This window comes from Lactuca serriola, chromosome 6 (assembly GCF_051521515.1).
Source record: "Lactuca serriola cultivar US96UC23 chromosome 6, Lser_US96UC23_V15, whole genome shotgun sequence".
In the NCBI taxonomy this organism is placed as follows: Eukaryota; Viridiplantae; Streptophyta; class Magnoliopsida; order Asterales; family Asteraceae; genus Lactuca; species Lactuca serriola.
In genome coordinates, this window is record NC_136413.1 from 146,564,495 (window position 1) to 146,636,583 (window position 72,089).

General features: G+C 39.5%; 1 protein-coding gene across 1 annotated transcript; it reads left to right on the top strand.

Moving 5' to 3' along the window:
• Positions 1–27,064: 27,064 nt before the first annotated feature.
• LOC145060239 (T-complex protein 1 subunit theta-like) lies at positions 27,065–27,959 on the top strand (the record flags this gene model as incomplete). The annotated part of the gene is made up of 4 exons (XM_079007943.1): positions 27,065–27,127; positions 27,250–27,372; positions 27,566–27,660; positions 27,731–27,959. Coding segments are annotated over 4 exons (510 nt in total), but the record flags the coding sequence as incomplete, so codon positions are not given.
• Positions 27,960–72,089: the final 44,130 nt, after the last annotated feature.

Below are 72,089 nucleotides of genomic sequence, written 5' to 3' on the forward strand. Positions count from 1 at the left end.
ACTTATAGTACCAGTTATTTGTCCGGAGGTCGTTCAAATTTTACTTATATATAAAATTGTATATGTATATAAAAATAAAAGTTATTTCATCAGTTTAATCACCCTTTGTAACATGTTGAGCAAAGGATTACATGCAAAAATAGTTATTTACCAATTCATAAAGTATATATAAATTATAATAGGTATAATTTATGATAGATAGAGCAATAATTCATATGAATACACTGTTTTACATGCAACAAGGGTTTTAATTCAAAACAAATCAAGGGTTTACACTTATCAAATACATGTTCGGGATACTGAGTCAAGAACATACTGTCAATCATTTATTTCAGAATGATTGGGTTTTCATAACTAATATGCATGTAACGTTTATACACTTTTTATGAGATATTCAATTCAGGTTGTTTAATTCATTTTAGACAACCAAAGTAAAGCCCTGACATTATAACCAGAATATCCAGTCCGGAGATCGAAACAAGTTGTCTATATTGGGAGTGACAACCCCGCACTCAGGCTGCTAGCTAATGAGTGGCAATTGCTATCAACAGTTTAAGCGCTCGTCAGGCGTTTGTTTCAGGCGTTCATGTCTTAGTATGGTTATAATAACTCATTAAAAAGATATTAACAACACGTTAGTCTATAAACAACTAAACGTAAGTACATCTTCAAAGTACCAGTTTACAAAATGCAAAGTACAATGGTATACTATAGTTTTCAATAATAGCTGGTGAAGCCAGGCACACTCTCAAATACAAGTTTTACAAATACATTGGTTTACAAATAGGACGGTTTTATGGGAATAAAACTACTTTTCACATACCATAGACAATATGGGAGTTCTAGAAGTGTTTTCATATTCAAAATACAAAGACACCCGTTCAAACATAAAGACTTATGTACTCACTCAACTTATTGTTGATACTCTCTTTCAAATTACTTGTATTATCAGGGAAATAATAACAGGTACTCCCCGAGCTTTTTGAGAAGATGGAGCCATTAGGAGTCTTATCTTTTTCTTTTGTATAACTATTTTGGTTTCAATATACAATGATTGAACACATGTAAATATTATACTTTTAAATACAATGGTTCTTTGTGCTTTGAATACTATGATACATGTGTTGTGATACTACAAATGAAGTCCTCCACCCCCGGACGTTTCCGCCGTCTGGTTTAGGGGTGTGACAAATTGGTATCAGAGCATTGTTTATAGTGAACTTAGTATATCAATCCATAAACGATATACAAACTATAAATACATAGGGGCTAAGAGCTCTTACTACAAGTAGACTTTTAAGAACTCTAAGTAGTTTTACAAGAAGTATAATAACCCTTATACCTACAAGTACGTAGTCATAAGAACTTAAAAGTCTTTGGATGTTGAAAATTACAGTTAAACCCGGGCTGTTATGTAATCATATCTAGAATTAATATAGCCTAATCAACTATATTGATTTCAGACATGACCAACATGTGTTTGGGAGTGATAGTAGTGTTGTGACATGTCTGAAACTTACCAACTACCGAAGAAACTCTAAGAACAGAACATAAAATACTATAAGAATATTATAAACATCGATATGCTTTAGTTTTTTTTTCAAGCATTTCTCATAACCTTATTCTCGTACTGACACAATGGCAGGACATCATCTACCAGGGGACCCTTATTTTCCAAATCATGGCAATCAAGGATGGATAATGGAGGATCCGTAGGAGGATCCAGAAGAAGACTCAGATAAAGAACCATTTGAGGACAGCGAATCAAGCGGTACAGATACAGATCCACAAGTCTACAACCCAGGGATACATCCCCCGAGACAAGACGAAGCAACACCCATACCCGAGTTGGGCCAATACATAAACCATTGGAGTCGACAAGACGGCCAACGCCCTCCCTACGGAATGGCACGAGGTTTTTATAACGTCTTGGAAGGAGGAACAACCGACAGAGCTCTTCCAGTTATAGTGAACCGAATTGCTCGACAATTCGATCAATCAAGGATGTCAATCAATCGTATCCTAGAAGTGAATGCGGCTGCGCAGGCTAACGCTGCCGATATCCTTCGTCTTGAAGAGATGCAAGATGATACCCAACACCATACTGAAGCTCTTCAAATGCAACTTAATGCTTCCAAATCAGAGATCAGAGGACTGAGAGAGCATCAAGCTGCCCAAGAAAGGCGCTGAAAATCGCAAGACAAAGCGGAACCCAGTAACCGTCGTAGCAACTGCCGCAAGTAGTGTTACACTACTTTCTAGCTTAATATACTGAATGTATAGACTACTTTCAGGATATGTATCAATCAAGTATCAATAAAATAATAAGCACTTTACTTCAACAAGAGTTATTACAATTTACATAAACATTCCATTCCAAAGTTTTGGGATTTTGGATATGTTCCAGTGTTATTTTTCATACTTTTCAAATACGACCGCGGAAATTTTTATTTTCTGTAGGCCGGTTTGATGTCGATACTTTTGCAATATTGTGGTTTATTAAAGACCTACTTTAGGGTTAAGTATCCAAATTACATATACTTAATATACCAATACAATCGACATGTACTTTCATACTCTTTGAAAAATAACCACTTCATTTTAATCTATCCAGTTGCAAGTTGTACTTACAATGGACATCCATTTTCAATTCTTTACAAGATTCTTGTTGAATTAAGTGTTTAAGTTCAAAGATATCAAATTCATATTCATTCTTGATATCTCACTATCTTTTTATCTATTGACTTTTATAGAAAAAGATGCCTCCTCGTAGGAATCCAAGACGTAACAATGAAACGGAAGCACCGACGCCACCTCCACCACCACCCCCTCAATTCGATGCTGCCATGTTCCAAGCGGCAGTCACGGCAGTTGTAGCGGCTGCCTTATCTCATATCAATACTCCTGGTGATAGTGGGTCGGGAGCTGGTCCACGTCCTTCTAACCTTGCCGAGGGTCATGAGCACTCGAGAGAGTGCACTTATAAAGACTTCTCGAATGCCAAACCCATGACCTTTAATGGAACTGGAGGAGTGATGGTTTTAAGGCAGTGGATTGAGAAGATAGAAGCAGTCTTTGAAATTTGCTCCTGTCCAGAGGGTAGCAAAGTTAAATTTGCTGCCTTTACTTTCTTAAATAGGGCCCTAACATGGTGGAATGGCCATGTTAAGTCACTAACTTTGGTAGTGGCTAATATTATAAGCTGGGAGAACCTAAAAACCATGTTGATGTGGGAATACTGCCCGTGAGGGGAAATTCAAAAACTGGAACAAGAAATCTGGGGTATTACTATGGCCGGTGCCGACATAACGACTTACACGAATCGATTCTGTGACTTGGCGATTCTGTGTCCGGAGATGGTTGCTCTAGAGAGCAAAAAGATTGAAAGGTATATTTGGGGACTGTCGCCCCAGATACAAGCAAGTGTCATTGCATCTAAACCTGTCACTTTTGACAGTGCCAAGGAACTGGCACAGTCACTTATTGACCACGAAAACTGTCAAAACTATGTGGTTACTTCCCCAGAACAACCTAGGGAGAACAACAACAACAGCAAGAAGAAGGGTTGGAACAAAACGAAGGGAAAATCTCCTCTAGAACCTTCAAAGAAGCAACAAATAGTGGCAGTCCATGCTACTACTGTGCCTGCTACCATACCTACTACTGCACCTGCTGTTGCCCCTAACTACCCAGCACCAACTAAGCCCTATGTCGGTAGCCTCCCTAAATGCAACAAGTGCAATTTTTACCACACTGGAAATTGCCCTGAAAACAGTTTCATAACTACAACAGGAAAGGGCATACTGCCCGATTCTGTAGAACACCACCTCAACCCCTTAACCAAGTACCGGCTGCTGGAGTAAGTCGATCATGCTACCAATGCGGTGATGTGGGGCATTTCATGAAAGATTGTCCAAAAGCTGGAAATGTCGGTGGGGTTGGGAGAATTCTAGCACTAGGTCACGAAGAAGCAGTGGCAGACCCTACTGTGGTCACGGGTACGTTCCTTCTCAACAATATTTATGCATGCATTCTTTTTGATTGTGGTGCCGAGAGGAGCTTCGTGAGCCATAACTTTAAACATTTACTAAATCAAAACTCCCAACCACTAAATAAAACCTTCACAGTAGAAATGGCTAACGGGAAATCCGAATCCACCAATGATATATACATAGGATGTACCCTTACCTTAAATGAGTTGTCTTTCCCAATAGACCTTATGCCGATCTCTATCAAAAGTTTTGACATAATAATAGGTATGGATTGGTTATGCCCCAACCATGCCGACATCCTATGCTATGAAAGAGCTATTCGTTTGAACTTTCCAACTAACGAAACTCTTATTATCTATTTCGACAAACCCGGAACGAACCATCAGATCATTTCATGCATCAAGGCACAAAAATACCTTCGCATGGAGTATTGTGCATTCCTAGCTCATGTGGTAGAAAAAAAGGAAGAAGTGAAAGACATCGCAAGCATTCCTGAGGTCTGCAACTTTCCCGATGTATTTCCCGATGATCTTCCAGGGGTGCCTCCCGAACGACAAGTCAAATTCCGAATAGACTTAATCCCTGGAGCTACCCTTGTAGCCAAATCCCCCTATCGTCTTGCACCTTCTGAAATGCAGGAATTATCCAGCCAACTTAAAGAACTCCTAACCAAAGGTTTCATAAGACCAAGCTTCTCACCTTGGGGAGCACCGGTTTTGTTCGTAAAGAAGAAGGATGGATTATTCCGCATGTGTATAGACTACCGGGAGCTGAATAAACTTACCATCAAAAATCGATACCCTCTGCCTCGCATTAATGACCTGTTTGACCAACTTCAAGGGGCGAACTACTTCTCGAAGATAGACTTAAGATCCGGGTATCACCAGTTACGAATTTTGGAGGAAGACGTTCCCAAAACCGTGTTCAGAACTCGTTATGGTCATTACATGTTTATAGTGATGCCATTCGGATTGACGAATGCACCTGCAGTGTTCATGGACCTAATGAATAGAGTGTGTCATCTATTCTTGGACAAATTCGTTATAGTCTTCATTGACGATATCCTTATCTACTCAACGAGCAAAGAGGAACATGGCCAACATCTTCGTCAAATATTACAAACTCTTAGATCGGAGAAGCTCTATGTGAAGTTTTCAAAGTGTGAATTTTGGATCAGGAAGGTAGATTTCCTAGGTCATGTGGTCAGTTCAGAAGGAATACACGTCGACCCTTCCAAAATAAAGGCAATTGAAAACTGGTCAGCACCTAAAACACCTACAGAAATCCGTCAATTCTTAGGTCTTGCTGCCTATTATCGCAGATTCATTCAAAAGGGTGTAACTTTTAGTGCACCGATCCTGTCTCTCCCTTAAGGGACAGAGGATTTCATAGTGTACTGTGATGCTTCTAATCAAGGGCTTGGATGTCTTCTTATGCAAAGAGGAAAGGTTATATCCTATGCCTCAAGACAACTAAAGATACATGAAGTCAATTATACAACACATGACCATGAACTAGGAGCAGTGGTGTTTGCTCTGAAGATCTGGAGACATTACTTATATGGCACGAAATGCACAATATTCACGGACCATAAAAGTCTCCAACACATCTTCGATCAGAAAGAGCTGAATATGAGACAACAACAATGGGTGGAGCTACTGAACGATTACGAGTGTGAAATTCTTTATCACCCTGGTAAAGCAAACGTAGTAGCTGATGCCCTTAGTTGAAAAGAATACTCGGGACGTCGGGTAAAGTCGTTGACCATTACAATCCATTCGCATCTGTCCACATGGATCAAGGAAGCTCAACTTGAAGCCTTGAAACCCGAAAACGTAGCAGGTGAAACTGGTGGGTTTTAGCCATAAGAACTTTCCTATGTGCGCATGCAAAACCCTAATGCTTGGATCTAGGCTTTCTAATAAACATGCTTTGAATCCAAGACTTGTAATGACTAATTAGGTTAAATAACAACATTGAAGCACATCTAGAATCATACCTTTGAGTTCCTTGTTGATCTGGAGGTCTTGGAGCTTCTAGAGTCACAAATGTCACTCCTCTAATGGCTTACAAACACCAATTGCAAGGAAGATGATTTAGGAGAGAGGAGAGGGGAGGAAATCGGCCAGGGTTCTCTTACTTTAGGAGAGGTTTCGAATTCCCTATGCCATGGGGTCTATTTATACTTGTAGACTCCTTAAAGGTTACAACCTAAACCCTAATTGGATAATCTTCTCTTAAGGCTATCCAAATCCTTTCCATAGATAAGTCTTGGACGATTTTGAAGCTATCCTAGCTTCTAGAATCCGTCCCTAGCATATCCATAAGGATTTACAGTCTAAAGCTTAACTATCAAACAATTGATAGTTTATACCCCTTTATTTAATTAACCTCTTTAAGTCACCAAATTAATTCTAATTAATTCTATGACTTATATTAATCAAATAACAAATATATTATTCATTATATTATTCTCATAATATATTAATAATATTTACTCTCTCTTAATAAATCATCCTATCAAGTTGCTATGGTGAAGGCAACCCAAAAGGACCATGCACAACCGGGTCAAATACTTGCCTAATATAGTTGCAGCCTTAGACACTATTCCAACAGTCTCCCACTTGGATAAGTCTAGTAACTATATTCACAAGTACAATTCGGTTTGCAATCATAGCTCTCAAAGACGCTGTCAACTCTGATCTAATCAATCTTGTCCTTTAGATAAGGGAACGTATAGTCCTCTGTTAGATATCATGCTGACAATCCTATGGAATGGTTAGTCAAGCATTTAGGTTTCTCGATCTCTGATTTATTTGACATAGAACTTAATCGAACACATCAATTGAGTTCTGACCGGGCCCAACACATAAGTCAAATCAAATCATCGAGCGGCCGAGATATCTCTTTTACCTTCTTAGATAAAAGTTACAGATAAACTTCGACTTATATGCATTTACTTATTTATTAACCAACTATCCACAACAATACGTTTTATAACACCGAGTTACTGATGCGTTTTCGTATTATCAATGTACAATCAATTAACAAATAATAAATCATATATCTAGGTTTTAAGACTATATGATATTATCGTCTTGCGATCACCTTTTATATCATATTCCATAAGGTGATTCCAGCAAGTGCGGGTTTGTTCCAATGCTCAAAACTAGTTCATAAGCACTCATGAACGTTGCAGCAATCCTTTGCTATGTCTAACACCATTTAGACATTCTACACACCAATTCATGACAATCTTCATTCATTTCTACTCCCAACATATGAACGATTGTGGACCATTTGAACAATTTCTATTATTCTTAATAATCTTAATTATTCTGGAAGTCAAAACATGCAAAATGAAACAATAGCTAAACAATTAACATAAGATAGTAACATTACTCATAAATAAAACTCCTTTATTTAATCATCAAATGTCAATTACATTTATCTATTACACGTTTCTAATACTATCTAATCTATGCTAATATCATCCTTCAGCCCAATACTCCTAGCATGCTGCAAGTGCTTAAACCTACTCAGTCCCTTCGTAAGCGGATATGCTGGGTTATCTTCTGATGATATCCTCTTTACTACGAGTTGTCCTTCTTCTACACGATGTCTAATGAAGTGATACTTTCTGTCGATATGTCTTGATCTACCATGATCCCTCGGTTCCTTGGTCAAGGCAACCACGCCTTCGTTATCACAGAAAATCTCCATTGGCTCCTTTATGGCAGGTACAACTCCAAGATCACCGATGAAGTTCTTTAGCCATATTGCCTCCTTCGACGCTTCGCTCGCTGCAATGTACTCTGATTCGCACGTTGAATCAGCTACGGTTTCCTGCTTGGAACTCTTCCATGTCACTGCTCCTCCATTTAGGGTAAAGACCCCGCCCGACTGCGAATGGTAGTTGTCCCTATCGGTCTGAAAGCTGGCGTCACTATACCCTCGCACCTTCAAGTCATCACTCCCTCCGAGGACTAAGAACCATTCCTTCGTCCTCCGAAGGTACTTAAGGATGTTTTTCACCGCAATCCAATGTGCTTTGACAGGATTCCCTTGATATCTGCTAACCATGCTCAAAGCGAAGGCTACATCAGGGCGAGTACAAGTCATAGCGTACATGATTGAGCCAACTGCGGAAGCGTATGGTACTCGGCGCATTTCTGCTATCTCAGCTTCGGTACTCGGACTTTGAGTCTTACTCAATTTGGCATTACTTTGTATCGGTAGTTCTCCCTTCTTTGAGTTTTCCGTACTAAAACGTTTTAGTACCTTCTCTAAGTAAGTATTCTGACTAAGTCCAATTAGTCTCTTACTTCTTTCGCTTACTATCCTTATTCCCAAAATGTAAGAAGCCTCTCTGAGGTCCTTCATAGCGAAGCACTTCCCGAGCCAGGACTTAACCTCCTACAGAGTCGGGATGTCGTTTCCTATGAGTAATATGTCATCGACATATAGAACGAGGAAGCTTACTATACTCCCACTGGCTTTGACATATACACAAGACTCGTCTTCGCTTCGTACAAATCCAAACTCTTTGACTTTCTCATCGAAGCAAAGAATCCATCTGCGAGACGCTTGCTTAAGTCCATAAATGGACTTCTCAAGCTTACACACTATATTCGGATGCTTCGGATCCACAAACCCCTCTGGCTGAGCCATGTAAACATCCTCAGCCAACTTTCCGTTAAGGAAAGCGGTCTTGACATCCATTTGCCAAATCTCGTAATCATGAAATGCGGCAATTGCTAGCATCACTCTAATAGGTTTAATCTTCGCAACTGGTGAGAAGGTCTCATCATAGTCAACTCCGGGAGTTTGAGTAAAGCCCTTCGCAACCAATCGCGCTTTATATGTGTGTACGTTCCCATCCACTTCGGTCTTCTTCTTGAAGATCCATTTGCACCCAACGGTCTTACGTCCGGGAACATAATCAACCAAATTCCAAACTTGGTTATCATACATGGATTGGATCTCGCTATCCATTGCCTCTTTCCACTTTGCAGACTCCGGGCCTGCCATGGCTTCCTTATAGCTATTAGGTTCATCAAGGTTTACTAGTGTACCATCACTAATATACGTGTCCCCTTCGGTAGTAATATGAAAGCCATAAAACTGGGGATGAACTCTAACTCTATCGGAACGTCTAAGAGGTAAGGATTCGTCAATCGATTCAACCGGAGTTTCCTCCTCGGGTTGAATGCCAGCAGCAGAGGTTCCTTCATCTATCGAATCTTGAATCTCTTCAAGTTCGATTTGCCTCCTACTGTCTCCTTGGCTCATGAGTTCTCGCTCTCAGAAAACTCCTCTCCTCGCAACGAAGACAACATTGTCCTTCGGTCTATAGAAGAGATATCCAAAGGATGTCTGCGGGTAGCCGATGAAAATACATCGCTCACTTCGAGGTTCAAGCTTGTCGTGAGTATCTCGTCTTACGAAAGCCTCGCAACCCCAAACCTTGATATGTGCCAACGAGGGAGCTTTCCCTGTCCACATCTCGTGAGGTGTTTTGGCAACCTTCTTAGTAGGGACTCGGTTAAGGATATGGGCGGCAGTCTCTAAGGCATACCCCCAAAAAGAGATAGGTAGTGAAGCACGACTCATCATAGAGCGAACCATATCCAATAAGGTTCGATTACGCCTTTCTGCCACACCATTCAACTGCGGTGTACTAGGAGGCGTCAATTGTGAAACTATTCCACACTCCTTGAGATAATCGTGGAAGTCAAGACTTAGGTACTCTCCTCCTCGATCGGATCAAAGCATCTTGATTTTCCTGCCCAATTGATTCTCCACTTCATTCTTGAACTCTTTGAACTTTTCAAAGGTGTCTGACTTTTGCTTGATTAAGTAGATATACCCATATCTACTATAGTCATCGGTAAAAGTCACATAGAAGCGGTTCCCATCCTTCGTGGTTGATCTAAACGGTCCACATACATCGGTATGTATTAGGTCCAATAGACCCTCGCCCCTTTCACATGTACTCGTGAAGGGTGACTTAGTCATCTTTCCAAGCAAACAAGACTCGCATGTGTCATCTTCCCTAAGGTCGAATGACTCCAACACTCCATCCTTTTGGAGTTGGGCTATGCGTTTCTTGTTGACATGTCCAAGACGACAATGCCACAAGGATGCTTTATCCATACTAGTGGAAGAATCAATATTCAAAACATTATTTCCTAAGTTATCAACAATCATAATGGTTTCATATATTCCATTACATGGTATAGCTTCAAAGTAAAAGACACCATTTAGATAAGCCAAAATAGAACCATTCTCATTATTAAAAGAAAATCTAAATCCTTGTCTATATAAACCATGAAACGAAATGATGTTTCTAGCCATTTCTGGCAAATAGCAACAATTGTTCAAATCTAAAACCAAACTATTCCTAAGCACTAAAGAATACACTCTAATCTTGGTCACAGGCGACGATCTTCTGTTCCCCATGATTAGATTGATCCTTCCTTGCTCCACATCCCTACTTCTTCTTAGACCCTGCACATTAGAACAAATGTGATAACCACAACCGATATCAAGAACCCAAGAAATAGCATGATTAGAATCGTTAGATTTGATTGTGTATATACCTGCGAAAGATGGCTTGATCTTTCCCTCTTTGATTGCTTGCAGGTAATCCGGGCAGCTTCTCTTCCAATGTCCTATCTTGTGGCAGTGGTGGCACTCTGCCTCCTTTGGGTTAGAGCAGGGCTTAGCGGGATCAACTTTGGTCCCACTAGAAGAGGCACCATCTCGGGCTTTCACCTTGCGATAGTTCTTCGATGAAGCTTTCCTCTTCTTTCCCTTTCCTTGACCAATAGCCAAGACAGGAGCAGCGGGCGGATTGGGAGTAGGTGCAACAAACTTGTCCTTGAAGTTGCTCTCAGCGACCCTCAAGAGACCTTGGAGTTTGCTTAGGGTGACCTCTTCTTTGTTCATGTGGTAGGTCATCCTAAATTGGTTGTACATCGGAGGCAAAGAGTGAAGCACCATGTCGATCGCCAAGTCCTCACCGAAGTCAACATTTAACTTGCGAAGGCGGTCGACATACCTTTGCATCTTTTGCAGGTGCACGGTAAGAGATTCTCCATGACCCATCTTCGCGGAAATCATGTTGGTGAAAATCTCATAACGCTCTTGTCTCGCGTTTTGGTGGTATCTCTCCAATAAGTCTTGGTGCATCTCGTACGGGTACATGTCCTCGTAGGACTTTTGGAATTCGGAGTTCATGGTAGCGATCATGATGCAATGTACCTTCGTTGCATCTCGCTCATGAGTTTCAAAGGCGGTGATTTCGGCGGGAGTAGCAACTTCGGGGTTGATTTTCTCGAGCTTCTCATTGAGGACATACTCCTTATCCTCATAGCGAGCAATGGTGCGAATGTATCTTATCCATTCGCTAAAGTTCGTTCCATCGAAGGTGACCTTTTGGCAAAGGCTCATCAACGTGAAAGAACTAGCAGCAGCGTTGTTTGCGTTCGACATCTACAATTAGAAAGGACAAGGATAGATTAGAATAAGAATCCCTAATTATCACCCAATAAGAAAAATTAGGGCTAGGATCCAACAATAACATTTACATACTAGAAAAGGGATGCCGTAATCTAACATGCAAATAAATTGAAGGTAAGTGAATGACAATTCACTAATTCTCCATCACAAAACTTAAACTATTAGTCCTAAGTGTTTTTGAGAATTCCTAGGTTCGGATGAGATTCATTGAAACTATTCAATGGCATGTTTAAATCTCGATATGCCCCTCTTGTTTGTGACTGGGATACCGAGGATCACAAAGCGGGTGTGAATTACCATGCAAATTCACATGGTGCCTTCATTGTAACGATCACCTATTCGATGTGTCGGTAAACCACACACGCTCCATCGAACTATGATAAACAATGAATCACCCTTTGCCACCTTCGCTTAGAACCAATTAGTGTGCCAGTAAACCACACACGCTCCACTAACTTCTTAGCAAGGTGCAAAGTGTAATTTCATGGGATTGCATCAATTCACTTTTCCTAAAGTAACTAAGATTGGGAAATTTATTAAAATATGTGTAGTTACATTATATTTCTTATTATACTTTTAATGAGAGGATGAGGTTGCCCTATCCTACCCGTTCGGCTAACGACCCTCCACCAATCAAGCAAGCGGTGGGTGTGAATGTACACCCATTAAGCGCCATTTTATAGGCCGCAACCTTATACCCACCTTATAGATCGGCTTCGTGAATGAGGCCTACTAACGGTAAGACTAGCATTTAATTATACATATATATTATTCTAGTAATATCATATTAGTATAGGGTTGTATTTTAAAACTTTTTAAAATCTAGGGTTTGAAATTTAAGTTGTCTAAATTAAAACTTTTAATCACAAATATAAATTTCAAAACTTGTGGGTAAGTTTTAAACATTTAAAACATGGAGGATCAAATAACAAATAATTCCAATTAACAATTAATATCCTAATTATCTATATTTGATTTTATTCAAGATTTCTTAGAAAGATAATTACCAAAATAATTAAAATAATTAATTAATTATCATATAAGGAAATTAAATATTTTATTAGTTGATAAATACCTTTAACTAGATCAAGATAATAGTCATATATATCAAAAAATCGGATTTAGATTGATCTATTATGATTAAGGTAAGTTTCCATAAGATAATTATGAAAAAATTCCGAATCTGGCCATTCCTGACACCTGGACTCGCCGAGTGCACAAGGGGACTCGCCGAGTCAGGCCTACTCACCGAGTCCACCTTGGAACTCGCCGAGTCAGTGACTCAGAAACCTAAAAAACAAATTTTGCAGGTTTGTTTCAGTTAATCAAGCAACAATTTAAAGAAAACCAAGCTAGGCTCTGATACCACTTATGGGTTTTAGCCATAAGAACTTTCCTATGTGCGCATGCAAAACCCTAATGCTTGGATCTAGGCTTTCTAATAAACATGCTTTGAATCCAACACTTCTAATGACTAATTAGGTTAAATAACAACATTGAAGCAAATCTAGAATCATACCTTTGAGTTCCTTGTTGATCTTGAGGTCTTGGAGCTTCTAGAGTCACAAATGTCACTCCTCTAATGGCTTACAAACACCAATAGCAAGGAAGATGATTTAGGAGAGAGGAGAGGGGAGGAAATCGGCCAGGGTTCTCTTACTTTAGGAGAGGTTTCGAATTCCCTATGCCATGGGGTCTATTTATACTTGTAGACTCCTTAAGGGTTACAACCTAAACCCTAATTGGATAATCTTCTCTTAAGGTTATCCAAATCCTTTCCATAGATAAGTCTTGGACGATTTTGAAGCTATCCTAGCTTCTAGAATCCGTCTCTAGCATATCCATAAGGATTTACAGTCTAAAGCTTAACTATCAAACAATTGACAGTTTATACCCCTTTATTTAATTAACCTCTTTAAGTCACCAAATTAATTCTAATTGATTCTATGACTTATATTAATCAAATAAAAAATATATTATTCATTATATTATTCTTATAATATATTAATAATATTTACTCTCTCTTAATAAATCATCCTATCAAGTTGCTATGGTGAAGGCAACCCAAAAGGACCATGCACAACTGGGTCAAATACTTGCCTAATATAGTTGCAGCCTTAGACACTATTCCAACAGAAACTCTGAGAGGAATGGATAAGAACTTCGAAGTCAGGGATGATGGAGTCTATTATTTCATGAACCGGATCTCGACACCAAAGTTCGGTGGTTATAGAGATGTGGTTATGAATGAAGCACACAAAACCCGATACTCCATCCACCCAGGCTCAGACAAGATGTAATCGGACCTTAAGAAGCTATATTGGTGGCCTAACATGAAGGCCGAAATAGCTACCTTTGTGGGCAAGTGCCTTACTTGCGCCAAAATTAAGGTACGAGTGGATTACAATGGATTTCATAACCATGTTACCCAAGACATCAAGTGGTTATGATACTATTTGGGTAATCGTCGATAGATTAACCAAATCTGCACACTTCTTACCAATCAAGGGGACTGACATGATGGAAAAGCTAACCAGAACATACCTCAAGGAGATTGTTAGACTACATGGTGTACCAATATCTATTATTTTAGACCGAGATAGTAGATTCACCTCTTGTTTTTGGCAGTCTTTACAAAACTCTCTGGGGACTAGGCTAGACATGAGTACAGCCTACCATCTGCAAACCGATGGACAAAGTGAGAGGACGATTCAAACGTTAGAAGATATGTTACGAGCTTGTGTGATAGACTTTGGAAAGGCATGGGATATTCATTTACCCCTTGTTGAGTTCTCTTATAAGAACAATTATCACACTAGCATAAAAGCTGCTCCATTCGAAGCCCTCTATGGCCACAAGTGTAGATCCCCTCTGTGTTGGGCTGAAGTGGGTGACACACAGCTAGCTAGATGTCAAACTCCTGACAGTGCTCTCACTGGTCCATAAATTATTCGAGAAACTACCGAAAAGATCGTACAAATTCGGGAACGACTTAAAGCTTCCAGAGATAGACGGAAAAGCTACGCAGACAAAAGGAGAAAACCCTTGGAATTCCAGGTTGGCGACCGAGTTTTGCTAAAGGTCTCACCCTGGAAATGCATGATACGCTTTGGAAAGCATGACAAATTGAACCCAAGGTATATAGGACCATTAGAGATTCTTGCCCGAATCGGTCGTGTAGCTTACAAACTTCGATTACCCCAAGAACTAAGTAACATTCATCCTACCTTCCATGTTTCGAACTTGAAAAAGTGTCTTTCCGACGAGACTCTTGTGATACCACTCGAGGAAATTGAGTTAAACGAGAGCCTCAATTTTGCGGAAGAACCCATAGAGATACTAGACAGGGAAGTTAAGAAATACAAACAAAGCCACATCCCGATAGTGAAGGTTTGATGGAATGCAAAGCGGGGACCTGAATTCACATGGGAGCGGGAGGATCAAATGCAACAAAAACACCCACATCTTTTTCCCTAGTCTATCTGTAAAGTAAATTTCAGGGCGAAATTCTCTCTAACGGGGGGATAATGTAACAAACCGTTATTTCAAACTTATGTAATAGTGTAGGTCAATTTGTACTTCTTTCTAAATAAATAAAGAGAAATTTTGGCATACTATGTATATTTACATAATTGACCCTCAAAAATAAATTATTAAATAATCTAAACTGGGTTGAACCAAGCGATAGAGATTGTAACAAGGTTTCCAGAAATATAAAGAATACTAAAATCCGAGTTATAACGAAGAAGTTATGACTAATCGAAAATCCGCGACAAAACCGGCAAAACACTGTTCAGTGTAAAAACTGATTTTTTAATAAAAGGCTTTCTAGCCTTAACAATCATAATGAAAGTTATATTTTATGTTAAACCGAGAACTTTCATAATAAGAACGCCAAAATCTGACTTCGTATGACGAAGTTATGATTTTTCTAAGTTTCAGTATAGTAGTGTACAACTAAAAAGTCGAAATAAAGATCGAGTGGTTTTTAGCCAACACAACCTAAACGAGAATTGAAGGTCTCGTCATTAGTAGTACAACGGTAAAAAGACAGACAAAAACGGACGTCGTATGAAGAAGTTATGAATTTATAACGGATTCACGTCCCGATCTGTTTAAAATAATAATACTAAAAATAAATTCAAAATTAGCCGACGAAGTCCAAACGAAAGTCGTAGATTATAATTATACCTACGCGTGCATATAAAGAACGTCAAAAACGGAGTTCGTATGCAAAAGTTATGAATTTTACAAGTTTTGGCAAAAAAATAAAGAAAAATAGCAAAAACCGGGAATATTCGCATGAACAGTAACTGCCACATCACCCTCGCATGCGATCCTCGACGTGGCATCTTCTGATTGGACCGCAGCCTCGCGTGTCACCTCCTGATTCGACCAAGTCCGAGGTCCACTTAGAACCGGACAGCCTCGCATGAGACACACCGGAGACACCCCTCGCACGTCCCTCGCACGCTCCTCGGACACCCCCTTCTCACGTGCCCTCTTCCCATTGGACTGAGGTCTGGTCCAATCTGAGCCTACCACCTCCGAACTGAAGCTGCTTCCCTTTGCAAACTGTCAGCCTCGCATAGCCTCGCATAAGCCTTGGATCCGAGGCTTCGGCCTATATAAGGCATGCGAGGGCTTCCGAAAATTTTCACTTTTCACCCCAAAAATCATTCTCTTTCACATTCTCCACTCCCCTAAGCTCATAAACAACCCCTAAAGCCCCGATATCAAGACTCGATCCCGAAGTAAGCCATGAAGCCCCAAAATTCTCGAGAAATAACCTCTCTCCTATCAAAACTCTGCCCGATTTGAGCCGGTTTCTCGGCAAATAAACTCCTTTTCGTGAAACGAAACTCTGTCCGAATTACCACCTATCAAGTGAGTTCATACCTCCGTATTTTCATAATTTCTACTATTTTAAGGGGGGAAATACTAGTATAACACAACAACTTTGTGTTATAAATAAATGATTTCAAATCATGATAAAATGATTTTAAAGCATCAAAAATACTTTAAATATTGAACTCTTTTATAAACTTATATTTTTCCCAAATATACATATTTGTATATATAATTTAATATAAATAAGATTTAAAAAGCTTAGGACTAATAATTCATTCTAGGTCCTTTTCCTTGTTTGGATGTGGACTTATAGTACCAGTTATTTGTCCGAAGGTCGTTGAAATTTTACTTATATATAAAATTGTATATGTATATAAAAATAAAAGTTATTTCATCAGTTTAATCACCCTTTGTAACATGTTGAGCAAAGGATTACATGCAAAAATAGTTATTTACCAATTCATAAAGTACATATAAATTATAATAGGTATAATTTAAAATACATAGAGTGATAATTCATATGAATACACTGGTTTACATGCAACAAGGGTTTCAATTCAAAACAAATCAAGGGTTTACACTTATCAAATACAAGTTCGGGATACAAAGTCAAGAACATACTGTCAATTATTTATTTCAGAATGATTGGATTTTCATAACTAATATGCATGTAACGTTTATATGCTTTTTATAAGACATTCAATTCAGGTTGTTTAATTCATTTTAGTCAACCAAAGTAAAGCCCTGACATTATAACCAGAATCTCTAGTCCGGGGATAGAAACAAGTTGTGTGTAAATCTATATCGGGATTGGCAACCCCGCACCCAGTCTGCTGGCTACAGTCAGGCATACACGCCAGTGAGTGGCAATTGTTATCAACAGTTTAAGCGCTCGCCAGGCATTTGTTTCAGGCGTTCATGTCTTAGTATGGTTATAATAACTCATTAAAAAGATATTAACAACATGGTAGTGTATAAACAACTAAACGTAAGTACATCTTCATAGTACCAGTTTACAAAATGCAAAGTACAATGGTATACTATAGTTTTCAATGACAGCTGGTGAAGCCAGGCACACTATCAAATACAAGTTTTACAAATACATTGGTTTTCAAATAGGACAGTTTTATGGGAATAAAACTACTTTTCACATAGCACAGAAAATATGGGATTTTCTAGAAGTTTTTTCATATTCAAAATACAAAGACACCCGTTCAAACATAAAGACTTATGTACTCACTCAACTTATTGTTGATACTCTCTTTTCAAATTACATGTATTATTAGGGAAATAATAACAGGTACTCCCCGAGGTTTTTGAGAAGATGGAGCCATTAGGAGTCTTATCTTCTTCTTTTGTATAACTATTTTGGTTTCAATATACAATGATTGAACACATGTAAATACAATACTTTTAAATATAATGGTTGTTTGTGCTTTGATTACTATGATACATGTGTTGTGATACTACAAATGAAGTCCTCCACCCCGGACGTTTCCACCGTCTGGTTTGGGGGTGTGACAGATTTCACGAATGGAAGTGTGTTAGATCACTAGATTAAGGTAGATATCAACATATTAGGGCTAGGAAGACTTACAAGTTGAAGATCAAGAAGGAAAATTCGGATGCTACTTGAGAGGATTTGGGTTTTGCTCTTGAAAAGTGAAAAAGTGTTAAAAATGGCTAAGTGCCATATATATAGTCATTAGGGTTTACGGTCCAAAAGCCATTTGGGCCGTAAACTCCAAACTCTTAGAGTTTTTGGAACCTTATTGATGCACAATAAAAGCTAGGGCATCCTCTCTCCTGATATCTGCTAAAGTGCTAATCCTAAAATGCTCAAACTTATTCCAAAAAGCTTGAAAATTAGCAGAAACCGTTCTGACTTCTAATGAAGTGAAGGGTTGTACAGAATAGAAATTTCGGGTTGTCACATCATCCCCTCGTTAGAAGGAATTTCGTCCCGAAATTAGGATTTAGGTAAAGGAGTAGGCATGAATAATCGAGACAAGAAGTGGCGTTACTTCCTAAACGATCGATTCTCGCACTCGCAAGTGAATTCAGGTCCTCGGTTGGCATTCTAGCACACTTTCACTAATGGGAACCGGCTCTGATTCGTTCGCATGACCTCTCGGTCCATGGTCACTACGGTTCTTCCACGAAGGTGAGGTTCGCGTTGGACCTGATCTCGTCGAGTGGGATTACAAGAGTCTCGTCGGATAGATACATTTTCAAGTTCGAGACGTGGAGGGTAAAACATAAGTTACTGAGTTTACAGGGTAGGTTAAGTTGTGGATGTTTCTTTTCCCTCTCTTACTACGTGAGTAGATAAGTAAGTCATTTACAAGGACAATGACTAACTGATCCAAGTAAGGATGGCGTTCCTTATCCATTAAGTTTATGAGTACTATGGGCGTATTGGTCTTATCCGAGGGGTATCACTATGGACTCATAGCGTCTGTATCGAGTTTGGAAGATTTTCCTCGGGACATCCATCACTAACACTTGTAACCGGTGATGTTCAAATCTCGGTTCTATTTCTGAAAGGTAAATAGTTCCTTGTTGTTGGTCAGCAGACTCACCTATGCGAGGCAGTGGGTAATGATTTCTAATGGAAATCTTGTCGACGTCTCTGAAGTCGATGGACTTACGAAAAAATCTTTCTACCTTCTTGAAAAAGAAGATCGGAGCTCTCTAGGGTGAGGAGCTTGGTCTTCAATTCTGTTGCTGAGTAGTCGTTAAGTTGTCCGGACGGTTCTTGTATCTCCGTAGGTGTTTGGCTTTAGGGCGATTTGGTTACAGGAGTCGTATTGGTTTCTAAGTTTTTTCGCATGACAATGCGATTACTCATAGTCTTGGGCATTCTCCGTCCTGAAGTTCATATTAGAACTCATACATGGTTCATCGATCACAGTCTCATGTATACGAGTCGTATATAATTAAGATTGAAAAGGTAGTCAAATAAATGATTCCTCTTTAAGCTCACATCCCAACAAGGAAAAGAAGTTAAACTGGAATCATCAATTCTAAACCTGTAGAACCTTGATTATATACCACCCTTGTGTATACATTCTTCCACGATAGATCAATCGTACGGATCTTTGGATTGACCTTGACGTACTGTACGAGTGGTACTCTGGGGAGGTTTGCTGAGGTTTCTTCGGAAAGGATAAGAAGCATGAGGTACTCTACGCATGAGTACTTCAGAGTTCTTAAATGACGGCTTCGCTAGAAAGACATTTACGGAGAAAGAGATGTGCGCACGAAACTGGTATTGTGAGGATCAAATGGGCTCTAGTGGTATGATAATATCAGACTCACTTGGAAATAAAGACATTAGACTTGATCATAAAGGCGTTACAAACAAAACCCAACAATGCAACTTTTAACAGAGTTACAATACTATAGATTTACTACAAGACTATTGTTGCATACTAGGTATACTACAAAAGACAAGTATACGCAGCATGAGAGTCCTTTAACTGACGGGATCTCGCAAAAGATAAGACTCAAGTTGCACTAGTTTTAAACATGATTAAACGCATACTTTATACTGACGAAAAGGAAGTGAATCTATACTATAGTAAGGTCCTTAGCTGTCTTTTGTTGTTCTGGGGTCAAACTCCTCATGTTCCCCTCGTCACCCTTCTCTGTTGGGCAGTCCCTTTTTAAATGTCCTATTACGCCACACAGATGGCATATCCGAAAAATTTCAACATTGGTGGTTGGAGTAATGTGTTGAATCCGAGTCCTGCAGAAGCGGGTAGTGTGTCCCTTTTTGTTGCAGTTCCTGCAGTGTAACAAATGACAACTACCTAGATGATGGAAGCTGCATTTATTGCGCTTTGGGAGGTTACCAACATATTGTCTGGCTAGGTTAGGGATATCTGGGATGCTAGTAGGGATGGTAGTAGGAGTTGCAGACGTCGTGGCCGCGAAGGCTACCACCAGTGACTGTTTCTTGTTCGTCCCTTGGGGTGATTTGCCTTTAACTCTATCCCAAAATTTTCGTTTATTTCTCTTTGGTTTGAGGTTTGAAGTGTCGTGGTAGTTTGTTACTCGTGGGTATACTTGGTTATTACTTGGATTGGAATTATTGAAAACCATACCACTAACATTTGCGTTGTTAGCGTTAAGGTGAGTCAGAACAACTGTCATGGCAGCGGAGACTGCAGCTTGAAAGGTAGCTGCATCAATCTGAAGAGCTGGTGTTCGGCCGATGGGTTGATTACTTTTCCTCGGCAACATGATTCTGTAACACGAAAGAAAAGGATTTCGTGAGTGATTATGGTTGACCCTAGATGTATTTTGATCATTCATGTAAAGAGTAGAAGTATGTTATCGAAGGTTTGACCTACATCCCTATGATGTAGTCCTAGTTCAGAGTAGAAGTAAGTTCATAGAATGGTCACAAGATGCTTGACGTCTAAGACAGGGTACCATTGGTTGGTAAATAACATGATCCAACCCTTGAAAAAAAGAATTGGGAATGATCCCTGAGCTACAATACCCTTGTTCAATACCTCGACTAGAGTGGGTTTCAGATAGACTCCCATGATAGCATGATGAAAGTATTTGAACAAAGAACAAATAAGAAGTTATCCGACTGTCAATATCTTTGATATTCATGACGTAATAAGTTTGGGAAAATTCACCTTGTGGAGGGTCTTACATCATATCAAGAGTAGAAAGGTTTGGCCGCATAAAGGCCTAACTAAATGTACCTACAGTACAAGATAGTTTCAGAGAAAAATGCCACATAGGACATAGATAGGAAAAACGATTCCTTTTAACATGGAAAGAAAGTAAGGCATCTACTACTGGTGACGGCCATCCCTCTGGTAAACCCTTAGTTTTGCCAGTTGGCGTTCCATATCAAGCAGGTGTCTTTCGTACACCCTCTGGCGTACTCGGAGCTCTATGACTTTGGCTCGTGTTTCAGCTAGTGCTTGTAGCAGGGTTTCATGGTCTCTCTCAGATCTCTCCTGAGTGTGTTCAAGGCGATTGGTGCGGATGGTATGCATTCCTGCATTGGCATCAACCTCTACGATATGATGGAGAGCTGTTATGCCCTGAATCTCGTTTCGGGCAACTTTATGGACCAGGATTGGTAGAACTCTGTCTGCTGAGCTCCGTTCGCTTACGTTGTAGAAGCTTCGGTCACCATTGAATGGCATAGGCTGATTCTGCTCTTCGCTCCACGTCTCCAAGCATTCTACCCAAGGGGGCGTCGGGCCATGAAAAGCCGGACGGGGGTTAAGATTTGGAATGGGAGCTACCAGGGGAAGGTTCTCAACTTTGGGCTCGGAGTTATCATCATCCGAAAGGTCTTCAGCATGGTAATCATTCAAAGGGATTGGATGATCATTCTCAGGTTCTTCTCCAAACCATCCAGCATTGCCTTTGTTCGGAAGGTACGAGTCGCCGTGGGGATGGAATCCATCCATGTTATCTACATGGGAATTGGGGTATGAAAATAATTATTAGACGAACTATCTAGATAATTATTAGCTAATCTTCTTTACTTACATCACTATCTGTAAAGTGCATACCATTATATGTAAGCAAAACATAATAGGCCTTCGAATAAGTGACCTTAACTCCAAATTCACAAGGAATAGGGGTAAAACAGAAATTTCACAGATTCTAAGTCTATGACATCTTAGTAACATATAACTTTGGTGTATCCACTTTAGCAACTATTGACTTAGTAATGAAGATCCTTTTTTGTTCTCAAGTAAGTAATTATAGTAACACAAATTACTACTATAGTATCTTATACTTAGGTTCTGTTATAATGTTCTCATTGTGGTAGTGTTGGTAAGTTTTTAGACTTGTTGCCACATCACAACCATTCTTGGGCATGTCCTAATCACTCCTTGGACCAGCATAGTTGATCGGGCTATGCCATTCCCAAGACTGACCATACATCCCCGAGCTTACTTGTGATATTCAACAATCGTAATACTTTTGTTCTTGTCATTGTGACACTGATTTTAGTATGAATGCAAGCACGTATACTTAATTAAATATTTTATTATTTAAAGTATAAAATCTTGGTCATAGTATTTTAATCCCATTGTATTTATAGTCTGGATATCTTTTATGGGTTGATATACTCAATTCACTATAAACAATGCTCTGATACCAATCTGTCACACCCCAAAACCATAGAATGGTGGAAACGTGCTGGGGCAGAGGACGTCATGTACAGTATCACAATAGTGAATAGTAGTAAACAGGCAACAACATCATCCATTGCATTAATAATATAATTTTAATAGACACTAAAGTATAAATCAAAATGAAAGATGAGTCTTGAACGAGTTCCATCTTCTCTAAACCTTGCATCGGTACCTGTCTACTGGTAACCTGAGGATACAAGTTATTTTGAAAGAGAGTATCAGCTTTAAAGCTAGTGAGATCATAAGTATTTTAGTGTCTGAATTTGGAAGAAAGTATTTGTAAGTATGTAAAAGTTTCAAACCTCCTAGAAAACCCTATGTTTCCTACTAAAAGTAGCCTTCTACCAAGGCATCTAGTAACCGTATGTCTCTTGTAAGAGTGTGTATTTTCCCAAATCCGACTACCATTAACCAAAAACATAGTTTTTACATTACCGTGCATCGTGTGAATGTTCACGAAGTGAATGTAATGGCAAAAATATGATAGTACCATAGTATTGCAATAAGAAACTACTGTTGTACTACCTACCTTAAACCAATTGTAAAATAAAGTACCATGTGATCGGCCTATATCCTGCTACCGACTCTAGTAAAACGACGATGTAAGATGTCGTAAGAAATGACATTTGGCACCCTTGGACTTGCAATTCCTACTATAGCGAGCAGCAAGGTGTAGGATAGTCAATCCAGTATAGATCTATATGCAAACTCATACGCTCCCCAATTAAGGAGATTCTGGATACAAAAACGGTCATGGCAGGTAGTGCCATGCCCCGTTTAGTGGCTCACATAACTGCATGAATGTCCTAGCTGTATTGTATGTTCTCCCTCTGTCTAGCCTATATGTATTGTAATGTTCTGCACATACTAGTTGTATTGTGTGTTCACCCTCCATCTAAGAAGTATTGAAATGTACTGTGTGTACTAGCTGTATTGTATGTTCTCTCTATCTAGCAAGTATTGAAATGTACTGTGTGTACTAGCTATATTTTGCGTTCTCTCTATCAAGCAAGTATTGAAATGTACTGTGTGTACTACCTGTATTGACTCATGAATGAACTGACTCATTGTATGATTCTTTGGTCTAGTAATAGTATTAGTAACTTCCTAAACAACGCCTATCGTAGCTTACTAGTAATATGACCTGTACGTATGAACATGAACGTATACCCTTGCTACCCAAGGGTATTGAATTGACTGATAGAACTTTTATGTCTATATATGTATACATAAAATATAACTAATATTTAGACGACCTTCGGACGGATAACCGATGCCCTAAAGCCACATCCCAACGAGGAAAAGGAGATAAAGCGAGCTAGCATTCCTAAGTCCTTTTAACATTACTTATATAACTATACATATACAGACATCCAATTGACAATATAAAAATGTAAAAGAAGTTTTGTAAAACCTTTGAAAAGTTTAATAAATAAGAAAGGATGACTTGATGTCAGTTTGTAAAATGATTTGAAAGCAGTTTGTTTGATAAGAACAATTTTAAGTATAAGAAAGCTTTGTTTGAAATACAATTGTAAAAGAGTTAGAAAAGAAACATTCAGCATATAAGACAGTTTGATAAAGAGTTTTTAAACAAGTAAAAACGTTTAGGAAAGCCATTTGAAGTAACCTATCTAGTAAAACAGCTAAAAGAGTATTAAATCCATTTGTATGTTACTTATTAATCACATGTGATTGATATAATAACTAGCATGATTCAACTTGTATCCCCCCCACCATAAAATCATTTAAAAAGATTTAAAATATTGATTAAGGGGGTATGGACTCACCTGTAGTGAGTGGTTTGGCTAAAGGGACTGTATAGGATGCAAAGTGTCAAGTGAAGACTCGAACACGTACAATGATCCTAGTTAACATATAAAAACACATATATGTATCCAATTAGTCTTTAAACAACTAATTAACAAAGTTAAGACATCCTATGACATGTAAAACACCTTATATAAGTGTTATAAGTCCTAAGGATTACATCTAAGTGTTGTAGGACATTGCTATTGAGTTTAGGGTTCAAGGGAACCCTTCATTTGAGTTTACGATTTTTGTGACCATAACCCATTGAGTTTATGGTTGTAAACCCATGAGTTTATATACGTAAACTCATGCTCCTTTGACCATTTTGTGATTTGAAGCCTCATAAGTCCTTAGAAGCATTTCTACTTGAAGTATAAGCCTATGGAAGGGATTAGGGCACCATTTCACTCCTAAATGGAGTTTACGGTCCTTAGACCATTTTCTTATAGGTTTACTACTGTAAACCCATATGTTTTATGGTCTTTTGATGTTTTCAAGCCCTTAACTCACGAAGGAAGGGATCTAAGAAAGGTTCTAAGGCTTAGGAGGGACTAGACCACACTTTGGCACCCTTTTTAGGGTTTACGGTTCAAGAATATCTTGGACCGTAAACACCTTGATCTTGGTGTTTCTTGTGTGATTTCTTGATATATGTAAGTGTAACAAGCCTTAAGATACTCTAGGATAGACGTACTCACAAGATAGAATCTTGAAAAGGTGCAAAAAGTCCAAGAACACTAGTGTGTGTTCTTGGTGAAACTTGAAGATCTACACTTATGGAATGATTTCACGGATGGAAGTGTGTTAGATCACTAGATTAAGGTAGATATCAAATTATTAGGGCTAGGAAGACTTACAAGTTGAATATCAAGAAGGAAAATTCGGATGCTACTTGAGAGGATTTGGGTTTTGCTCTTGAAAAGTGAAAAGGTGTGAAAAATGGCTAAGTGCCATATATATAGTCATTAGGGTTTACGGTCCAAAAGCCATTTCGGCCGTAAACTTCAAACTCTTGGAGTTTTTGGAACCTTATTGATGCACAATAAAACCTAGGGCATCCTCTCTCCTGATATCTCCTAAAGTGCTAATCCTAAAATGCTCAAACTTATTCGAAAAAGCTTGAAAATTAGCAGAAACTGTTCTGACTTCTAATGAAATGAAGTGTTGTAAAGAATAGAAATTTTGGGTTGTCACACACACACACACACACACACACACACACACACACACACACATATATATATATATATATATATATATATATATATATATATATATATATACAGAAATGAAAAACTAGATTTTTAACCTATTATACTTTTATAATTTACTAGTTTTAGGGAGTATGTTTACTAAGTTTCACCTGGCTTCTGTAATATCTGGGCTAGGCCATGATGTTCATACCTTTTATTCATCACATACGCCAGTGGGAGTTCATTGTTTGTTGTATATTATGTACTGCTTACATTATGTTCTTTGGTACCAAGTACAACGTGTTTTTCCTCAGCTTCATCAATGAGAAATTTGTTATGAAATGCCCAAAATGCCCCTAACTATCTAACATAACAGACTAGTAATATTAAATGCCCAAAATGCCCCTATCTCCTCTTCACTAATAAGATGCTCCTAGAATTTCTCTATATTGTTTATATCATCAATTCAAATGATTTAAATGAATGATAACATAGGATTTCTAAATCCTAACATAATCGTTCATATCTAATCACATGTAGAGATATAAGTAGCATGATGTGAGATCTTTAGATAAGTCAAAACAGACATCTGATGACTGAAAAGATAATACTTGGTTATGTGTTTTTCAAGCTGCTCACGATGCAGAGTTGGCTGTCACATCAAATATTAGTCCAGAAGGCGTGGAGAAAACTGGTGCTCGTGCTGATACCGCATCACCTTCTAGTATGCAGGTGACTGTAGATGGAGGTGGAGTTGCTGCACCTTTGATGTCAATGGCAGACAATGCTGCTGCTGTTGCAGCTTCCCATCGCACGGTATGGCAAGTCATTATGTGTCATTGCTTCTATCTATATATATATAATATTGACATGAATAGTAAATACTTGTATGTTTCTTAATTCAACATCTGCCCCACATACAAGTTTGCCCAAAGAACCCTGTGAATTTCAATGTTGACAATGTGAGAGTTGCAAAACCTGTAGGGGGAGGTCTACATAACTGCACAACAGTTAGAGGAATGGTCTTAAAGGGTGATACTGTAGGGAGTATAAAGAAAATAGACAAGGCAAAGGTGAGTGCTTCTTCTTGAACATTCTTTTTAAGCATCATGAACTTTTCTACAGTGTTTGGTTTGTGGATTTTAACCTTGCTGACTTATTTTAATTGTAATAGCTACTTACTAGATTGTGAAATTGTTTGTTGGTTTTGTCAGGTGGTTGTGATAGCTGGTGGTGTTGATACAACTGCAACTGAGACCAAAGGAACTATCCTCATTCACCGTACTGAACAGGTATTAAGCGCTATCTAGATTAAGTGTGATGTCAAAAAAAGTATTTGATAAAATAATGGCATTCTTGAAAAAATAATATAAAAGTTTGGTTATTAATGTGGAAAGAATTTTTCTATTAAGTTGTCAAAAGCAAACACTCCTCTATATATTGCTTAATATATCAAGTCCTGTTTTCATTATGTGATAAAGACACAACATTCAAGGGATCATGCTAATGGAATCCTGATGATCTTGGATATGTTGACACCATTTCCGTAGAGGATATTGATGGTGCTAGGGTATGTATGATTATGAAACATCAATTCTTGTTTGTTTGGTTTGGTGACTGAGACTGATATCAAGAGGACAAAAATTAAAGTTTTTTAGAAAAATAAAAATACCCCTGTTGTTTGTTGTATAGGTGACTGTTGTTAGAAACGAACAAGGTGGGAAATCTGTGACAATGGTTTTGCTGCGTGGAAGTACAAATAGCATACTTGATGATCTGGAAAGGGCTGTTGATGATGGTGTAAATACTTACAAGGTAATCTAGACCTTCGTTTTTCTTTCACCAAAAACAATGAGATGGCAGTTTGGGAAATGAAAGGAATTTTTTTTAGGAAAAAGATAAAGTTAGAGTTAATAATTTTGTTGCTTCTTGTTTTTACATTTAGCAACAAGATAAAATGCATTACTGTTTGGATAAATTATATTTTTATTCCTTGTATTTTTTTTAGGCGTTATGCAAGGACAGTAGAATTATGCATGGAGCTGCGGCCACTAAAATTGAATTAGCAAGAAAACTGAAGGAGTTTTCTTTCTTGGAGACAGGGTGGGTAATCTGAATGATTAGTTTTTGTTTTACTAAATTTGTTTTTTGATTGATGATTGATATGATGCAGATTAGATCAGTATGCAATTGGAAAATTTGTAGAGAGCTTTGAAATGATACCAAAAACATTAGCTGAGAATGTTGCGCTTAATGCTATGGAGATCATATCTACTTTATATGTGGATGATACCAATGGAAATGTCAAAGTTGGTATAGATTTAAAGGAAATAGCATGTAAGGATGTCTCCACATTGAAGGAAATCCTATCATTATTTCTTGTGTTGTGTTTACAGGGTTGATGAAAGCGAATAGCTCTAGACTTAGAAGAGGAAAAGAAAGCTCAAGCTGAAAGAGATAAGATGCTGCAAATGCAAGTGTTGCATTCTTCATTTCAATTGTTAGTATGAAAAACATAGTAGATTAGATGAATGCAAGTTTATATATTGTAAGAAATAGAATTGTATGACATTAAATTTTATGCAATGGATTGTATTTTTTGTATATGGTATTTTATTTCTACTATAAGACATTAAATGCAAATTTAATTTAAAAATTAATAAATATATAAATATATTTTTTAAAACATTTAAATTTACGATACGCAAAAATGTGTGTCATGTTCATTTATGACATGGCCTTTCTTGACAAGGGTTTTAATGATACGCATTGCGTGTCATAAATGCACGTCGTAAATGTGCATCATCTATAGACAACGTGCAAAAGCGTGTCGTCTCTTGTTATGACAGGGCCTTCCTTGACGCGCATTAGCGCGTCATCTGAGCATTTTACGACACGCATTGTACGTCGTAAAAGGCAATTTTTCTAGTAGTGTATGGAAAATGGACGTCAAACCGCTTTCCTTAATGGAAAGTTGGCTGAGGATGTTTACATGAGTCAGTCGGAGGGTTTTGTCAGCGTAGAGTACCCTAATAGAGTGTGTAAGATTGAGAAATCCATCTATGGATTGAAACAAGCACCTCGCAGATGGAATCTTTGTTTCGATGAGAAAGTCAAAGAGTTTGGTTTTTCAAGTAGCGAAGATGAGTCATGTGTATATGTCGAGGCTAGTGGGAGTACAGTTAGGTTTTTGGTATTGTATGTGGATGACATACTACTCATAGGAAATGACATCCCAACTCTACAAGAAGTAAGTCCTAGCTTGGGAAGTGTTTCACTATGAAGGACCTTGGAGAAGCTGCCTATATCTTAGGGATAAGGATTTTGAGTGTAAGGTCCTGAAAGGATCTTACCAGTGATCAAACAGCAATAACAATTAGATAATCAAATAAGAACGAGTAGAATAGAGAATCAAACAAGCTTGCACACACTTTTCTATTAGAATCACGTCTGGTACAACTTGCAGTTTACAAGAGCTGAGAATACCGAGGCATCAACAACCACAAAAGACCTAGCATACCTCTATATATACTATCATGGGCCGGCCTTGGGTTTACTGTTGGATTAGTGTCTAAGTCCATAACTATTTTGGTATGTACTTGACCCGATGGTGCATGGTCCTTTTGGGTTGCCTTCACCAAAGCAACTTGATTGGAGAAATATATAGAGAGAGAGGATAATATGATTTATTAGTATGTTATAAGAATAATATATTAAAGGAGAAATCATATATGTTTAATTAATATTGGTCAATAATTAATTAAGAATTAGTTTTGTGATCAATTGTAATTAATTAAACTAGAGGGGCTGAATTGTAATTATGTGATAGTTACAAAAAAGGTAGGGAATATCTTATATATAGGGTGAACGAATTTAAGGTGATAATGCCTTAGAATTCGACTAGGATAAGGGTTTCTAAGACTTATCTTATGGTTGCTTGGTGGGCAAGCAACTAGATAAGGATAAGGACTAAAACCCTAATCTTTACACCTATATAAACCCCTAAGGCCTTAGAATTCGTGTACTTCTTCCCAAGAGGATCCAAGGACGAATTCTAACCTCCCTCCTCTCTCTTTATACCTTCTCCACTTGCTTATGGTGTTTGCATGCCATTAGAGGAGTGACATTTGTGACTCTCAGCTTTCCAAGGTCAATTCAAGGAGGAATTAGATTGTTATTGCTATATAACAATCAAGGTATGTTCTTAAACCTATTTATATGTGAATTCGGATTTCCATATGCTAGAATTAGGGTTTATAGTCTTGGATTCAAAGCATGTACAATAGAGAAACCTAGATCCGAGCTTTAGGGTTTGTATGAGCACATAGGATGTCTTATGACCAAAACTCATCAGTGGTATTAGAGCCTAGTTTGGTTTCAATTGTATTTATGCATTAGATATCTGGAAAATTCATTTTTGCGGTTTCTGGAGGCTGGACTCGCCGAGTCCAAGGTGACTCGACGAGTCCAAGCCTGACTCGACGAGTCAACTCGTCAGACAGGCGGATTTTCGGGATTTTTACCTGTTATGACTTAGGATAACTGCCATAATTGTTTAAACTTAATAAAATTCGAATTTTTTTAATCCCTTATGATTATCCTTGTCAAAATAAAAGATTTTGGTCATCTAATTAGATAATTGTTAACTTATTTGATATATGATAAGTTATGGAAATTATTTGATCATTATCTTGCAAGAATTTGAACTAGATCTAATTAGATAACCACCAATTATAGTTAATTGCCTTATTTGAATTATGTGATCTAGAATATTCTTGACAAAGTTTGGAATAGTTTCAAATTAATCCCTTTAGGTTTTATATTTTAAATTTCAACCCAAAAGTTTTGTTGTTTTGAAATTTAAATAGTTAAAAACCTAATGTTTTGAAAAAGGTTTCAAAACTTGCCCTCAAGTTTTGGAATTTAAATTTTGATTAACTAGTTTAATTTTGATGTATATTTAAATTCTAAACCCTAATGTGTTGAAATGTTTCAAAACTTGCCCTCAAGTTTTGGAAATTAAAAGTTGATTAAAAGTTTAATTAGGAATGTTAAATTCTAAAACTCTAGTATAGTTTTGAAAAAGTTCAAATCACACCCTTATGGTTTTATTAATTAATTAAGGTGTATAATTAAAAGAGTTTAATAAATCCATAAATGTTTAGGTTTACAATTTAATTCAATTAATGGTATAATTGTCAAAATTAAACCACCTAGTATTTTAAAAGTGTAAAATACACCCTATAATATATATAACATTAAAAGTCTAACATTATATATATGTATGAGTAAAAGTCAGTCTTACCGTTAGTAGGCCTCATTCACGAAGCTAGTCTATAAGGGGTGTTTAAGGAAATTGCCTATAAAATGGCGATTGAATGGGTATCCAGTCTTACCCACCGCACTCTTGACTAGTGGAGGGTCGTTAGCCGAACGGGTAGGATGGGACAAAACCTTCCATTATAAGTATAATGAAGTATAAAAGTAACTAAATGTTTTCATAAAATTCCCAATCTTAGTTACTTAGGCAAAAGTGAATTGATGCAATTCCATGAAATTACACTTTGTGCCCTTGCGAAGATGTTAGTGGAGCGTGTGTGGTTAACCGGCACACTAAATGGGTCTAAGCAAAGGTAGCAATGGGTGACTCAATGTTTGTCGTAGTTCGGTGGAGCGTGTGTGGTTTACCGGCACATCGAATAGGTGACTGTAACATGTGAGGGCACCATGTAAGTTTGCATGGTTATTCACACCCGCTTTGTGATCCTCGGCATCCCAGTCACAAACAAGAGGGGCATATCGAGATATAAACATGCCATTAAAAGTTCAATGTATCTCAAAGGATCTAGGAGTTTTCATAGATTTAAAACTTAAATTTCTTTTTCGTTTTTCATGGTGGAAATTAGTGAATCGTCATTCACTTACCTTCAAATATTCTGCAACTAGATTACGGCATCCCTTTTCTAGGTTGTAGCGTATTGTGTTGGGTCCTAGCCTTGGAATTTCATTTGGGTGATCTACCAAGGACTCAATCTATCTACTAACTTGAATTCATTTTTCTCCCGTTTTGTAGATGTCAAAGTTCGACAACTATGGTCTTCTCAAATCCCGTGGAACAAGCATTCCACATGAAGATGATATTCCACGATTCGATCGGGGAACAAGAGATCATGCTTCACTTCCTCCTCCTCCTCCAATTATTCTCCCTAACCCACAAGTTCAAAGGCTTGAAAAGTTCAAGATCACTCAAGCCCTTTTGGCAAGTAAACATAAAGAAGGAAAGTCCGTGTGTGCACACGTCCTAGGGATGAAGTCACACATTGATAAGTTAAGAATGTTGGGATTCGTTGTCTGTGAGGAAATGGTTGTTGATTGGGTTCTTCAGTCACTTCCCAACTCATATAGTGAGTTAGTAAGAGAGTACTATATGATGAACTACGACGTGACCCTTATAGATCTCACCTATATGCTTATTGCTGCTGAATCTGCAATGATTTGGCGCAATAGAAAAGCAAAGTTGATTGGTGAATCTGCCTTCGAGACCTCTATAGATATAGACAATGGCAACGAAAGACATGCTATGATCGAAAAGTTTGATCATAAGAGAAAGGCGATGTCTGAAGTAGTTCCATGTCCTGTTCCAAAAGAGTCGATTTGCTTTTATTGCCAAGAGAAGGGGCATTGGAGACGAAGCTGCCCCATTTACCTAAGAGATCTAAGAGATGGGAGAGTCGAAACGTATGGATCTAATATAGGTAAAATCCATTTACTAACTCTTTTAACCTTCTATTCTAGATTCTTAATACATAATGTAATAAGATTACAATTGATGTTTTGTAGGATCGAAGAAAAGAAAGGGAGCTTAAGGGAAGAAGTGAGCAAAATCTAACCGTAAAGGAATGGATTTCGATCGCATTTCTCGAAGATTAGATTCTTGAGCTACTACTTAGAGTTAGAATTAGATTGCTAAGAAAGATGTATTAGCATAAGTTTTCAAATGAGTTGCATTGTAAGGACAAAATTTTTCCGCAATAAAATAAATTTTGATTTTAAATTTTATTTATTTATCCTTACAATGGCGTGTATGAAAAATTGATGTTAAAATGGTTCTATTATTAGCAATAATGGATTTGGTTCTTAATATGTTTTTTATGGAAAGTCGAGAATTTACCAAATAGGGAGAGTTTCTCATCGCCCAAGTTTCAATTGGACAGAAACTTGGAATCATGCAACGTGGATGCACGATGAATGAGAAATTTTGTATTTGGAAATTAGACTAATTCATTGGCAAAGTGTCAAGTGAAGGACTAGGAGATCGAGTACACAAAGTTGTGTGATCAAAGTCCACCATAAGAGTAACGAGATATTCGTCATGATTTACTAAAGGTTTAGTAAATATGATTATACTTATAAGATTAAGTGTAATTCTGAATTGATTGAAAAAGGTTTAAATCAATAGTAGAACGAATAACAAGAATCACGTAGGAAGAGAGATAAAAGTTTCTCCATTCTAAGAAGAAGGGAGAGTACCTTTTATGCTTTATGATAGGTCTTAATGATTAAGAACCATATCTCAATTGATCCTCTAAGTGAGTCTTGGTACAATTGTATGTCCAAGAAGAGGAATCAAAGATTGAAGAAATGGTCAAATCAAGAAGTCAATCATACTTCGTTCCAAAACAAGTCTTAGAGTTAAGATTGTGACAATGAGTGAAAAGTATTAAGAAGGTTTAAAACATTCATTAAATGTGGTAAGTTGTGATGTCTTAGATAAGACAAAGATCAACTAGGACCAATTTATGAGGAGTTTTGATAAAAACTACACTAACTCTTGAATATTTGTTTGTCAAGAAATGGTTATTGACAAGAGAACCTTATATGTCAAGGAGTCAGTGGGAGTCTTAATGGTCTTGAAAGGTCTCAAGAACAAATAAAATAAACCTTATCGATCATCACTAGCACACGAGTTAAGGTTTACAACCTATCGTGATGACATTATTTTGATTCTGTGCCAATCCAATCGAGTTAATTATGCATGAGAGTTCTATGAGTTCTCATTTTGAACGCATAAAAGGCAAAGCACCTTAATCAATGAAAGGTACATTGATAAGAAAAGGTGAGCTGCTTAACTACTTGGAAGACATGGTGGGCAGCTGTGCTACCATAAGGCAAGAAATCAAGATTAAGAAAACTCGGTCCATATGAGTTTGAATTTGTCGTAAACTTTAGTTTTAACAAATTCACATGGATAAGAACACATACGCCGCTCAAATCTAAGTGTCTAAGTGTCATAAGTGTCGTAAACTTTGATTGAAAAAGGTTTAAATCAATAGTAGAACGAATAACAAGAATCACGTAGGAAGAGAGATAAAAGTTTCTCCATTATAAGAAGAAGGGAGAGTACCTTTTATGCTTTATGATAGGTCTTAATGATTAAGAACCATATCTCAATTGATCCTCTAAGTGAGTCTTGGTACAATTGTATGTCCAAGAAGAGGAATCAAAGATTGAAGAAATGGTCAAATCAAGAAGTCAATCATACTTCGTTCCAAAACAAGTCTTAGAGTTAAGATTGTGACAATGAGTGAAAAGTATTAAGAAGGTTTAAAACATTCATTAAATGTGGTAAGTTGTGATGTCTTAGATAAGACAAAGATCAACTAGGACCAATTTATGAGGAGTTTTGATAAAAACTACACTAACTCTTGAATATTTATTTGTCAAGAAATGGTTATTGACAAGAGAACCTTATATGTCAAGGAGTCAGTGGGAGTCTTAATGGTCTTGAAAGGTCTCAAGAACAAATAAAATAAACCTTATCGATCATCACTAGCACACGAGTTAAGGTTTACAACCTATCGTGATGACATTATTTTGATTCTGTGCCAATCCAATCGAGTTAATTATGCATGAGAGTTCTATGATTTCTCATTTTGAACGCATAAAAGGCAAAGCACCTTAATCAATGAAAGGTACATTGATAAGAAAAGGTGAGCTGCTTAACTACTTGGAAGACATGGTGGGCAGTTGTGCTACCATAAGGCAAGAAATCAAGATTAAGAAAACTCGGTCCATATGAGTTTGAATTTGTCGTAAACTTTAGTTTTAACAAATTCACATAGATAAGAACACATATGCCGCTCAAATCTAAGTGTCATAAGATTTCCTCCTTCATGAAAATCATTGTGAAGAAATGCTTTCACTAAGAGAGATTTTAAGAAGATAGTGATTGTAAAATTGCATTCTCAAATTCAATCATGGTTACGGCATCCCTTTCCATAATTTGAATTGTGAGGTTTGGCAATTAGTCTTAATTGTTTAGACACACATATGAACTATCGAAGGCAAAGGTGTATAAGTTCAAGAAGCATTGATAAAGGATTATCAAAGCACTAAGTATTAGAAACATGAACTTAAGAAATTCAATAAGCATTGTTTTCTGAAAGTTAAGATGTTTATGAATACATGTCGAAGCTAGTGGGAGCATAAGTGTTATGTTTTATAATAATCATCAAGATAGTGGGAGCATAAAAGTTATGATTGTATGATTATTAAGGAAAGTATTGCAAGGTTAGCAATATTAATTATAGAAAACAAGAGTCATACTTTGCAAAGTCGCAATAGTTGAAGAGTTGTTTTGCTATAATTAAGGGAGAGAATATTATGCTTCATTTCAAATCTAAAGGTTTAGGTTGAGAAATGTTAATAAAATTTAGTAAAGGTACAAAGTGTGTTCTTAAAATTTCGATTATGATTACGACATCCCTCTTCACTATTCGAATTTTGAGAACATAGAAAATAAAACATTATGCGTCGTGTCCCATACGCTTCGGGCATAAGATCGATTGCAAATGCTTTGATGTTTGACCAATCTAAAATTTTCCAAATGTCTAGTGCATTTAGAAGGTAAAAGGACAAGAATTGGTTTTGACTAAAACAATTAAACAACTATCAAAGGACAATCCAAAGTTCGACGAGGATTGGTCGCTTGTAAGTAGTTGGAAGTATAGTATTGGAAAATATGGAAATGTTTCCATATTGGATGGACCGTATCGACATCATTACGAATAGATAAGATTCTATTAAGAATGAGTTGTCATATGAAACATATGGAAGCGTGTCCATATTGGGAATTGAATATTGAGAAATCTATGACTAGATTAGAAACTTCTATGCAAAAGGATGTTCAAAGAATGTACTTTGAGTGAGAGACATCACGTCTATGGAATTGTCTTGTAACAACCTCCTATTAAGGACTTTGTAATATCATTGGCAATAGTCTTTGTGACTTTGGTGCAGTGACATTACGAAAGGATAAGTTGCATAGAATGTTACAATCTAGCATATTCTATAAGTAGCAAGAATTTGATATTCTTTAACTTATGGAAAAAGGATTTGGAGTTGAGAAATGAGAATGATTGGAAATGTGTTCAATATGATCTATTTCACAAAGTAAGAACCATAGGTAAACATTGTGTGCATGCTAGGAGCATGGGACAAGTGTTGTAATTCAAGTAAGAAGTTGATTACCCGAAACGACAAATAATGAGTAATTAATATGGTGATAAATAAAAGGTGTTTTATTTATACTCAAAGGTTTGAGGCCATATCAGATTAGTATTATTCTTGTTATTCAATTTGCATGTTTTGACTTCCAGAATAATTGAGTTTATTAAGAATAATCGAATTATTCGAACCGGCCACAGTTGTTCATATGTTGGAAGTAGATATGAATGAAGACTGTCGTGAATTGGTGTGTGGATTGTCTAAAGAGCATTAGACATAAGTAAATGTTTGTTGCAACGTTCATGAGTGCTTATGAATATGATTTGAGCATTGGATCAAACCCACGCTCACTTGGATCACTCCATGAATTGTATCACGAGTGATTGGTGAGACGATAACATCTTATATTCTTGAAACCGAGATGTGTGAGTTGTATCTTGCGAATCGGTTGCACATTGATAATATGTAAACGCACTAGTAACTTGGTGTTATAAAACATATTGTTGTGTGTGATTCGGTGCGTGAGTACAAGCGAGCATTGTATCAAAGTTTATCCGTTCCTTTTATCCAAAGTAGGATAAAAGCGATATCTTTGGGCCCCTCGATGGTTTAGTGATGACAAACGTAAATGCTCGGCCGGGCTAGGGCTAATTTGATTTGTTCAATTAGTCAGTTGTCATAAATCGGGAATCGAGATATAGTATAAAGAGAATGATTTGAAATCATATCTCATATGATATCTAGAATGGAGGAATATATGATCCCTTATCTAAGGACACGCATATTTGATATGATCAGAGTTGACAGCGGCTTTGGAAAGCTACGATTGCAGATCGGGATCCGAAGTCATACGTAGAATAGTTATTAGACTTATCCAAGTAGGAGACTGTTGGATTAGTGTCTAAGTCCATAACTATTTTGGTATGTACTTGACCCGATGGTGCATGGTCCTTTTGGGTTGCCTTCACCAAAGCAACTTGATTGGAGAAATATATAGAGAGAGAGGATAATATGATTTATTAATATGTTATAAGAATAATATATTAAAGGAGAAATCATATTTGTTTAATTAATATTGGTCAATAATTAATTAAGAAGTAGTTTTGTGATCAAATGTAATTAATTAAACTAGAGGGGCTGAATTGTAATTATGTGATAGTTACAAAATAAGGTAAGGACTATCTTATATATAGGGTGAACGAATTTAAGGTGATAATGCCTTAGAATTCGACTAGGATAAGGGTTTCTAAGACTTATCTTATGGTTGCTTGGTGGGCAAGCAACTAGATAAGGATAAAGACTAAAACCCTAATCTTTACACCTATATAAGCCCCCTAAGGCCTTAGAATTCGTGTACTTCTTCCCAAGAGGATCCAAGAACGAATTCTAACCTCCCTCCTCTCTCTTTATACCTTCTCCACTTGCTTATGGTGTTTGTAAACCATTAGAGGAGTGACACTTGTGACTCTCAGCTTTCCAAGGTCAATTCAAGGAGGAATTAGATTGTTATTGCTATATAACAATCAAGGTATGTTCTTAAACCTATTTACATGTGAATTCTGATTTCCATATGCTAGAATTAGGGTTTATAGTCTTGGATTCAAAGCATGTACAATAGAGAAACCTAGATCCGAGCTTTAGGGTTTGTATGAGCACATAGGATGTCTTATGACCAAAACCCATCATTTACGGCCATAAATAGGCTTACGGCTGTAAACTCATTACAATGACTATAAACTCCAAGCAAAATACTATAAGCTATTAAATGACCAAAAGAACCTATTACATGGAAAGCCTAGACCAAACCACTAATTGGACCCTTCAATCTCCCCTTTGGTTTGGTGCTAGCTCTAAATCAATCTTTGTCTATGATCGTTACATCATCCAGCCCCATCGTTCCATTCCATATTTGCTTGTTGATAATTTCAGCAACCATTGTGGTATATTCTTTTGCAGCAGTCTCAAAAATCTCCTCAGCAACCTGAATCTGGAAATGACTCAAATGGTGAATGTCCTATTTTCCAAACTGGTAAAAATCCCTTCTGTCATATAAACGAATGCACCCCTCCTTCAGTTTGATGACTACAGATGTTGTGGTTTCATCAAACACCCAGTAAAGCATAGAGCTTAGAGATCCATCCGAGTAATCTTGAAGCACTAGAAATTGTTTGACCAGATTTGTAGCAGGCCACATCACCACGTGAAGTGGATTGCCAGTCTTGGGATCAATAACATCAGGATGATCCATTATCATAGACTCAACAGTCTTCATAGCTGGAAACCCCTTCTTTACTTGGTCTTCCAGAAAGTGCTTGAAACTTGTTGCTTGCTGGTTATCAGTCGGGTTTGATAACGAAGATTGAGATAGCTCCGAAAGATCCACTTTGGTCCATGAATTAAAATCATGACAGTCCTTGTAGAGCTTTGTAATGCCGCTCTTTTAGCGAACAATCCACATTTTCAGTGGATCATGAAAACCCCAAGAGATGATACCTGACCTATCACCATACGTGTCTCTAAACCTTACGGTTTCGAGATCCGTAACAGTGATTTTGGACTGACTTCCCGATGCATTCTTATCAGAACTCCTCTTGGATAAGATTTGTCCCTTTTTGGCAGCCTTTTCTTGTTTATCCCGAATGATCTCTGAAATATGCGGAGCATGGATGGGCTCTTGTTCGAAGCGATTCACGACCCGTGAGGTACCAGCAGTGGGCACAGCAATGGGATGAGCCTGAGAGTGAAGATTAATTATATATTCATCAGCAGTAGCCTAGTACTTAACACCCAAATCTTCTTCAAGTTGGAATCAGAACCTCATCATCAAGCTGAAACCAATAGTGATTCTAAAAACCCTCCCATTAAGAGATAGTAGGCAAAATACATGCATGAGACTCCATGAAGAACTTTTGAAGAAGTGGAACAACAAAAAAATGAAACAAGAAGAGAAAGGTAGAGAAGAGTAAAATGATGAAGAATGCAATCGAATATATAAGATCTAGTAAAATGGGCGAGGAAACCCTAATAACGGGCAACTAAAACCGACGTCACCCGAAGATAGCAGTTACATCCAAGGAAACTGATAAATGGATACTCAACCGTCAAACGACATTTATACAAAATAGTCAACCCATCATGACAAAGCAAGCCAACGTCATGATGGCTAAGACTACGGAGACTTGATAGCGGACCATAGTTGTATGCCAGACATAGATGCCTCAAAGCCAACATAGGAGCCTGGGCACAAGCAATCTCATGCCAACCGAGAACCTACGTCTGCAAGACTAGTCTTCCTGGCAAGTCCTCGTCCTAGCGTCCAGTGTGAAAATCTTCTAACGATAGAATAATGTCAGCCGACAACCTTAGTGTTGCACGCACCACCAATGCCTTGTCTGGACCAATCGCATTCCAGAGCAGAGAGCAAAGGATATCCCCACCAATGATTGGCTCTGGCTCAAATTAGGGCTGGCAGATTTGTCCCTTGAGAGAGGAAAACATTCCCCTCACAAACTATATATGCCCACTGATAATCTCTTTAACGTTAGGTTCTCAGATCCTACTCCTATAGATATGCTTTCACCATAACCATACTAAATTGACCATCATGGTGCTCTCCCGGGATCTCCTCCCGGAGTACGATTGATGTTCCCTTTCTTGTGTTCCAAGACTCGATTGCCTAGTGAAGACTCGTCAGAGATGAAGACATTCATCACATCAACTCATATTTTTTATTCGAACTTTGAAGTGGGATGTCGTAATCAAATTATGAATCTATTTTAGGTAGGTTAGGCTTTTACCAATTTCAATCTTATGAAACGCCTAGATCATTTTAGATTTATTGAATCTTGTCAATGACATGTTTAATCTCGTATTACACTCTCACTTTTGAGACTGGGATGCTGAGGATCACAAATGAGATGTGAATAACCATGAAAACCTGCTTGACAACCTCGAGGTCATTTATCATCTCACATTGATGTTTCGGTTAACCACACAAGCACCATCAACACCAATAATTTTCGAGTTGTTCCATTATTTCAACTCTATAGTCCTACATTAGTGTGTCTATTAACCACACATGCTCACGACTCATAAAAAACGATGCGAGTTTTCATGGGTTAACATACTTTTTCACATTTTTTTCCTAAAGTAAATAGAGTGAGATTTTTAAAAGAAGGTTCTAGTACATTATAGATTATATTTTTAATCTGGTTATGTCCTATTGAACCCGCTCAGCTAACGACTCTCCACTACATAGGAGAGCGGTGGGTGAAAAGGACACACATTCAACGGTCATTAAGTCCTAAAAACGGGTAATCATATTTAATTTAACCCTTTTACTCGGTCAACATATTATCCAACTTTCAAAAATTACATTTTTGGCCCAAATTTAAAAATTTTATTACAAATTTGGTCCAAAATTTACACTTTTGGCCCAGATTTTAAATTTTATAACAAATTTGGTACACAATTTACCCTTTTTGCCCAGGTTTTAGAATTTTGTTATGAATTCATCCTAACTTTAGTTTCTTTACAACTTTTATTCTCAAAAAAAAAAATTCGAATATGTTTTTTCTTTATAAAATCATATTTATACAAAAAAAACAAATTTTCACATAAAAATCTTTATGTTTTCTATACAAAACATTTTTTAAAAAAAGTTTTTTGTATAAGAAATACCTATTTATAAAAATATGTGTTTATTAAGTACATAAATATATACAAACCTGTTTTTATAAAAAAATATATATACACACATGTATTTTACAAAAAAAATGTATACAACACCTATTTTGTTATAAATAGACTTGTATGCAAACACGTATTTATAAAAAAAAAAATTGTATACAAACAACTATTTCATAGTAAAGGTATACATTTCTTATGTAAAAAGATATTTATATGTACCCAAATAAGTGTTTGCCTACATTTCTTTTGTAATATATATATATATATATATATATATATATATATATATATATATATATATATATATATATAAACATATATATATATATATATATATATACACACACACACATATATATATATATATATATACATATATATATATATATATATATATATATATATATATATATTAAAAACACATGTTTTATAATAAATGCATTTGTATTCAAACACGTTTATATATAAAATGTATACAAACAGGTATTATATAAATAATTATTCAAGCACGTTTTTATAAAAGAAATATATACAAATGCTGTTGGGACCAGAATCCTTATTATATCTAGGATCCTCAAATATCCAGGATCCTCAGCAACATCAAGATCCCGGTTAAATATCATTATTGTTTTTATCAATATTTATAACGGTCATATTTTGTCTATAAGTGACACGTGTGCAGAAGTAGTCAAGGGAAGACCAATTCTCAACGAAGAATCATCTCAACTCATCTAAAGACCTGAAATACTTGGTCAAATAACGTTCATAAAGCGGGTCATAGAGGATCCCAAAAATATTGGACATCTTGATGGCTGGATTAGACTATAATTTGACACTTGTAATCTGCACACTACACATTGTTCTTTAGCTTAAGCTTACTCTACAAAATTCTCTACTAATTGTTACTAAGAACTCATTGTAATCTTTACTTTATATCAATAAAATCATCAAGGCAGGTGATCATTATCACTTCCCAAGGTTTTATGTCAGATCCAAGCAAGGATCAAGGGCTTTCCTTGTAAACCATCATGTCCTTTTTCTGTTACTACTTGCTATTACAAAATCTGAACATCACAACCTCTCATTTAATTTGGTTGATTAGTACTTGTGTAATTTTTGACCAAAACAATTTGGCGCCGACCATGGGGCCGTGGTGTTCAAAATCCTCAAAAAAATCATGTCTACACAACAAATCCTCTCTTCGTCCTATGCTCCTTCCATTCCAACCAAAAACCTACCACCTCCTCCAAGTGGACCCCCCCCCCCCACTTAGAGGAAAACGCCTGACACTTCCAAGAAAAGCACTCTCACGATCGCTAATCCAGGAAGTTTGGGATCCTCATGGCTCCAGGATCTGACCGCCTCAGTCACTACTGCAGAACCTTTCGCTATGATGTGGAAAATGACGCAACGGATGACCCAATCGCAGGATGAGGGAAGAATTTCAGAATCCCAAGAAACTATGCCCACAGTTGTGCAACCAAGGATCCTGGACTTCAATAATGCAGGATCCTCAGAAAATTACCAGAATGACACAATTCCTACCGCTGTGGCGTCGCCTTGGGGGACAACTATGGACAACCCATTGTCCATGATCAATGATCTCAATGAGCCTTTCAACACTCCAAGAAACCTTGACACTAGTAACTTCTTAGACAACAATGCTATTAATACTAACTACAATAATGTTGATGCAGGAATAAACCCGAACATGGCTAGGGAACTTCAACAATTAAGACAATTGATCTTCAGTGTACCCAGAGTGGTCCAACCAATATCAGAAGCATCGCCTACAAGCCACATGATCTCAAGATTTGCTCTTGTGATAGCGGATACTAAAGTTCCTAAACGCTTCCAAACTCCCAACATGAAGCTATACGATGGGACTATTGACCCCAAAGAGCATTTAGCCCAATACAGAGAAAGGACGGAGATCATTCCCATCCCAGGGCACTTGAAGGAGGCTTGCATATGCGAAGGCTTCGGTTTGAATCTTACAGGATGAGCCCTCAAATGTCTACTAAACGTTCCCCCATACTCTATTACTTCATTCGCACACTTAGTCAATATCTTTAATAACCAATTTTCTTGCAGCGGAACCTTCAAAAAGATCGTTATGATCTCTACCGGGTGGTTCAGGATCCTAAGGAATAAATTAGGGACTTTGTTAACAGGTTTGGCAAAGAAGCTCTAAGCATCCCCAACATTGACATGGACACTGATGTGGAAGCTTTCAAAATGGAATTAAGAAAGGATTCACCTTTCTACGAAGACCTTGTGATGACCCCATGCAAAAGATTAGATGAAGTCAGATGCCGGACATTCAGATTCATAAGGCTCGAAGAGGATAGAGATATCTAGAAAAGAAGCAACCCTTCATATTAGTATGAGAACCCCAACAGGAAGGTCGAATCCTCGACTGAAAGATCCCACAAATCGAATCCCTATTCCAAACCCAATCATCACAAGGTTAATTCCCTTGAAGATGGAGGACAAGAAGAAGAACTTCCTAAAATCACTGACTATTGTTTTTCTTTGGATGTTTCAGGTGTAATTCATGCTATGCGGGATCTTGGAGATAAAGCAAGATGACTACATAGAGATAACAATTCCACCGCTCGGAAAGACAAGTCCAAGTGGTGTGCTTACCCTGAAGACTTTGGCCACATGATAGAGTACTGCAGAGCTCTAAGAAAAGAAATCAGTTACATCCTTAGTAAAGGACACCTCAAAGAGATACTCGGGAGAAAAAGAGAAAAATCCAAGGAAAACAGCTAGGACGATCCGAGGATCCCCGAGAAACCAGGATCACCACTCTCTGACGCTAAGATAATTAACGTTATTTCAGGTGGATCTAACATCTGTGGCACCTCTTATTCTCAGGCTTAAAGACACGCCAAGGTCTCCAAAACAGAAAAGGAGGATAGGCCATGAGAGAATACCATGGTTAGCAGTGAAAAAGAAATTACCTTTGACGAGACTGACAGGGAAGGAATTTAGGATCCTCATCACGATGGAATCGTGATAATACTATACGTGGCCAACCATTTCGTCAGAAGGATCCTCGTTGACGGAGGATCCTCGGTCAATATCGTACTCCTAGACGCATTGAAAAGAATGAAGATCCCAGAATCAAATATAGTCAAAAGATCCTCAGTCCTCATAGGATTTAGCGGGGAAACAAAACACACAGTTGGAGAAATAAAGCTACCAATATACATAGAAGGCGTAAACTCCATACAAAATTTATGTGTTATTGACACCCTGTATTCTTATAATGTGATACTAGGTAGACCATGGTTCCACGAGATGAAATCGTTTCCATCAAGATACTATTAGTGTGTGAAGATTCCCACTCCTTGGGGGACAGTGAAGATCATAGGAGATCAACAAAAATCGAAAGAATGCTACAAAACCTCTATGAAATCTACGACCAAACCCCAACATGCATAAAAATTAAGGAAGGGGCACGGCATGTTCTAGAAACAAAGGAACAAGATGTAAAGGAAGTTCCCTTGGGCATCGAGGATCATGAAGCCAAAGTCCTAATAGGATCCTCAATGCCTGAGCAGATCGAACAAGATCTACTGAATTTATTAAAAATCAGAAGCAAGACATTTACATGGAAACATGAAGATATGATAGGTATAGACAAGAATATTGTTACTGATAAACTTAATATTGATCCTTTTTTCAGACCAACACACCAAAAGAGAAGGAATCAAATCATTTAAGAGGAAGTAGAGAAGCTCCTTAAAATAGGGATGATCAAGGAACTAGAGTTCCCAAGATGGCTAGCTAACATGGTTGTCGTACAAAAGGAAAACGGAAAATGGAGAGTGTGTGTAGATTACACGGATCTCAACAAGGCTTGTCCTAAGGATCCTTTCCCTCTACCACATATTGACTATATCATAGATGTGATGGCTGGCGATGAACTCCTGACCTTCATGGATGCTTCAGCAGGATTCCAACAAATACAAATGGATCCATCAAACCAAGAAGATATTGCGTTCATAACACCAACATGTATATATTGTTACACCGCAATGCCTCTTGGTCTTAAAAATGCAGGTGCGACATATCAAAGATTAGTGAATCGGATGTGTAAAGACAAACTGGGGGACACCATGGAAGTTTATATTGCCGACTTGGTAGTGAACTCGATGAAAGCTACAGATCACCTTAGAGACCTCAAGGAAGCGTTTGACATCCTGGATGAATACAATACGAAGCTGAACCCACTCAAATGTCACTTTAGAATGAAGTCAGGAATGTTCCTTGGATACATGGTAACCAAAAGAATGATAGAAGCAGAAAAAATAGAAGAAATCATGGAACTAAGATCCCCATCTTCAACAAAGGACATCAAGAGGCTAATTGGAAGAGTAGCAACACTCAACATGTTCATTTCAAGATCCTCAGAAAGGTGCAAGCCCTTTTACGGTATCTTGAAAAAGAACAAGAAATTTAAATGGAAGGAGGAACACGAAAAAGCTTCCAGGAACTCAAAACATATCTAAGCTCTGCTCCACTACTTGTAACAGCCCGGATTTCCAGGTATCTTTTATGCTTTCAATTTTTGATGTTTTGTGAGGGGACTCGGCGAGTTGGAGCTCAGACTCGCCGAGTAGGATCGCGATTCTGGAGGTGTCATCTTGATCTTGGAGGTGTCATCTTGCAAGGTAAAGGGAGGATCAGCTAAGGGAAAGCAAGAGGAGCCACTTTCTGAGAGTTTGGAGTCCAGAACATCACTATTGTGGTAATATCTTCGAGCTATCCTCTTTTATGTTGATGTTTACATTGATTTAGGGCTTATTGAGCCCTTTTGTGGCTAGATCTAGTACTCCCTTGTTCCCTTAAGCGATTTAGACCATAGATCTGGACCCTTGGAGGTCCTGAGTGTCCCTTTGCCCAAGCTTTTTGTGAATCAATGGAGGTATTGGATTGGAATCCTTATGCCTTAGGTCAAAATGCCATTTATGAGCCATGGGGTGTGTTATGAACACCAAGATAAGGACTTTACGTGATGAATCAGTCTAGGAAGGCCAGATCTATGAATTGTTGGAGCAGATCTGACCTTAGAAGCAAGTTTGAGTGATTGCATGGCATGGAGTCGCCGAGTCCGACGAACAGACTCGGCGAGTAGCTTGAAGATTGCCCTTAGATTGCCCAATGAGTGGTCGAGTTCGAGTCATAGGTTGACTCAGTGAGTCAGGGCGAGTTAGAGAGGGTTGACAGGTGGTCTGAGTTGAACTGGGACTCGCCGAGTTGTTCTTGAGACTCGGCGAGTTGAGTCGTGGTGGCCCCGCGATTCTTCCAGGTGGGACTCGTCGAGTCAGGGGGAGTACTCGACGTGTCAAAAGGGAATCCTAGAGAGTTGGTGAAAACGTCTAGACTCGCCGAGTCGCCCTAATGCACTCGCCGAGTCCGGTCAAAGTTGACCGTTGACCGTTGACCGTTGACCAGAGTTGACCGTTGACCAGAGTTGACCTGTGTTGACTTCTTAGGGATAGTTAACCTTAGAGATAAAAGTGTTAATTAGAGACATATGGTGATATAGGAGGATTAGAGCTCGGAGGATCGAGCACGAGGGATTTCCAGGATTCGTGAGATACCGAGATACGCGAGGTGAGTCTTCTCACTATACTTTACCTTGAGTAGGTAACCAGAGTTATGTGACAGAGTATTTGTATGCTATGTATGTTATGTGTTGTACTGCATTATTTCTATGTGATTTATGCTGTGCATGTTTATAGAGTTGGAACTGGAAGGTTCCTAGAGTTAGAACCGGAAGGTTCACAGAGTTAGAACCTGAGGGTTCACTGAGTTTGGGTGCACGGACCCATAGAGTTATAGCCTCGAGTGGCTAATATGTGTTATGTGTGTGGTATTTTGGGGAACTCACTAAGCTTCGTGCTTACAGTGTTAGTGTTGTTGTTTCAGGTACTAGCAATGACCGTGGGAAGGCGCCGGCTTGATCTGTACACACGCATGGGACTTTTGATGTATATGTGATCTTGGGATTTTGTATGATACGAATTGGGATTTTAAACTTAATGTTTTATGAAATTTAATGAGAAATGTTTTTATATTTGCGAAAAATTATTTTGAAAATTCACGGTGTTACAAGTTGGTATCAGAGCCTTGGTTTGAGGGATTCGAGTACACCTTCGGGCGTATTTGAACTCAAACTGAGGATTTGAGATTTATTTTCAAAAAGAGTAAAAGATTTTTGAAAAACGCAGAGCAAGAGATGTGTGTACGATCAGTCCGCGCCCGAACGGTGATTTCCCAAAATACCTTTATATTATGTGATATTGATATTGATATGATGTATCCGCATGCTAGAGTAGGCTAGGTATTGCTATTAGGACTAGAGTGGCTTGATTTGTGATGCCTTAGCCTAGGGAGAGGTGAGCTGCTATGAGATACTTGAGAGTGAGTAGGTAGCAGCGAGGGGCTTATGAGAGATCTATTAGAGAGTGGTCTACGCATGATAGAGTACTTGGGATTTAGGATCCGAAGAGGAGGACTTGGGGTGTATTCTGATGCGGTGCGGACAGTAGTATTGGGCCTGTACTACTGAAAGCACCGGAGCGGTGTGCAGCCCAAGTAAGAATCTTTGGAATACCAAGATTCAAGGAGGAAAGAGTTGACAAGTGTGAGTATGCTCGTGTGGGTTCTAATTTATCGTATGTTGTATTTCAGGGGTAGATCATGGTGAGGACACGTTTGATGCCCGAGAGCAGTGGTACCAGTGATGAGGAGATCCGCCGGATCATCTAGGAGGAGGTGGCTGCGGCCATCAGGGCAGAGATACCGGAGATGTTTGGGTCTATAAAGACCACACTGATTGAGACGTTTGACGAGCGTTATGCCGCTCTTACTGAGGCTGCTGTTGCAGCGGCTACCGTAGCGATTGCTGTTGCGAGGCCGCAGGGTGGTGATGCGTTGCTGTTCCGGGAGTTCAGCAACACCAAACCACCAGAGTTTGATGGGACCCAGGATCCGGTGGCAACGATGAGGTGGATATCTGATATAGAGGGGTTCTTATTCACTTGCTCATCTCCTGAGAATTTGAAGGTTTGGTTCGCGCTGAACCAGCTTCGCTTGGGAGCGAAGGACTGGTGGAAGTTTGTGACGGCGCATTATACGCCTGCTGAGCTTTCGGCGGTGACCTGGGAGAGGTTCACTGTCATCTTCCGAGATGAGTACGTTCCCCAGGTGGAGAGGGAGCGTTTGGCACAGGAGTTTCTGACCCTCAAGCAGGGTACTGAGTCAGTTACAGCGACCACGAGGATGTTCCATGAGAAGGCGATGTTCTGCCCTGAGCACATGTCCACTGAGCAGGCACGTATGAGCCGCTACTTGAGCATTTTGAGGCGGGATATTCGGGAGTTTGCTGCGAACTCCTCGTACCGGACATTTGCTGAGCATCAGGCAAATACCCGGAAGAGAGAGATTGAGCTTAAGACTCAGGCCAGGGAGGAGCGCGGAGTCTCAGGGGAGGGATCGGCGACCGACACAGTCTCAGCCGGCAGCCAAGCGAGCCAAGCCCGCTGATCCCAAACCAGGGAGCCAAAAGGGCCGCACTTACGGGAAGTGCGGCAAGGGTCATGATGGAGTCTGCCGAGCGGGATCTTGCTACAAATGTGGCAAGGAGGGGCATATGGCCAAGGACTGCCCCAAGGGATTTGCAGTGTGTTTTCACTGCAACCAGACCGGACACCGGAAGGCGGAGTGTCCGAAGTTGCGCGGAGCATCTCAGGGATCCGCTCCTGCCGCCATCAGAGCTACAGAGAGTCGGCCTATGAAGGCCGAGGCGCCGAGAGCTCGAGAGAGAGCCTTCCAGCTGAATGCGGAGGAGGTCCGCGCTGCGCCCGATGTTTTGGCTGGTATGTTTTCTTTCATGTATTTATTTTGACGTCGAGATATTATGCTTATATTATGTTATGCGTAGGTACTTTCTTTGTGAACTCTATACCTGCTTTAGTGTTATTTGACTTGGGTGCGAGTTGGTCTTTTGTATCCTTGTCCTTTAGTCAGCATATCATTGTTAGTCGTGAGGCGTTGAGTCGGCCTCTGAGAGTTTCCATAGCTGACGAGAGAGTGATTTATGCCGCGGAGGTTCTCCGAGGATGCGTAATGGAGATTTTCGGTGTTGAGTTTCCGATTGATCTGGTTCCTATTGCGATGGGTGATGTCTGTGTCATTGTGGGCATGGATTGGTTGAGTAGATTCGGCGCAGTTATCGACTGCGAGCGTCAGTTGGTGACCATACGAGACCCTAGTGGGGGAGTTCTTTCGGTGTACGACGAGGGTACACATTCGGGATCGGCTTTTTGTTCGGCCGCTAGGGCGAGGCAGTGTCTACAGCAGGGTTGTAAGGGTTTTGTGGCGTATGTGATGGATACGCGAGTGGCTTCCGAGAGACCGAGTTCAGTTGAGGAGGTTCCGGTGGTGCGTGAGTTTCCAGATGTCTTTCCCGAGGAGTTGCCGGGTGTGCCTCCTGTGAGGCAAGTGGAGTTTAGTATTGATTTGGTTCCGGGCCGCGCCTATCGCTAAGGTGCCTTATCGCCTTGCACCTCCAGAGATGCAAGAGTTATCCTCGCAGCTTCAGGAGTTGCTGGGGAAGGGATTTATTCGGCCGAGCAGCTCGCCATGGGGAGCACCTATTTTGTTCGTCAAGAAGAAAGATGGTTCACACCGGATGTGCATTGACTACCGGGAGTTGAACAAGCTGACGGTCAAGAACCGTTACTCGTTACCGAGGATCGACGACTTGTTCGATCAGTTGCAGGGAGCATCTTGGTTCTCCAAGATCGATTTGAGGTCGGGATATCATCAGGTGAGAGTGCGGGATGAGGACGTCCAGAAGACAGCGTTCAGGACGCGATATGGGCATTATGAGTTTGTGGTGATGCCTTTTGGGCTCACCAATGCCCCGGCTGTGTTCATGGATCTCATGAACAGAGTATGTAGGCCGATGTTGGATCGGTCGGTGATTGTGTTTATCGATGATATTCTGATATATTCGAGATCTAGAGAGCAGCATGAGGAGCATTTGAGCGAGGTCCTTGAGGTCCTGAGATCGGAGAAGCTTTATGCAAAGTTCTCTAAGTGTGATTTCTGGTTGCGGGAGGTCCAGTTCTTAGGACATCTTGTTAACCAGGAAGGGATACTGGTCGATCCGGCCAAGGTTGAGGCGGTGATGAGTTGGGAGGTGTCGAAGTCACCCTCTGAGATCAGGAGTTTCCTTGGGTTGGCAGGGTATTATCGGAGATTTATCAAGGATTTCTGCAAGATCACAGTGCCACTCACCAGATTGACCCGGAAGGGTGTTGCTTTTTCATGGGGTCCCGAGCAGCAGACCTCCTTTGAGACACTTCGCCAAAGGTTGTGCGAAGCCCCGGTATTAGCTCTCCCGGAAGGGATGGAGGATTTTGTGGTATATTGTGATGCATCGATTATGGGGCTGGGAGCGGTGCTGATGCAGAGAGGGCATGTGATAGCATATGCATCGAGGCAGCTGAAGCCTCATGAGACGAGATATCCCACCCATGATCTACAGTTGGGGGCAGTAGTGTTCGCCCTCAAGATTTGGCGTCACTACTTGTATGGGGTTCGGTGTACAATATACATGGACCATAAGAGTTTGAGGTACTTGATGCATCAGCCCAACCTAAATATGCGGCAGAGGAGGTAGCCGATGCGTTGAGCCACAGGGCAGAGAGCACTCCACTGCGGGATGTATGTTTGAGATTGACCGTGATAGCTCCGGTACTGGATGCCATTCGTGGGGCACAGGCCGAGGCTGTGCAACCAGAGATGCAGAAGAAGGAGCGGGTCGTTGGGTTGGTTTCGGAGTTGGTTACGGATGGTCGAGGGCTTATGACTTTTCAGGGTCGGATTTGGGTACCGTTTGTGGGCGGTACGCGTACTACTTTGATGGAAGAGGCTCATCGGTCAAAATTTTCGATCCATCCGGGGGCTACGAAGATGTATTTGGATTTGAGGAAAGAGTATTGGTGGCACTGTATGAAGAGGGACATCGCATGGTTTGTTGAGAGGTGCTTGACCTGCCGTAGGGTTAAGGCCGAGCACCAGAGACCGCATGGCAAGTTGCAGCCATTGGAGGTTCCCGAGTGGAAGTGGGAACAGATCACCATGGATTTCATCACCAAATTGCCGAGGACTGCCAGAGGAGTTGATGCAATTTGGGTGATTGTGGACAGGTTGACGAAGAGCGCTCACTTCCTTGCCATCAGTGAGAGTTCTTCAGCGGAAAAGTTGGCAGAGGTGTATGTGAGGGAAGTGGTATCTAGGCATGGGGTGCCGATCTCGATTGTTTCGGACCGTGATGTGCGTTTCACTTCCAGATTCTGGAAGAAATTTCATGAGGAGTTGGGTACTAGACTGCATTTTAGTACCGCATATCATCCCCAGACAGACGGTCAGAGTGAGCGGACGATTCAGACGCTTGAGGACATGCTCCGGGCATGTGTGTTGGATTTCGGGGGTATCTGGGATGTGTATTTACCCTTGGCAGAGTTTTCCTACAACAACCTCCGGGCATGTGTGTTGGGATTTTGTATGATACGAATTGGGATTTTAAACTTAATGTTCTATAAAATTAAATGAGAAATGTTTTTATATTTGCGAAAAATTATTTTGAAAATTCACGGTGTTACACTACTAGTGAAACCTATAGATGGAGAACCACTTATTCTCTACCTCTCAATATCCTCACACGCGGTAGGTTCCGTTCTAGTCAAGGATCTTAATGGGGAGCAACATACTATCTACTATGTAAGTAAAAGTCTCGAAGATCCTGAAACCAGGTACTCTCATCTCGAATAATTAATTCTTGACTTAGTAACTGCTTCTACCAAATTAAGACACTACTTTGTAACACACACTATACATGTAAAAACTAACTATCCTATCAAGAATGTCTTGAGAAAACCAAAAATCTCCGGAAGGATCGAAAAATGGTCGGTGAAGTTAAGCACATTTGACATCAAATACGAACCAAGATCCACAATAAAATCACAAGCATTACCGGACTTTTTGGCAGACTTTAGTGATGATCTGAAAAACAAAGTAGACATGGAAGCCATGCGACTCCTAGAAGATGAACACCTGGGAAAATGGATGCTATTCATAGATGGAGCTTCAAATCAGAAATGAACATGCCTTGGGATCATATTAAAGTCGCCACAGGGGGCATTTTACCCTAGACAGTTAGTTGTGAATTTTAACACTACCAACAACGAAGCAGAATGTGAAGCACTCATCATGGGACAACAATTAGCTAAGGATCTTCAAATCAAAGATTTTTCCGGTATTTGTTGATTCTTTGTTAGTAACCAATCACTACAGTAGATCTTATGCAGTGAAAAGTAAAAAATTAGCATTATACCCTGAGATCCTCAAAAAATTAGCTTCTAATTTCGAAAACTTTAGCCTAACCCAAGTTCCCAGAGAGGAAAACACATAAGAAGATGCACTAGCCAATTTAGGATCTTCCCTTAGGATCCCACCAGAGATGAAGATTCCCATAACTCACATAATAACCTCAGCCATAGAAACCCTCTCCAACAAGTCAGAAGATCCTAAGCATCCGACAAGCATAGCAGCTATTGAAGATCCTGATCCTAGGATCCTTCCTCCAAGAGATCTCGAAGAACAGGATCCTCAAAGAAGTCCACAATAATGGACCCAACCCATTATGGAATATCTCCAAAATGGCACAATCCCGATATGAGAAAAAAGTGAAAGATCATTCAGGACGAGAGTCTCAAGATTCATGTTAATCGAAGGAAAATTTTACAAAAAAAATCTATGGAAGAGAAATAATGAAGTATCAATAAAAGTAAAAAATGAAAACAGTTTTTTTATTCTATCGAGAGAATAATCTACTTACAAAAGTTGGATTTTAGTCCATACCTAAGATGCTTGGAAGATCATGAAGCTGCAGAAGTCTTAAAGGATATACATGAAGGAGATTGTGGCAATCACACCGGGGGCAGATCATTATGCTCCAAAATATTGAGAACAGGATACTAGTGGCCAACCATGAAGAAAGACTCCTTTCTACATGCTCAAAAAGGTGATGCTTGCAAAAGACACAGCAACATCCTACACCAACCGGCAGAACCTCTACATCCTATTATCTCCCCATGGCCATTCATGAAATGTGGGATGGATATTGTAGGAAAATTGTCAGTTGCCCCAGGAGGAAAAGTCTTCATGTTGGTGATGACTTATTACTTCTCCAAGTGGATTGAACTTGAAGCTTTCGTCCAGGTAATAGACAAAGGGGTAGTATCATTTATTAAACGTAATATCTTTACCAGGTTTGGGATCTTGGTTGAGATCATATGCGATAATGGATCCCAATTTATTAGCAAACAAACAAGAGAATTTTGCACCAGCAGGGGGATCAAAATGATAATGTCCACACCTGTTCATCCCCAAGCTAATGGTCAAGCAGAGTCCAGCAAAAAATCATAGTCAACAATTTGAAGAAAAGGTTGTATAAAAAGAAGGGAAGATGGGCAGAAGAACTTCCTTTCCTTTTATGGGAAAATAGAACTACTTCCAAAGTGGCTACAGGTCAGACCCCCTATTCCTTGGTTTTTGGGACAGAAGCAGTAATCCTTACTGAAGTAGTGATCCCAACGGCAAGATACTTGTTGCAAGACCAAGAAAATAATTACAGGATCTTGACACTATTGACGAGCTTAGGGATCTTGCCAAAATACGCTTCGCTGCTCACAAACAAAGAATCACCAGGGATTACAAAAGGAATATAAGTGTCAGAAGGTTTCAAATAGGAGACTTGATTTTAAGGAAGACATTGCAAAACACCAAGGATCCTAGTGCAATAAAATTGGCTCCCAAATGGGAAGGACCATATCTTGTAGATGCTGAAGCAGGAAAAGGAGCAAACTGGCTAGCAACACTCGAATGAGACGTTCTACCAAGATCTTGGAATGTCATACACCTTAATGCATACTACATGTAAGTAGGACCAAATGACCCATAGCAAAACCAAGGTACACATGTCCTTTACCTTCAAACTTTTATTATCACTGATTTTCTCCTCGAACACATTACTAACTTAAGCATCGGTGGGGAATTAGCTAGACTAACGCCTACCCTTAGCTAATGTTTGCTATGTAGAAAAACATATGGTTGAGGATTCTCAAGAGTGAAGATCTTGAAACATTGGGATCCTCACAATCGGAGATCCCAAAACGACCGGATCCTCAAATTGGAACACCCCGAAGCAGAAGGATCTTAACACCTAAAGATCCCAATATTTGGTAAACTCCATTATATTTAACAATATAATCCCTAAACTATCATGTACACAAGCTAAAGAGCTAATTACCTCTTTCACACGAACTAAGGTTTATGCACCTCGCTTCGGTGCATGATATCTAACTGTGGGATACGGATAAGGGGATCATTTCACAATTTAGTGGCTTGGAAACCCTCTTATCTTTGAGCACAAGTTAAGATCCCTAAGGTTTATAACATTTTCATGTTATCCAGAAATCGGGATCCTACCCCAGTAATTACATAAGGATTATAACATTTTCATGTTATCGGGATCCTACCCTAGTAATTACTTAAGGATTATAACATTTTCATGTTATCGGGATCCTACCCCAGTGATTACTTAAGGATTATAACATTTTCATGTTATCGGGATCCCACCCCAGTGATGACTTAAAGCTTATAACAATTTATTTTTATAAAAGATTGGGATTTTGCCCCAGAAATTACACAAGAACTACACCAGCTTCGTGTTGTAAAATGTAGGGAATGTTACCGAGAAAATCCGATCAGATGGTAACATTTTCATGTTACCTACCCAATAAATATACCTCAAGTTATCCTAAGGAGAAATTTCCTTTATGAGATCCAAAATCTTTAGGATATCTGGCGGTAGGGAGCCTTACCATTAAGGATACTCATCAACCTTTGTTGGTTCCTGACGTGGAACCAAAGTGCTCTCCTAAGTTGGAATTTATCCTCGGTAAATTCTAAAATTCAAAGACTCATGAAACTTAAAGAGAAACTCGAAGACAATTGGCTATGTAGAAAAACCATAAAAGAGATGCAAAAGGAAAATGCTACCATAACATCCAAAAGGAAAAAGAGTTGCATATCAACACAACCAAAAGATTAATTGTCTTACATCACCAACAAAAGCATAAACTACTCAAAAGAATTTTTTGAAGGCCTAGACGTTAGTCTGGTCATCATCGGCCGTGACCTACTTCTCCCCTCCTCCGGTTAGCCAACGCCTTACACCATCCCTCCACGTCCCACGAACTCACATTTTCCAGATCCTCAGCTAGCTTGATCTTGGTCTGCAGAATTGCTATTGTAGTGCTTGTCTTGGCATCAGCAATCAACTCCTCGAGATCCGCCAGATGCTCTTCTTCCTTTTTATCTTTCTTCTTGCTCAATAACTCCACCCTTTGGAGAAGATCCTCGTTGGTGACCGTCCATGTCTTCTCCTGCTCTTTTAGAACAATCTCAACTTTATCAACACAGACCCTAAGGTCATTGGTAACATGTGAAACATGAGCGAAGACCTGGAGGAAACATAAACATCAGCATGCAAAAAACCAGGTATGATAAATTAATATGAATAGTGCCTATTCTTACAGCTTGAGTAAATGAAGATAGCTTCCTGAGAGCATCCACGATGTTGAGGTTCTCTAAGCTGAAATCTAGAGCCTCAGAAGTCTTTCGTTTTCGGGATCCTCAAGCCTTAACCGTAAGATCTATATGAGATCTCTTGGGAGGAGGGAGAATGACACCTTTTTCCTGTTTACCTTTGATTGAGCCACTGGTCATATCATCATCAAGATCTGCCAAACCAAAGCGGGCCTTGGACCGGGTAGTCTTGGAACCTGCCAAAGATCCCTATGAAAAGACATATCCAAGAAAAATAATATTACCAGTGGCCATAGAAGCAGTAGTGGAGGAACCCTCTTAAAGACTGTAATATCCAAGCCTAAACGACCTCTCCACTGCAGGAAGTGTGAGGAATTTGGATATCTTGTCCTCAGAATCGTCAGCGTCAGGAATTAGCTCCTCAAACCTAAAAATTGCATCAAAACAAACAAGATAAGGGAAGTAAATTTTAGGATCCTTGATATCTAATTTTTTTTCCTACCCTTTTTAACCCATGATCTTGGCAAGGAATCCCCCTCAGGAATCGAATCACGCCTCACGAAGAAAAAAATTCTTTCAAAGCTCCGTCATTTTATTTAGATTTCAAAATGAGGTGGGGTTTATTTCTCTTAACTCTTAACAGGAAACGAGAAGAACCAAAAGTGGAAAGATCATAGATAGAGACCAACTCAGGTAATCCAATGTCCATATTTTTGGACTAATTCAGACATTCAATCCAAATGAGGATCCTCCAAACCACAGGCATAGTTTGGATATAGGAGATTTGGGTACACAAAAAGAAATCACGAACAATACCGGTATAAGGATAGGTTAAACCTAGAGTGAATGGGTATTCAGGAAACAAACCCATGTTGGTGACACAAAATCAGGTTGAAAGGAAGCCTCGAAAGGACGAAAAACCACATCAGAATGGAAAGCCTCGATGGCTTTCAATGATTCCATGTCTTCATTATCAAAAGAACAAACCTCGTCATAGTTTAATATTCCTTGATCGTTAAAATCATTCTCGGAAGGAATAACAATGCAACCTCGAGAACGATTGATTTTCTTAGCCATGACAAGGAAAATCAAAACGAAGGGAGAACAAATGAAAAGGGAAAAAGGATTACCTTCATAACGAGATGATGACGACTTGAAAGAGTAAAAAGAGGAGTAACCGAAGGCCCTCATTTATAGCTAGAAAAAGATGACGGAGATGATTTGACCATTTCTCGATTATCTTAATAAAGATAAGACTTATCCCTAAAAAATTAAATTCAAATCCCTTTTATCTATTAACTTTAAGTTATTCCCTTAATATTTATGGAACTAACCCATATATTTTCTGGAATAACTTGGGGGCAATTAGTGGGATAGTCTCACAATTGACACCACCCAAGACACCACAATTGAATGGTGTAGCTGAGAGGCGTAATCGAACCTTGTTGGATATGGTTCGTTCCATGATGAGTCGAGCTTCGCAACCAATCTCATTTTGGGGGTACGCCTTAGAGACTGCCGCCCATATCCTTAATCTAGTCCATACAAAGAAAGTTGCCAAAACTCCTCATGAGATGTGGACTGGTAAAGTACCCAAACTAGACCACATCAAGATTTGGGGTTGCGAAGCTTTTGTGAGGCGCGAGTCTCATGATAAGCTAGAACCCCGAAGAAAGAGGTGTATTTTCATCGGCTACCCACAAAGATCCTTTGGTTACCTCTTTTACAGACCTAGTGATAATGTGGTCTTTGTAGCAAGAAGAGGAGTCTTTCGTAAGAGAGAATTTATAAGCCAAGGAGACAGTGGGAGGCAAATTGACCTTGAAAAACTTCAAGAGTCAAGTGGTGAAGGAACTTCAAACCCTAGCCCTCAACTTGAGGAGGAAACTCCTGTTGAGCCAATTGACGATTTTGTACCTCTGAGACGTTCCACGAGAGTTAGGAATGCACCTGAGCACTACTATGGTTTTCATATTACTGCGGAAGGTGAGACACTTATTAGTGATGAGACACTAGTAGGTATGGATGAACCAAACAGTTACGTTGAAGCCATGGTAGGCCCCGAGTCTGCGAAATGGAAAGAGGCTATGGATAGCGAGATACAATCCATGTATGACAATCAAGTTTGGAACTTGGTTGAGAATGTACCAGGTCGTAAGACTGTAGGGTGCAAATGGGTCTTCAAGAAGAAGACCAACATGGATGGTAAAGTACACACTTATAAGGCTAGACTGGTAGCAAAGGGCTTCTCTCAAATTCCTGGAGTGGACTATGATGAGACCTTTTCTCCAGTAGCCAAGATTAAGTCTATTCGGGTTGTGTTAGCCATAGCTGCATTTCATGACTATGAAATATGGCAAATGGATGTCAAAACCGCTTTCCTTAATGGAAAGTTGGCTGAAGATGTTTACATGAGTCAGCCAGAGGGTTTTGTTAGCAACGAGTACCCTAATAGAGTGTGTAAGCTTGAGAAATCCATTTATGGATTGAAGCAAGCACCTCGCAGATGGAATCTTTGCTTTGATGAAAAGGTCAGGGAATTTGGCTTTTCTAGGAGTGAAGATGAATCTTGTGTTTATGTCAAGGCTAGTGGGAGTATAGTCAACTTCTTGGTATTGTATGTGGATGACATACTACTCATAGGAAATGACATCCCAACTTTGCAGGAAGTTAAGTCCTTGGCTTGGGAAGTGTTTCTCTATGAAGGACCTAGGAGAAGCTGCCTATATTCTAGCTATAAGGATCATGAGAGACCGGAGTAAAAGACTAATTGGACTTAGTCAAAGTACCTACTTGGACAAAGTGTTGAAAAGATTCAACATGCATAACTCCAAGAAAGGTGAGTTACCCATTCAGAGTAACGCCAGATTGAGTAAGACACAAAGCCCTAGTACTGAGGCTGAGATAGCAGAAACGAGTCGACTTCCTTATGCTTCAGCTGTAGGAACGATTATGTATGCTATGACGTGTACTCGACCTGATGTAGCCTTTGCTTTGAGCATGGTTAGCAGGTATCAGGGGAACCCTGGCAAGGAACACTGGACTACGGTAAAGAATATCCTCAAGTACCTACGAATGACTAAGGACTGGGTCCTTACCTTCGGTGGGAGTGATGACTTGAGAGTTGTAGGGTATATTGATGCTAGCTTCCAGACTGATAGGGATAATTTTTGCTCTCAGTCGGGCTGGGTCTTTACCTTAAACGGAGGAGCAATCACTTGGAAGAGTTCCAAGCAGGAGACAGTGGCTGATTCCACTTGTGAATCAGAGTATATAGCAGCAAGCGATGCAGCAAAGGAGGATATATGGCTAAAGAACTTCATTGGAGACCTTGGAGTTGTACCAGCTATAAAAGAGCCAATGGAGATTTTCTGTGACAGCAATAGTGCGGTTGCCTTAGCCAAGGGACCAAGAGATCATGGGAGATCTAGACACATTGACTAGAAATAATCACTTCATTAAACATCGAATAAATGAAGGATGATATGAGTTTTAGTAGTTAGATAAATTATGAAATTTGTAAAGTTTAATTGACATTAGATGATGAATAAAAGTGTTTTATTTATGAGTAAAGTGTTGCTATCTCTTGTCAATTGTTTACTATATTTCTTTTGCATGTTTTGACTTCCAGAATAATTATGTTTGGTAGATCATATTATTCAAACCTCCACAGTCGGTCATATGTCAGAAGTAGGTATGAATCAAGACTGTCATGATTGGTTGCAGAGGTCTAAGGAGTTGGACATGGCTACAACAATCATGAGTGCTCATAAGTTCTGAGCATTGGACTCAACCCACGCTCACTGGAATCACTTCATGGAATTTTATCTCGAGTGATCGTGAGATGGTAATATCATATAAGTCTTCAAACCTAGAGATATGATTTGTTACTTACAAGTTGATTATGCATTGGTTGTACGAAAACGCATTGGTAACTTGATGTTATAAAACGTGCCTTTGTGTATAATTCAATGAGTGGTAGAACAAACATATGAGTCGAAGTTTATCTATTCCTTCTTGGATTAGAAGCTGATATCTGGGCCCCTCGATGATTGTTTTTGACCTATGTACCGGTCCCGGTCAGAACTAAGTTGATGTGTTCAATTAAGTTCTTTGTCAAACAAATCGGAAATCGGGAAACAAACTGCTGGAAAATAAGCAAGACATTGTTCCATGTATTTGTCCGGCTGATATCTAGAACAAAGGATTATATGATCACTTATCTAAATGGCACATTCTAGTTCAGCAGAGTTTAAAGAGCTACGATTGCTGATCGGTTCCTGAAGTCATACTTGTAACTATAGTTATTAGACTTATCCAAGTGGGAGACTGTTGGATATAGTGTCTAAGTCCATAACTATATTTGGTATGTACTTGACCCGAATCGGCATGGTCCATTTGGGTTGCACTTCACCCGAACAATTTATGGATAATCTTTTGAGAATAGTACAAGTTATGATTTATTAATATATTATAAGTTCTAATATATTAATATAAGATCATATTATTTAATTAGTATTGATCTATAATTAATCTAGGATTAGTTTAGAGATCAAAGATATTACTAATTAAATATGGGCTTCTATATTTATATAGTGTGGGCTAAGGTTTATTTGGAATGGGCTAGGCTTGCATGGAAAAGTCCATGGATACTCCATGGAGCTTTAACCCATGGATCTCATGGAAATGAAGAGACATGGGTATTAGGGTTTACATGGATGTAACCCTAATCTACCACACTATATAAAGGAGGATTTGGTTCTTGAAATCATATTAGTTGACACTTGTTGAGGTGAGGGTCGATTTCAAGATAGTAGTGACTATTCTCTCAAAGTTCCAAGTTTGTGGTGATTTGTGATTTCCATTTGAGGCATCCACACTATTGGTGTTAGGCTCTAAAACTCCAAGGAATCAACTACAACTACAAGGTAAGTGTTTCTACTAGCTTTATTTGATTCAAGTTCCCCATGCCATGCTAGTTAGGATATGAACCTTGGAAAAAATAATTATTTGCATGTATCTTAGACAAACATAGATCCAAGGTTTATTAGGGTTGCATGTACACTTAGGAAGTGTTAGAATGCTCAAAACCCATCAGTAACAATCACCAATATTGCTATCAGAACCCATCTGGAGAATGAACCCCAATACTCTTCCATTAAACACTAAATGAAAACCTGCCGATCCACATGGAAACTGAATCCCTACACTAGGTCTGGCCTCCCATCACACTGAACCATCTCACTACCAATCCCAGGACGATTCAGCTATGTCCCCGAATTGAATGACCATGCCCGACCGAAACTATCCACTGATATCCGAAAACACAACTCTAGCTACCTTCCAATGCTGAACACCAAATCCGAATACAGGATCGACTCCCGACCCAAAAGTTGGACCGCCAAGGCTACCCTAACACATCCGACAATACGACTCCACAATCATCCAATCCAACCGGGCTATCTTAACCAATCACACTATACACGCAATCACTAAGTTCGATATAGCCCAAGCGAATATTACAGCCGATCTACAGTCACACATCACCTCCGAACTCCGTCGTCTACTGCTTGCTAATTCCATGCGTGTCGTGGTCCTCCTCAAACCAAACAAACCGATCCACCAAGGTCTAAAATATCATATGGAAATCGTAACCACTCAGAATGAAACCCATCTGAAAATCTGAAATCCTAACCTGCCCATCCTTTACATATATAGAGGTAAACTCAAACACAAGAGTCTGATCTGACAACAAAATTGGAATCACTCATATCCAATCTGATACTCAACTCATGACCCGAGATCCGCGAATCTACGTGTGCGTTACTCTCCAATCCTTTCGATTTGCAACAATTCTTCCGTAAATTGAGATATAACGGTTCCTGACCATTGTTGAGACCCCAGTCTCCCCCTAGCTCGGCCACCAGGTTCCCAAAGACTCAATTGGCAAGGCTCCCCAAGCCTCTGAACCCCTCTACATCACACACTGACTAGTGAATGTTACGGCTCCCCGCATCCTCACAACACTCTCTCACTGACTAGTGAATGCTACGGCTCCCCACAGTCTTATAACACTCTCTCCCTCGCCATGGGCTCACCCCATGGTTTTCCCTGGCAGTCCTAAGTGATTACTCCCACCTGGACCCATCCACTCTCTTATCACCTCACATCCGCTAGTTTACCGAATAATCCCAAAATCTCGTCATCAAACCATCACCATACTAAGTTCGCTAAACTCATGCTCCGCGATCCAATATAGATAGGTGCGCACACCCACCCAGATTAAGGATCACTACTCCTGAAGAAAATCCAAAACTCCATCCCCTACTGATCAAAACCCATGTGAATTTACACATACCGACTCTAAGGTTGATCAACAGTTTCCCCTCCTGGAGTATAGATAGCAATCTATACGTTGAACTAGCAAATCTCTCAACAATCGAAACTTGATCTCACGACCCAACCTCCTCGAAACTCGAACATTTGTGAACTGAAAGAAACACTGTTCACAACAACATCCCTACCCAACGGATACCTTCCGTGAAGATACTCATTCTCTCCTGAGCACATACAACATGCGTCATCTCGCTCTATACAATGCCTTTACTACCACAAGACCCAAGTCGCTTATATTCGGACCGCAGATCCCCATAACCCAATCTTATGAACCACACCTCAAAAAGATTGTTGATCCTCCCAACAGGATACCCAGTTCTCCCCCACTTAGGGTTCTAACCATTTCCAATCGGCATACCAACAAGACTACACTACAAACTAGCTCACCAGATACACCATACTCGACTCTTGGAATCTACCCCGCAACACTCGACGATCTTCCAGGTAAAGACCAAGAAACTCCAAGTATTTCGAATCTCAGATGGAAACCTCGGAAACCTCCCAATGTGACTACTTCCAATCACCCAGAATCCCATCCGACTATACAGGTGTAGCACCTGGTTCTTGGTACGTATTTCTTTTTATTCTTATCTAAATGTTTTGCATTTTTGGCCTTGAACTCGGCGAGTTGAAGGACCAAATCGCCGAGTAGAAGCGAGACGGAACGCGAGACTTAAGTGATGGACTCAACGAGTCAGGTCCCGGACTCGACAAGTAGGCCCTGACTAGCCAAAAACCCTAATATGAGGGTTTGCACCCTATTTAAACATCTCATTCAATCACCCATCGCTTCATTTGCTCCCACAAGACCCCCCAAAGCGAACCCCAATCGTGTGAGTGTAGATCTAAGGCCTTTTGAGTGATTTTGGTGCTTTTATGATCTAATAAAGGAAGGAAAAGCTTGAAGACACAAGAAGAGGTTAGAGGGATCTGATTTTGAGCATCTTCCGCAGTACATTTGAGGTATAAAGCTTATACCTTGCGCATTATTATTATAGATCTATTCTTGAAGAAAGTTAAGGCTTCTAAGAGTTATTTTTTGGCTACCAACCATGATTGAAAGCATGGTTGAGGGCTAAGGTTTTGGATCCAGGGTTCTCGAGGGACCCTAAGGCAGAAAGCAACTGTTTTAGAAACCTTGGAAAGCCTCATGCATGTTGGGAGTTCCTTTTTGAGCCATTTGGGCTCATTCTTCCATACATTCACGTAAAGTTTATAACTTTACGTGTGAGATCAAGTATAGGGGCTTGGATCTACCATTTGATCAAAGGTTGTACATCATAAATCATAGATTTAGAGTGTGGACGTAACCGACTCGGCGAGTCCATTCCTGGGACTCGCCGAGTCCAAGGCTTTGAGTCCTATATCTGCTTAGGGTCAAAAGAACTCAGTTAGGTGTTAGAAGGGTTGTAGCAGGACAGAAAGGATGACCCAAAACATTGGACTTAGTTTTAGACCTGGAGTTCATGGAACTCGACGAGTGCTAGAACATACTCGGCGAGTCCAGGTCAATCTCCTTAAGATTGAAGATGAACTCGACGAGTTGTTCATACAACTCGGCGAGTCAAGGCAGGACATGTTCATCAGATGAAGGTGAACTCGACGAGTTGTTCATACAACTCAGCGAGTCGGATGAAGGATCATTCGATGTTCGTTTAGAAGAGGAAATCATCGAGTCATCGCCAAACTCAACGAGTCTAGTCATGGGTGAGGACGAGTAAAGGGATAGGGACTCGACGAGTTGACGGCCCAACTCGGCGAGTCGGGTCAACTTGAAGTTGACTTTGACTTGGACTTGATTGGGGGTAGAATAGTCATTTTACCCTAAGAGTAGGTGTTCGTTTCTGACTAAGTGTTTGTGGGGATTGTAGCCGGAGGATTTTCGAAGCAGTAGCAGACAGAGATTTCCAACACGGATTATCAGCAACTACTTGTTCGAGGTGAGTTACCTTCCAGTAGCGGTGGTTCTACGGCCACAATGCCGGCCCACTAGTAGGAGCTGTATGTTAGATGATTGGCTTTGTGATATCATCTAGGTTTGCTACTATGTTATATGCTGGCACGATATGTTATATGTGATACTAGTAGAGTTCGGTTGTTAGGACTGAAGGGTAGGTCAGACACCCCAGATATGTCTGACAGAATGTGATGATATGTTTCTATGCTGGCATGATATGTTATATGTGATAGTGGTAGTAGGAGGGGAATAGCCCCCAAGTTTGGTTTTTAGGACCGAAGGGTAGTTCGGACACCCCAGATATGTCTGATAGTATGTTTATGTTATGATATATGTGATAGTAGCAGTAGGGGGTGGAATAGTCCCCGAGGGTCGGTTGTTAGGACCGACGGGTAGGTCAGCACCCCAGAGTGGGTTGACATGGGTAGGTCAGCACCCCAGAATGGCTTGACAGGGGTAGGACGGCACCCCATAATGGCCGGATGGGTAGGTCGGCACCCCAGAATGGCCGTACAGGTAGGTCGGCACCCCAGAATGGTCGTACCGGGTAGGTCAGGCACTCCAAAATTGTCCGGCAGTGTATATGCTATGTGATTGTATGGTATGTGGTACGATGGGGGAACTCACTAAGCTTCGTGCTTATAGTTTGTGTTTCAGGTACCTCTTCAGCGAAGGGGAAGGAGCCGGCGCAGTAGTGGCACGTCATACACACCCTTATTGTTTTCCGCACTATGGACATTCTGGGATTATACTCTGACATGTTATTATTTTATGACTTGGGTTTTCAGACATGATTTATTGTTTTCTGAGATAATATGATTTCATAGTATTTTCTCATGAATGTTTTCATGAGTCAGTTAGTTAAAAAGAAATTGTTGGACTTAAAAATTGGGTCGTTACAACAGGCAAATATTTCGATAGTCCTAAAATAGCACTGACTCTTTCTCTGGAAATAATGGCCTAAGGCACGCTTCATTCTATGATTCCTCAATCACCTCCCCATTGCAAGAATCAACATAGAAAGAGGATACCTCACTCTCACAGTCAATTGACAACATAGACATGAAGGTCATCGTCCCGAGATTCCCCCCCCCGGTTACCTAGAACTATTGCTAGAATACGCCTTACCATACTCATTTGAGGCGCATCCCTATCCTCGTCTGTCACAGTCCCCAGTGATGACTCCCTCTCGACATAAGAAATAACTCAAGCACTCTTACCACAAAAATCCCTTTGGTGCTAATACCGCAACTATCTGGTACCCCACGGGGTCTTCCTTTAATCCCTGAGATCAGAAGCTCACTCACCCTTCCTTCCAACACAGAAAATGGGAATAACATAATTCTCATGATAGAAATTTCCCTCACACTCCATAGGCTGATCACTCAACGCATACTGCAATCCTCTACAACGCATCATCGCGCTGCCTTTTTGAGTCCTGTGACCCCACTTTCACCTCACTAGTCAAATCCCTCGAGGCCTAAAGTTGATTTTTCCTCGCAAGGTATACTCCATTTAAGCTCGACCGACAGGGCCCTCTGGACCCACAAATTACCATATCCACTATCAGTCTGAACAACCACAACCGAATACCTGGTAAAGACGGAAGCACACTCTGCCACGAATCGTGGTACCCAAACCATGTTATCTCCCCTCAACCTGCTACTTAGTGATGGGTTTTAGCCATAAGAACTTTCCTATGTGCGCATGCAAAACCCTAATGCTTGGATCTAGGCTTTCTAATTAAACATGCTTTGAATCCAAGACTTCTAATGGCTAATTAGGTTAAATAACAACATTGAAATAGATCTAGAACCATACCTTTGTGTTCCTTGTTGATCTTGAGGTCTTGGAGCTTCTAGAGTCACAAATGTCACTCCTCTAATGGCTTACAAACACCAATAGCAAGGAAGATAATTTAGGAGAGAGGAGAGGGGAGGAAATCAGCCAGGGTTCTCTTGCTTTTGGAGAGGTGCCGGTTTCCCTTAGCCATGGGGTCTATTTATACTTGTAGACTCCTTAAGGGTTACAACCTAAACCCTAATTGGATAATCTTCTCTTAAGGCTATCCAAATCCTTTTCATAGATAAGCCTTGGACGAATTTAGCTATCCTTTAGCTTCTAGAATTCGTCCCTTGTATATCAATAAGGATTTACAGTCTAAAGCCTAACTATCAAACAATTGACAGTTTATACCCCTTTATTTAATTAACCTCTTTAAGTCACCAAATTAATTCTAATTAATTCTATGACTTATATTAATCAAATAACAATATACTATTCTTTATATTATTCTCATAATATATTAATAATATTTACTCTCTCTTTATAAATCATCCCATCAAGTTGCTATGGTGAAGGCAACCCAAAAGGACCATGCACAACCGGGTCAAATACTTGCCTAATATAGTTGTAGCCTTAGACACTATTCCAACAGTCTCCCACTTGGATAAGTCTAGTAACTATATACACAAGTACAATTCGGTTTGCAATCGTAGCTCTCAAAGACGCTGTCAAACTCTGATCTAATCAATCTTGTCCTTTAGATAAGGGATCAAACAGTCCTCTGTTAGATATCATGCTGACAATCCTATGGAATGGTTAGTCAAGCATTTAGGTTTCTCGATCTCTGATTTATTTGACATAGAACTTAATCGAACACATCAATTCAGTTCTGACCGGGCCCGGCACATAAGTCAAATCAAATCATCGAGCGGCCGAGATATCGCTTTTACCTTCTTAGATAAAAGTTACAGATAAACTTCGACTTATATGCATTTACTTATTCATTAACCAACTATACACAACAAAACGTTTTATAACACCGAGTTACTGATGCGTTTTCGCATTATCAATGTACAATCAATTAACAAATAACAAACCATATATCTAGGTTTTAAGACTATATGATATTATCGTCTTGCGATCACCTTTTATATCATATTCCATAAGGTGATTCCAGCAAGCGCGGGTTTGTTCCAAAGCTCAAAACTAGTTCATAAGCACTCATGAACGTTGTAGCAACCCTTTGCTATGTATAACACCATTTAGACATTCTACACACCAATTCATGACAATCTTCATTCATATCTACTTCCAACATATGAACGATTGTGGACGATTTGAACAATTCGATTATTCTTAATAAACTTAATTATTCTGGAAGTCAAAACATGCAAAGTGAAACAATAGTTAAACAATTAACATAAGATAGTAACATTACTCATAAATGAAACTCCTTTATTTAATCATCAAATGTTAATTACATTTATCTATTACACGTTTCTAATACTATCTAATCTATGCTAATATCATCCTTCAGCCCAATACTCCTAGCATGCTGCAAGTGCTTAACCCTACTCAGTCCCTTCGTAAGTGGATCTGCTGGGTTATCTTCTGATGATATCCTCTTCACTACGAGTTGTCCTTCTTCTACACGATGTCTAATGAAGTGATATTTTCTGTCGATATGTCTTGATCTACCATGATCCCTCGGTTCCTTGGTCAAGGCAACCGCTCCTTCGTTATCACAGAAAATCTCCATGGGCTCCTTTATGGCAGGTACAACTCCAAGGTCACCGATGAAGTTCTTTAGCCATATTGCCTCCTTCGACGCTTCGCTCGCTGCAATGTACTCTGATTCGCACGTTGAATCAGCTATGGTCTCCTACTTGGAACTCTTCCATGTCACTGCTCCTCCATTTAGGGTAAAGACCCAGCCCGACTGCGAACGGTAGTTGTCCCTGTCGGTCTGAAAACTGGGGTCACTATACCCTCTCACCTTCAAGTCATCACTCCCTCCGAGGACTAAGAACCATTCCTTCATCCTCCGAAGGTACTTAAGGATGTTCTTCACCGCAATCCAATGTGCTCTGCCAGGATTCCCTTGATATCTACTAACCATGCTCAAAGCAAAGGCTACATCAGGGCGAGTACAAGTCATAGCGTACATGATTGAGCCAACTGCGGAAGCGTATAGTACTCAGCTCATTTCTGCTATCTTAGCTTCGATACTCGGACTTTGAGTCTTACTCAACTTGGCATTACTTTGTATCGGTAATTCTCCCTTCTTCGAGTTTTCCATACTAAAAAATTTTAGTACCTTCTCTAAGTAAGTATTCTGACTAAGTCCGATTAGTCTCTTACTTCTTTCTCTTACTATCCTTATTCCCAAAATGTAAGAAGCCTCTCCGAGGTCCTTCATAGCGAAGCACTTCCCGAGCCAGGACATAACCTCCTGCAGAGTCGGGATGTCATTTCCTATGAGTAATATGTCATCGACATATAGAACGAGGAAGCTTACTATACTCCCACTGGCTTTGACATATACACAAATTCGTCTTCGCTTCGTACAAATCCAAACTCTTTGACTTTCTCATCGAAGAAAAGATTCCATCTGCGAGATGCTTGCTTAAGTCCATAAATGGACTTCTCAAGTTTACACACTCTATTCGGATGCTTCGGATCCACAAACCCCTCTTGCTGAGCCATGTAAACATCCTCAGCCAACTTTCCGTTAAGGAAAGCGGTCTTGACATCCATTTGCCAAATCTCATAATCATGAAATGCGACAATTGCTAGCATCACTCTAATAGATTTAATCTTCGCAACTGGTGAGAAGGTCTCATCATAGTCAACTCCGGGAGTTTGAGTAAAGCCCTTCGCAACCAATCGCGCTTTATATGTGTGCACGTTTCCATCCACGTCGGTCTTCTTCTTGAAGATCCATTTGCACCCAACGGTCTTACGTCTGGGCACATAGTCAACCAAATTCCAAACTTGGTTATCATACATGGATTGGATCTCGCTATCCGTTGCCTCTTTCCACTTTGCAGACTCCGGGCCTGCCATGGCTTCCTTATAGCTATTAGGTTCATCAAGATTTATTAGTGTACCATCACTAATATACGTGTCCCCTTCGGTAGTAATATGAAAGCCATAAAACTGGGGATGAACTGTAACTCTATCGGAACGTCTAAGAGGTAAGGACTCGTCAATCGGTTCAACCAGAGTTTCCTCCTCGGGTTGAGTGCCAGCGGTAGAGGTTCCTTCATCTATCGACTCTTGAATCTCTTCAAGTTCGATTTGCCTCCCACTGTCTCCCTGGCTTATGAGTTCTCGCTCTCGGAAAACTCCTCTCCTCGCAACGAAGACAACATTGTCCTTCGGTCTATAGAAGAGATATCCAAAGGATGTCTGTGGGTAGCCGATGAAAATACATCGCTCACTTCGAGGTTCAAGCTTGTCGTGAGTATCTCGTCTTACGAAAGCCTCGCAACCCTAAACCTTGATATGTGCCAACGAGGGAGCTTTCCCTGTCCACATCTCGTGAGGTGTTTTGGCAACCTTCTTAGTAGGGACTCGGTTAAGGATATGGGCGGTAGTCTCTAAGGCATACCCCCAAAAAGAGATAGGTAGTGAAGCACGACTCATCATAGAGCAAACCATATCCAATAAGGTTCGATTACGCCTTTCTGCCACACCATTCAACTGTGGTGTCCTAGGAGGCATCAATTGCGAAACTATTCCACACTCCTTGAGATAATCGTGGAATTCAAGACTTAGGTACTCTCCTCCTCGATCGGATCGAAGCATCTTGATTTTCCTACCCAATTGATTCTCCACTTCATTCTTGAACTCTTTGAATTTTTCAAAGGTTTCTGACTTTTGCTTGATTAAATAGATATACCCATATCTACTATAATCATCGGTAAAAGTCACGTAGAAGCGGTTCCCATCCTTCGTGGTTGATCTAAACGGTCCACATACATCGGTATGTATTAGGTCCAATAAACCCTCGCCCCTTTCACATGTACTCATGAAGGGTGACTTAGTCATCTGTCCAAGTAAACAAGACTCGCATGTGTCATCTTCCCTAAGGTCGAATGACTCCACCACTCCATCCTTTTGGAGTTGGGCTATGTGTTTCTTGTTGACATGTCCAAGACGACAATGCCACAAGGATGCTTTATCCATACTAGTGGAAGAATCAATATTCAAAACATCATTTCCTAAGTTATCAACAATCATAACGGTTTCATATATTCCATTACATGGTATAGCTTCAATGTAAAAGACACCATTTAGATAAGCGAAAATAGAACCATTCTCATTATTAAAAGAAAATCTAAATCCTTGTCTATATAAACCATGAAATGAAATGATGTTTCTAGCCATTTCTGGCAAATAGCAACAATTGTTCAAATCTAAAACCAAACTATTCCTAAGCACTAAAGAATACATTCCAATCTTGGTCACAGGCGACGATCTTCTGTTCCCCATGATTAGATTGATCCTTCCTTGCTCCACATCCCTACTTCTTCTTAGACCCTGCACATTAGAACAAATGTGATAACCACAACCGGTATCAAGAACCCAAGAAATAGCATGATTAGAATCGTTAGATTTAATTGTGTATATACCTGCGAAAGATGGCTTGATCTTTCCTTCTTTGATTGCTTGTAGGTACTCTGGGCAGCTTCTCTTCCAATGTCCTATCTTGTGGCAATGGTGACACTCTGCCTCCTTCGGGTTAGGACAGGGCTTGGCGGGATCAACTTTGGTCCCACTAGAAGAGACACCATCTCGGGCTTTGAACTTGCGATAGTTCTTCGATGAAGCCTTCCTCTTCTTTCCCTTTCCTTGATCAATAGCCAAGACAGGAGCAGTAGGTGGATTGGGAGTAGGTGCAACAGACTTGTCTTTGAAGTTGCTCTCGGCGACCCTCAAAAGACCTTGGAATTTGCTTAGGGTGACCTCTTCTTTGTTCATGTGATAGGTCATCCTAAATTGGTTGTACATCGGAGGCAAAGAGTGAAGCACCATGTCGATTGCCAAGTCTTCACCGAAGTCAACATTTAACTTGCGAAGGCAGTCGACATACCTTTGCATCTTTTGCAGGTGCACGGTAAGAGATTCTCCATGACCCATCTTAGCGGAAATCATGTTGGTGAAAATCTCATAACGCTCTTGTCTCGCGTTTTGGTGGTATCTCTCCAATAAGTCTTGATGCATCTCGTACGGGTACATGTCCTTGTAGGACTTTTGGAATTCAGAGTTCATGGTGGCAATCATGATGCAATGTACCTTCGTTGCATCTCGCTCATGAGTCTCAAAAGCGGTGATTTCGGCCGGAGTAGCAATTTCGGGGTTGATTTTCTCGAGCTTCTCATCGAGGACATACTCCTTATCCTCTTAGCGAGCAATGGTGCGAATGTATCTTATCCATTCGCTAAAGTTCGTTCCATCGAAGGTGACCTTTTGGCAAAGGCTCATCAACGTGAAAGAACTAGCAGCAGCGTTGTTTGCGTTCGACATCTACAAAAGAAAAGGACAAAGATAGATTAGAATGAGAATCCCTAATTATCACCTAATAAGAAAAATTAGGGCTAGGATCCAACAATAACATTTACATACTAGAAAAGGGATGCCGTAATCTAACATGCAAATAAATTGAAGGTAAGTGAATGACGATTCACTAATTCTCCATAACAAAACTTAAACTATTAGTCCTAAGTGTATTGAGAATTCCTAGGTTCAAATGAGATTCATTGAAACTATTCAATGGCATGTTTAAATCTCCATATGCCCCTCTTGTTTGTGACTGGGATACCGAGGATCACAAAGCGGGTGTGAATTACCATGCAAATTCACATGGTGCCTTCATTGTAACGATCACCTATTCGATGTGCCGGTAAACCACACACGCTCCATCGAACTATGATAAACAATGAATCACCCTTTGCCACCTTTGCTTAGAACCAATTAGTGTGTCGGTAAACCACACACGCTCCACTAACTTCTTAGCAAGGGTGCAAAGTGTAATTTCATGGGATTGCATCAATTCACTTTTCCTAAAGTAACTAAGATTGGGAAATTTTTTTAAAAATATGTATAGTTACTTTGTATTACTTGTTATACTTTTAATGAGAGGATGAGGTTGCCCTATCCTACCCGTTCGGCTAACGACCCTCCACCAATCAAGCAAGCGGTGGGTGTGAGTGTACACCCATTAAGCGCCATTTTATAGGCCGCAACCTTATACCCACCTTATAGATCGGCTTCGTGAATGAGGCCTACTAACGGTAAGACTAGCATTTAGTTATACATATATATATATATATATATATATATATATATATATATATATATATATATATATATATATATTATTCTAGTAATATCATATTAGTATAGGGTTGTATTTTAAAACTTTTAAAATCTAGGGTTTGAAATTTAAGTTGTCTAAATTGAAACTTTTAATCACAAATATAAATTTCAA